The sequence below is a fragment of the Aplidium turbinatum genome, chromosome 1, assembly GCF_918807975.1.
Source record: "Aplidium turbinatum chromosome 1, kaAplTurb1.1, whole genome shotgun sequence".
NCBI classification, from domain to species: Eukaryota; Metazoa; Chordata; class Ascidiacea; order Aplousobranchia; family Polyclinidae; genus Aplidium; species Aplidium turbinatum.
Window position 1 is genome coordinate 47,649,610 of NC_137472.1, and position 60,948 is coordinate 47,710,557.

General features: G+C 37.5%; 3 protein-coding genes across 4 annotated transcripts in view; 2 read left to right on the forward strand and 1 right to left on the reverse strand.

The window, feature by feature from the left end:
- LOC145780280 (uncharacterized) overlaps window positions 1-6,951 on the forward strand; it is a 12,166-nt gene extending 5,215 nt beyond the window's left edge. For both annotated transcript variants that reach the window (XM_082591991.1, XM_082591986.1), the window contains 4 exons: window positions 297-406; window positions 4,399-4,468; window positions 5,256-5,398; window positions 6,342-6,951. In XM_082591991.1, the coding sequence (XP_082448117.1) occupies window positions 297-406; window positions 4,399-4,468; window positions 5,256-5,398; window positions 6,342-6,590 (572 nt within the window). In that variant the 3' untranslated portion in view covers window positions 6,591-6,951. The remainder of the gene's footprint in view (window positions 1-296; window positions 407-4,398; window positions 4,469-5,255; window positions 5,399-6,341) is intronic.
- A 19,688-nt stretch (window positions 6,952-26,639) lies between these two features.
- LOC145766506 (uncharacterized) lies at window positions 26,640-41,889 on the reverse strand. Its single transcript, XM_082578235.1, has 11 exons — window positions 41,736-41,889; window positions 40,565-40,715; window positions 39,725-39,930; window positions 38,897-39,106; window positions 35,716-35,819; window positions 34,186-34,287; window positions 32,247-32,420; window positions 31,866-32,000; window positions 27,422-27,582; window positions 27,053-27,138; window positions 26,640-26,857 (listed from the first exon to the last, which is right to left on the reverse strand). The coding sequence occupies exons 1-11, from the start codon at window positions 41,887-41,889 to the stop codon at window positions 26,742-26,744; spliced, it is 1,599 nt and encodes a 532-aa protein (XP_082434361.1). The 3' UTR covers window positions 26,640-26,741.
- Window positions 41,890-59,770: 17,881 nt separating this feature from the next.
- LOC145766516 (toll-like receptor 7) lies at window positions 59,771-60,658 on the forward strand. Its single transcript, XM_082578244.1, has one exon. The coding sequence runs from the start codon at window positions 59,771-59,773 to the stop codon at window positions 60,656-60,658; it is 888 nt and encodes a 295-aa protein (XP_082434370.1).
- The last annotated feature ends 290 nt before the right edge of the window (window positions 60,659-60,948 follow it).

Consider the following 60,948-nt stretch of genomic DNA (forward strand, 5'->3'; position numbering starts at 1 on the left):
CCAGCTCTCCAAAGGATCTTAAATGTCCCAATTGCAACTGAACTTTTAAAGCAAGGATTTGACTCTTTCGTCAATTAAGAACTCATCTTTAGCATTTTGTGCAAAAACCATCATCTTTGAAGACGAGAAAGCCTTCATCATCATCATCATATTGGCTACTATGCCCTGTAAGAATTTTCTTCTCGGGTCTTTAGGACACAATGCATTAAACGAAACTTTTTCAAGTGATTGCCTACAATGCCTGTTGTAGCCAAATATTTACTGCCATAATCCGCTTCAACAGACTTTTTTTCCAGTGCTTCGGCCTCAGAATGGCAGTGGGAAACCAATTCAAACAAGCCCAAGGGGACGAATAGTTTCTACATCTTTGGTTGAACAACTAGAAATGCGCGTGGAAAACCTTGAGGTACGTTGCTGATTATGGTAAAGAAAAGATAATGGATTATTATAACTAAATATCTAGGTTAGCCTATTTTTTTTACAAATTGGTGAAACGTTTGAGATCACTATTTCATTTTTGTTTAGACTCATTGATCTAAAAACAAGAATTGTCAAGTTTTAGACTACAAAGGTATGGTATCATTTAAAAAATGTTGTAGAAACATTGAATGAAATCGGTGAAAAAAAATATAAGTCAGACTGTCTTACTTAGGCTGGTATAAATAAATGAAGATCTCCAATAAAAAAAATCACGTTCAGACCACGTGAAAACCACTTTACTCAAATGTTGCAACGAAATTAGTTATAACTGTGCTTTCGCGTAGATATGATATTTAAGTTTTTTTTTACCCACTTCCAAACTTTGCGTCAACGCTTACGTTATGTCTCGAAGACCACGCAGGGGCGCTAAAACGATTTTTGATTGGGGAGGGGGCAGGATTAGAAAAAATGGCACTTTTTTTAAAGTTTTAAAATAAGTTATAGCGATAATGCTGGGCAGTTCGTTAACCGTTTTCCCCCCATTAGCCATATAAATCGAAATGTGAGACAGATGAGGATAAATGAATGAAATATATTGAAATAGCTTGAACAAGAAGAAACAAAAGATAAATTTCACGTTCATAGCGTCACAATCTGCTGCAAAGTATAAAATGTGTCCACGGGATAATTTGTATACTGTATAGTGCATATAGGCCTACAGTAGAGTGTAGACAAATATCAAACCAATCCGAAGTAGCCTACATTTTACGCGCGCCGTTTGCTCGAATGAGCTTATTTGCAACAGCATCTAAGTCAATGGTGTCCATCACCTGTTTGTGAATAGTCGCAAACAGTCGGTTGTTTAAACTTTTGTCTGTCATTGTGGTACCATGGCCACCTGGAGATGCGGCCTGATTTATCACATTTTGCAGATTTTGATTACAGCTACTGCTAGTGCTTGACTGACATTTTTTGAGATGTTTTTACTTTTTGCAGTTTCCTAATGACATAAAACTTTTTTGTTGCCTTGGAGAAGCAATAGCATATGAGAAAAAGTAAGTCAAAAAACGCTAAATCAGACTGTTATTGAAAAATTAACAGTCTGACTAAAATCTTCGAAATCAATTTTCTTTGTTTTTCAACATGTGAGAATGTTAAAACCTATTGTCATGTGGGGAAAAGAGTAAAGAAAGCTTAAAAATCCAATTTTTAGAAAAAATTATTTAAACGTTCGCCCAAAGTTAGAAAAACCTGGAAATTTCTGCAAAATGTGACATATCAGGCCGTATCTTTAGGTGGCCATGGTGGTACGAAGCCACATTTTTTCATTTTGCACGCCACATGGCGCTAAAACTGCCTTCAGCATTCACCTTTCCTAATTTGACGCTATATCATAACGGCTTACTTACACTTTTTCTTTTAAAAATTTTTAACTTCCAGGTTCTCACACTCTTTGCTATGCCAAGACGTTTATAGGTTACCATTCTTTAACTTTTCTACAATTCTATATCACTCAGATCTTTTTTCTAACTAAAACCCAGACCACGAGGAACATTTTTTTCTCATAGTCAGCCATCAACAATACCCGGCCATCCGGCCCTACCTTTGGTCCTATGCAATGAAAAACGGTCGTTAGTGGTGCCTCGAATCATTGGCGTTTGATTTTCACGGTTGGTGGTAGCACTAAACATAGTTGTGACAAAACCGTCTTTGAAGAAGCATAGGACTAGAAGTGGTAGAATTGCAATAAATTATGTTTGTGACCTATACAATAGCTCATTATCGAGTAATGATACAAGAACTACATACCAGTGTACAAAGAACAATGGCACGGAAGGGCATCATGCTATCGTGATACAGAATTTTGTGTGTGAATATTATTTTGAGGCAAAAATGAAAGATTGTAATTAGGCTAAAAGCGAATAGCAGAAATTGTTATTATTGAAAAATGTGCAGTAGCTCACATAACCTCAAAAGGGCACCATTGCCCCCCATCCAGTAAAAAATTTAGGGCAGGGGGCAATCGCCCCCCCTTCCCCCCCGCTTCCGGCGCCCCTGAGACCACGTGCCAAAAACATTAGTTTAAAAGCTATTTTTTGTGTAGTAGGCCTAGGCTATGTGTGATTGACTGGAATGCTTACCAGCCACGTTTGTTTAGTGGTATCGTAGGCTAATTCGAATTACTTGGGGACTTTTGTATGAAAGTGGATGTAGCCTATACGATTTTCTGCTGTGCTAGAACTTGATAGCCTATTCACACTTAGTTAAATATGGTAGGCCCAATCGCCTTGTGTAGTCAAGTGTTTACGATGTTGAATATGTTAACAAGTAGGCAATTTCATACCAAGACATTAAAAGGCAAACCCATTTGGAAGGGCCGACAAGGTAGATTAAAGTTTTTATTCATTAAGCTACTGTGGCCTGTTGAGTGCAGATCGTTCCATCTATCGAGGTCTTTGGAATGCAAATCTGTGTTTAGTGTATCGCTAACTACATGTGCCAAGAATTAATCTACTATTGTTTACTTTCACCGCTTTTTCGTTTAAAAAATCGAGGTTTTATTCAATAAGCTGTGGAGTTTCGTGTGTAGCCTATTACTTTCAAACGCAAGTGGTAACGCCATGCAATTGATTCTCATCTCATATTCCATTAGGATGGCCCTTTTGAGGCAATTTTTTCATTTCAATTTGCATAGGTGATAAATTTTTGCCTTAGCCTAAAATATTAATAAATCCAAATTTTTTGAAATCTGACCCTGTTTAAACCTTGCCTCAACAGCATTTTTAAATCGAGAGCCCCCTAAATCACGTTTTTTTAATCATAAAATTAGTACTATTTGAGCTAGATATATGTTGTTGGTATTTATTTTTATTGCTTTTCAGAAAGGAAGACACTTGCATGCCTTAATTCAGATTTGAACAACTTTTTATGAGTTCATTTTATAGTTTCAATGTAAATGCTTCTTAAATTGACCGATGAAATGATATGATTTCTTTCTGAGAGTTAGGCAAAAGACAAAGTGATAAAAGCACTACTAATTTATTAACCAAGAAGTATCAGCACATCGCATTTCACACAATAGAATCTAAGTTTGCTTGGATGTTCTGGTGACATGATACTTTTTCCCGATCCATGGCCTTTTTTTTCCTTCTATGGAACACTCTGTTAAATGACTAGGAGCACTTCATTGCGATGAACTGCTAGATAAAAGTCCGAGATCTGTACTCAAGGTGACAATGTGGGCAGCAATTGGCTGGTACGGTATCATTGGACCTTACTTTTTTGAGGAAGACGATGGCAGAACAGCCACAGTGAACCAGGACAAGTATCGTCAAATGATTCAAGAGTTCTACCTTCCAAAGTTACGTCAGAAAGCTCGGAGACGGAACAACGAGATTCGAATGACGACACAGTGGTTTCAACGCGATGGAGCACCACCACACACAGAAAACGCTACACGAGAATTTCTACGAACGAAGTTTCCTGGACGTCTGATCTCTCTGCATAAAGACACTGAATGGCCTCCCTATTCACCAGATTTGACGCCCCCAGATTTCTTTCTCTGGGGCTTCTTGAAGGAGCGTATTTATTCGAATTCCAAGCCAAGAGACCTCGAACAACTTAAGGCAAACATTCGATGAAAAATGCAGAACATTCCAGTGGAAACATTCCCAAGTGTGATGAACAATGTAGCAGCAAGGATGCAGGCTGTCATTGGGAAACGAGGAGGTTACATTGATCATGTGGTGTAAAAAAGTAAAAGGTTAAAATGTCTAAATGAAAAGACTGAACTAACAACTGTGCAATGTTTAGATTTATTAATATTTTGGACTAAGGCAAAAATTTATCACCCATGCAAGTTGAAATGAAAAAATTGCCTCAAAAGGGGCCACCCGAATGGAATATGCAAGTCAACGCGACAGAGGCACGGAACTAGTAACATTTTGTTAATTTTATTTCTTTACATTTTTACTCCAGAAATCGCTCAGACGACTCTTCAAAGCATATCCAATTAGTAATGAACCAAAAGAAGACCTTCAAGAAAACGGTGGGTTGGGTAACCGGTTAATAAAGTTGAGATTACTCGAATATTGTATGTAGTCTACCAGCTCTTGAATCTAGTAGACTACTAGCTACGAAGCTATTAGCTATAAAGTTAAGATTACTCTAACATTGTATGTAGTCTACTAGCTCTTCTGGTCTGTTGACAATTAATTGTTTTGCTTTGAAATGTAACTTTTGAAATTATTTAAAGCAACTACAAAACTATTTAATTTCTAAACAACTCCTTAACAGAGTAGTAGTAGCCTACAGAAGCCGGAGTTTTGGAGCATTTGGGAGCTAAAGTCTCCGTTTTCGGCTGAAGTCGGGGTGGAGCCGGAGTCCGAAATTCTTGGCAAGATTATGAGCCGGTGTCTGATTTTTTACCAGTTGATACTTTCAGCGTACAAATATTTACACTACACTTCCTCATATGCTATTTTTGTGTAGGCCTACTTCAGTGGTTTCATTGTCCCATTAATCGTTCTTTTTACGACAAAGAATAAGGAAGGTAAAGTTATGGTATAAAAAAATGTGGATTTATAGTATATAGGCCTACTTTGCGTTTGGAGTCAGAGTGGAGTTTGGAGTCAATATTTCCGAAAGAATTGAAGCAGGAGTGGATTTGGAGTCACAGACTTCGAAGCCTAAGTGGACCAGACCAGGAGAAGTCCAAAATACCTGACCCCGTACACCTCTTCCCCTTAAGTTTAATACTAATGCTGCCAGTGGGCTACATTATAAAAACTAACATGCAATTACTATGCAATTACCAGACCAACCATCTTTTGCAGGTTGCCTTGTTGATGATGTCAAAATGGGTTCAACTTGTTACCATACAAAAAAAGTTGACACTCTTATACAATACAAAGCATTGTACGAATGCTCAATTCTAGCAAACGGTCAATTGGCCATGCTAAATTCTCTTCAAGTCGAGGTTAGCAATTGCATTACTCACCCAATCAACAAAATAGTATTGCCTACATATTTGTTTTATGTGTTTTTCTTTCTTTAATTTATTAACTCGCTTAAAGAACAACAAACTGTGAAACTCTTGATATTACCATATCTTTCAATTTCTCGTTGTTTACGTGTTCAGAACAATAAAGGATAGGTTATTAGCACGTGGATGAATGGAAAGCTGCTAAAACCTTGAAGAGCTTAAAACGTGCATTAGTAGGCCTATCGTAGCCTAAGTGTTAGGGTAGTAAGATACATGTCGGTAGCTAGCACACCGACAAAATCCAAAACATAACAGCAAAAAATAATATAAAAACGAAGAAAAACAATAAGATAATGGCGGTTAAGTGCAACCAGAAAGTTTACCACTTTCGATACTGATGCGGATATGCAGTCAAAACGACAGACCAGGACATATAAAAATAAAGCAAACCTGTCGTAACAAAGAAATCCTTTTCATAGTGGCCCTGGAACCAGTGGTAGCTCTTTCTATGGTCTAGTTCTAGGGTGCACCTGCACATCGCACAATCAGAAGCCAAACGCAGTTGATGTTCGAAATTACGAATTTCAGTGGCTTTTGTTTTATTTCTACATTGAAATATTATTATTCACCAAGCTTTCAACAGTCTGTAAACAGTTATTTAACTAGCTTGTTTTAAATCATACATAACCTATTCTTCGACTCGGAGAATTACAGGTTTACGGCAATTGCAAGGTGAAAATCCTTCTTGTTTAGATTGTTTCTGCATGCCCGTTGCACAGCTGGTGGGCTTTAATTACTTTTCATAACCCCACATCTGCTGTTACATCAATCGGTTATACAAACGACAAAAAGTAACAAGATTATTTTCTGTGTTCTTTTCATCTAACATCAGGAAAATACGTAAGCAACTCTTGAAACGTACTTTTCTTTTTTAAAGAATCAGCTTTCTCTCTACTTGCAAACTGATTTGGATTGGTGGATTGATGGATACAGAGAAGGTGAAACGAAAGACTTTAAGCTCACTGACGACACAGAGTTGAGCCAAAACTTCAAAGGAAACCTAACTGGGGAATCAGGAGACTGTTTATCTGCTACTGTAGTTGACGACAAACTCCAATTGAGCATTAAAAACTGTTATGATTATTTAGATGGTTATATTTGCCAGTACCCAGCAAATGAGCTGTAAAGTTTAATGACATGTATTTGAATTGCAGTTACATGACTTTAACTGCAGAGTTTGCCATCAAACCATTTTACACAGTGTTGTTTTCACAAGAAAAATTGTCTGCGGAAATGGCCCTAACTGCCCAAAAGCGTTTATTGGCAACAATGTAAAACATTTGCCCAAGCATAAGGAAAGTCCTCGAATACACCACACTTGTGCTACTGACCACATGAACCACCAATCATGCTGGCTACACAACTTCAAACTTAGACTCGATTAGTTTTTCATCATGGATCATCTTATTTGTAGATTGCATCAATACTTTTTAACCGAAAGTTTGATACGTTATCGTATTACACAAAAATACAACATAACCAGACGTCGGCTGCTAAATTTTTTCTCGAACTTAAACATTTTAGATCAATAATGATCTATAGCAGGTAGTTAGGCTAGAAGTTACACCACAAATACTTTTCTTTTGTATTAGCTATGGCAGTTTGTAAGAAGGTGTTGTAGACGTATAAGTCCGCCTTGTTAGCTTAGTGGTTAAGCGCTCGACTCAAGATGCTGGTTCGGCTCTCGGGGCGTGCGCTTGAGCAAAGCATTTTCAGGACTGCTCTCCATTCAGAGGCATCTATATTCTATAGGATGGAATGCATTTCAGCAATCGGAAACTTTGCACTGCCAATCTCGGTAACCGACCCTGCATCAAGTATGCGAAACTACTAAGAATAACAAATCAAAGGTTTTGTCAGTCCGAGGATAAATATTCAAAACCAACCAAATAAACAAACCATATGCACTAAGTTACTGAAAAATAAAAAAGTGAAATTTTGGGTTGTGGTACAAGCTAGCTGGTTCCACTTCAAACTTCCGATTGTGAATTAAATGGTAATAAATTGTATTCTGCACCAAGTTTGTTGGTCATTGGTGTGAGTATACCGGACTGAACGGATTTCGATAAATCCTTGTTTATAAAGTTAAAGATGTTTTGCAGCCCAAGCGGTTTACTACCACGTATCAATTTATTCTAAAAAAGTAAAGTCTTATGAAATACCCAAGCATCAAGCCAATATACCGCTATAGCACTTGGCTATACAGGTAAAATAATATCACCTGGTAACATCATATTAGTAACGTTTCAGAAACGTTATCACTAAGTTATTTATATAGACTAACTGTTGCAGCATAATGCTCTTAAAGTTGGTCTATAATCGAAGGTTGTTTGTCATGCTACTGACACAATCAAAATGTAGGAGCCATAACCAATTTTTGAGAAACAGTATGAGGAAAGTCGATGGTCCATATATATAAATATGAATCAGCCAGGGCAGTATTAACCGTCTCCCGGCCTGGGGGCACCGTCGTCTAAAGCCAGCTTATGTTTATTCCATCCAAATTTTTAAAATAAAAAAAAGTTAAAATACCTCTACGAAAGCTCAACATCCAATGGCTGTCACCAAGCAGGCCTTAGTTGACTGTCCGTGGAATCTCGCATGTCATCAGCCCTGATAGCTGAGTTTGTGACGCGTTCGACTATATGACGACACATGGTTATGTCATCTATGGTTATGTCAAGGAGCTATAGCTCAACGTTTGGCGTGTGCGCTGAGCAACGCGTAAAGACTGCTTTTCATCCAGCGGCACCCAGTGGATGGAATAATTTACTAAGAACAACTTTTCAATAAGCGATAACTTTGGTGACCGGGCTCGCGTCAGTTGGTTTAAGCCTCTACAAGTATGCAGAACTGCTAGGATTAGGCTGTCAAAGAAATTTTCCTAGTCCAAAGACAAAGATTTCCCAAATCAATCCATCAGCACATTCGACTCATAAACGTTTAATAACGCCACAAAAACGTTAATTGTGATATTCCAGCTCTGTCCAACTCATCTGAGTCTATTTAAGTTCACACCCATGCGAGTTCAATTTTCTGTTTTTAGTTTAGAAAATACCATTATTTATACGATCAGTCTTTTTTATCTCTAGCTTTAATTACAGCAATACAATGCAAAGAAATCGGCTGGATGCCGAAGCAGAGCTTCATGTTTCAGAATCTTTTTTGATGTCTCGTTTTTCCGCAGGCTGACAGCGTTAACAACAGCAAATTTTCCTCTAACATTGATTTTGATATGAATGGATTGACAATTTGTTGTTTGAGTTGATTTACCCAAATACCAAGCCAATACAAAAATCTTGCATCATGGTACGGAACGACAACTTTGGTTAACAAAAGGTTACATAGATTTGTTCTAATTCTTACGATCTTTCATTGCTGGTCCTTGAACATTTTTAATTTTTACCGGTCCCTCAGCAATTGAGAACCACTGCTCTACTGTACAGCACGGGTATATTGCTACATTTTTAGCATATTTAGCTAGCTTTTTTGGACTAATGATGTGTGCAGTAAACACTCTTTTCAATTCAATAAATTATATTACAGTATAGGCCTATAATTGTCAAAGCGTTACAGTTACGTTAGAGCCCTTCAATTCGGCTAAATTTATTTGTAGACCTACTTGTTAGGCAGGATGACATTAGAATGTTAAATTGGGAAAGAGAACAAAATGGTTTAGTGTATTTTTTCTTTTGCTTCAATTTGTATGGCAACAGAAAAACGTTTTACAGTACTTGAAAGTAGAGCCTAACTTGTCGGTTTAAAATAAACTATAAAACCACGTAGCTGCAACCATGCTTTTGAATATATGTTATTACTTGTACAATTCAATGATTTCATCTTTTCTAAAGTGTAATAGCCAGAACCACCACGATTCAAAAGATTAACAAGGCAGTCTTCACTTGCAAGCAATTTTTACTAAAGGTAGCCAGAATTGAAATCGCCATAAATTGAAAGAAACGGTTCTAACACTGCGATTCTTTGAAAATAACATGAAACTACACATTATTTTTCGTGACATGAAAAACAAAACCCAATCTGAAATCTAAACTGCAATAAAAAAAACATTTCACAATGTACACATTAACGACTTGTTTTGTGCTACATAACGAATGATTAAACTGAAAAAAACAATTGATTAAAGAGAATTATGAGAATGATTGTAATACGAAGCCAGTGAGTAATTCAAGCGCTTGGCAGGTCAAGCGCCTGGCAGGCTATAGCTGGGGGGCGAGGGCTGACAGTTTGCGTATAGCAGCCTTAGCCCTTGTTTACTCTTCAGCAGAGTACTGTGCACCTGTTTGGTGTCGCAGTGCTCACTGCCACAACATCGACACTGCCATAAACAGCGCCCTGCGCACAGTGACCGGATGCCTGCGTCCCACACCATTGGACAATCTCCCCATTCTCGCTGGCATCCAACCCGCTGAGCTTCGTCGCGAAGAAGCCACTCTGTCCCTCGGTCGACGGGCACTGGAGCCTAACCACCTTCTCCACCACAAGATCTCTGCTTTCCCAAACGAGCACCCCCGTCGACTGAAATCAAAACACCCACTCGTGCCAGCCGCTCAACTTCTTATCAACGAAGCTGATGTACAAGACATCTCTGCGGCTACTTGGGCGACCATAAATGGAGTTCTGAATGGAAGTCAAACGCCACCAGACTCCATTCGTTCATCCCCGACGCCAACACACGCCCCATCGGCCTAACACTACCTAGACAGGCATGGGTGCGCCTCAACCGTCTTCGTACGGGCGTCGGGCTTTTCCGCTCAACCATGCACCAATGGGGAATGGCCTCTTCCTCCTCCTGTGAATGTGGTGCCGAAGAACAGACCATAGACCACATTATCAATGACTGTACCATCTTCAAGTCACCTAACGGAGTGGAAGGTCTGCGTGTCATGGATGATGAAACCAAAGACTGGCTGCTCTCTAGTAGCCTTCCAGTGTAGTCCGGGAACATCGTGAATCTGGGGTGGTAAAAGGATAGACCCTCGGCCCCAGAGGCTCACACGACGACGACGACGAGTGAGTAATGCTAAAGAAAAATATAACTTAGGGGATCTACTAATAATACTTAACCTGTTCTTTCCCTTGATTAGTCAGGTCATGTAATAACAGCATTATTCTAAGTGATAGAGATAAAAGCTAAATATAATCTATAACAGTCAAAGTTTGTGTTTCTTGTCCATCCTTTCAAATTAAAAGCATAAAAATTAGTAAAGGAAACAAGACAGTGCTTCCGCAGTATCATAAATGCAAGGCAAAGACTTTCCGGGTTTTGCCATGTCTATTATCATTTTTATACGAAAATGACTTAAACCAAAACTTTTATCATGACTGTTTCAATTCATTCTTGGTCAAACGACGATTTAAAAAATGCTTAAATATAGTGAATTGAAAAGGCAATTGAAAAGTGAATAAGTCTGGCCTTTCGTGTGAGCTTTGCCACGGATTTTCAAGATACAGGCAGACTTACTCTGTAGGCAATATTACTACAAATGGCACAATTTGTTTGTCTGGCCCACAAGCCAGTTCTTCACTTACTTAAGGTACAGTAAAGTAATACAAAGTAATGTAATAGAGTAGAGTAAAGTAAAGAGATAAATAAAGTAATGTAATGAAATAGCAAAGATACAGGCAGACTTATTTTTTAGGCAATATTACTACAAATGTCACGGTTTGTTTTGTTTGCCCCCCCAAGCCAGTTCTTCACTGACTTTGTTATTTTGTGTAACTGTTTGTTATCAATTTCTTCTATTCATTAAATTAGATTGTTCTGACATTGTTTGCCTTTTTCTTTTACTCTTGTCAGACAGATGCAGTTCTGGATTGAGCAGTGCCTTATAGGTCAAGGGCTCAAGGCACTCAATCAAGTCTCAACAAAATATTAGTTACAAGACTGGTTTGAGGAGAGGTTGCATAAGACAGTTTTTGTCGATTTAAATTCGGTTGGTTCTGGCGTGGCATACATCATAAAATCTGTAATTTAAGTTTTTGTCTGTGCACCTCCACTCTTTCAGATTCACAAAGAACAAACATGCTGACTTTGGAGCTTCATCATACGAGATTGTAAATCTCACTACGATTCGAAAATACACCAGTTGCCACCGAGCTTTAACAGTACGTTGCAAAACCCACCATTTATTTAAAATAGAATTTTTATGCGTGTTGATAATATTGGAGTTTGTTGTATTTGTTCGTTTTAAGTAGTTTTCAAGTTTTCTTTTTTACATGTGCTAGCTGAAGATGCTATTACTATGGCGAAATCGATTCTTAATAAATTACGCTAAGAGGTTAGATTGTTGTGCAAATGCCAGCATTTGATGAATGCAAAATAGCAATACCAGTACAAGATTATGATTGAAAAATATGACGAGTCTTTCAGTATACTGTGCGTTGAGACAAATAGAAACTTATGCGTGCAAAATGATACACCAGATTTATTTTGTGTTAAAGGGATACTAAAGGAAAAACCTGACTTGGCGATTGTACACGTTCTTTGTGTCATGCTACCATAAAACAATTTTCAAAAAAATTTTGCCCCATTGCGGTCTGTTCAGCATCCCGCGCGTGCTTTTGTCAGAGCTTTCAAAACGGGAATGAGCGTGAGCAGTGCCGGTCTTTGGGGTGTGCAAACCATGCGATCGTACAGGAACCGCAAATTAGGGGGCCCGCAATTTACTCAGAAAATGCAGTAATTTTTGTGGAAAAAATTCAATTCGATTCACAAGCAAGTAACATGCTCTCAGAATGCACCAAATTCAAACCAATTTTTCAAAAATTTCTGGAGGAGGCTCCCAGACCCCCCGCCGCTGAGTGGCGTCTTCGGCGAACACGCCGTCAGGCTTCGCCCGCCAGCCGTCTAACCCCCTTCCCTTTTAAAATACCTAGCTACGCTACTGAATTGGATCATTTTCATTGGGGCCGCAAAGCACATACGCACAGGGCCCGAAATACCCTAAGACCGGCACTGGGCGTGAGCAGCGAAGCGTGCGACTGTACAGTCTACGTCACTATAGACTAGCAATCAGCCGATCAAGCAATAGTTGTTACTGCGGGAGATTTAACTGTAGGCTATGTATGTATGTATGTATGTACATCAAAACATCAAATTTCAACATCAAAACATTAGACAGTTAGCTTAAAACATCAGATCTGATGTTAAAACATCAGATTTGGTAACATGGTTTTTGTTATTGCTGTCGATAGTGACGTATTCTCGACCAGTTTTCCACTTTTTGGTCATTTGGAAAAAATTAAAAATAAATGAAACATTGGACTTTGGGTTTTGCTAGTGCCATTGAAAACAAATTTGTTTCGGTAATTTTTTTTTTGAAATGTATTCTTGAATGTTCAGATTAAGCATTTTAATGCCTAATTCCCGTTTGAAAATTTCATTTAGTGTGCCTTTAAAGCTTTGGTAGAGAATTTGCTTTGTTGAACCATAGACGAACAAAACAACGTAACCTTAGCGGTTTAACATGTTTTATTACACAGAGATATAACATAATTTAAAAAAATCAACTCAAACGCTTTCGACACGTACGTGTGTCCTCATCAGGAATTAATAAAATCTGTTCTAATTGTTTGTCACATGCCTGTACTTTCACCTCATGTGATCTGTTTCTCGCCGTATAACTTAATCGTAATCATTCTTGTATCACTTGTTCAGTTTGTGCTTTTCAGTTCGGAGTGTCGTTAGAGTATAGTGTAGTAGGCTATACTGTATAGTCATGGTACTGCTATTTTGCATTCATCAAATGCTGGCATTTGCACAACAATCCAACCTCATAGTGTAATTTATTAAGTTAAGAATCGATTTCTCTATAGTAATAGTGTCTTCAGCTTATTCAAATATAGATATATAGTCAATAAATAGTCAGATATATCTTATAACTTTCGCTTTATGTATATTGCAGATTTAAGCAATTCCTGATGAGGACACACGTACGTGTCGAAAACGTTTGAGTTGATCTTTTTAATTATGTTATAACTCTGTGCAATAAAGCATGTTAAATCTGCTAAGGTTGCTTTGTTTTGTTTGTTTATTTTGTGTTGTTTATAAATTTGCTTTATTTGTTGCTATTATATACGTTTGTTTTTCAATGTGTTTATTGCAAGTAGGCTGCTGCTACTGCATTGAAATTAATTGTTACGTAAATGATTATGTAACGAGACACGATTGTTGTGCAAGCGCCAGCGTTTGAAACGAAAGAGATAGTTGCGAATAAGCAGAGCCTATTATTCTAGTTGTGAAAATGTTAATAAAAGCTTTGAAAAGGAGAAAGACGAAAATTTACTACAAACCATTTGAGTTCACTCGTCAGAAAACTTGGAAAAAAAGTATTGCAACTCATGCATTCTATAGCAAGCAAAGCAAGGAAGGTTTGCTATCATTTCTACTTACCTTGGTAATCGTGACCATATTAGCAGACAGATCAGCTTGGCACCGTGATTGGTACATGACTAATTCTAGAGTGCTCAATTCGTGTGCTCGTTGCTCATAACGTTTATTTGAACCAGTAGCCTATGTTGCGATGTAAAAATTTTGATAAAGAGTTGTTTTTTTTGCTGCTTTAGTTTGAAAATATATCAAGTCTAGTGCTTGACTGTGGATGGAAATGCCAGGACTTCTAAACTTGTTTTGCCATAGACGTGATCCACGGTCGCAGAGTTGTATACCTCTACAACACATGAGATTTTCAGTAAAATCAGAGATGCCAGCGTCATTACAAATCTGTATTCTTGTTGGTCGGTGTTTGTCAGCTGCCTAGTTGGGTGTGATCAGGTTATGAAAGTCATTCTGTGTGCTTGTCTCCAAATCAACATATTGTGTAAATTTTGCTTAATTATTTACACATTTCTCAAAACGAATCAACACTAGAGTGAGTAGATACGTGCTCTGTTCCCAGCCTTACAGTAAATCAATGCAAAAGGGACTGATTTGTTGACGATGTTTTTTGACCAAAGAAACCCTGAGCACAGGAAGGTTTTGTTGGTTGGTGATATGCATGAGTCATCGTCTGGGAATGCCAACCGAGTTGCTCATGGTGAAATTCTATCTGTTGAAAATATATTCTTTTTAGATAGGTTCAGCGTATGCAAATGTTATATCAGTGTACGAAGGAAACTATTTTGCTAGTTGGAATGTTTTAAGGCAGCTGCTGTTTCACAACTGAATAGTGTAAAAGGTTATTCAAATAATGTAATTGTCTAGTCTGTGTGGTGAGCAACTAAAAAAGTTCAGGTTTAACAATGAATGTTCCTAATCACTGTTTAAAATGATGGGAGCATATGAAAATATTTCATGATTGCTTAGGCTATTGTAAAACTTCAGTAGCCTAATACTGGCGGTGCCACATATCGTTCAATTGTTTTCTTCCTTTTCACGATTGGTGTTCAAATAGTTCCTAAAGACTGAAAAAGAGATTTACATAATCGCTTGGACGAAATCCGTGTATGCTAATTCATGATTCCCATTTCAGCTTTATGCTAAGTTTATTGTTAGGTTGCACGTTGAAAAATGTGGTCGTCGCATTTTCGTTTTCGTTTATAAGCAAACTTGGTTTGTCACAAGAAAAAAAAAGGTAGTCAAATGGTATGTTCAGTAGCGTTGACAGAGGGGTCAAGAAAGTGCTTTTAGACCAGGGCCCTGAGTGATTTTAGGGACCCGTAACCTTTCTAAGGGGTTCTGGTTGGATGTAATGCGCTTTTTTAGAAGTGTCTTGATTTGGGGCCCGAAAATCTTATTGGTACCTGGCCCAATTTATTTTTGTAACGGCCCTGGGCCTGGATAGGTTACTGCTTATTTATGCAAATGGGGTGCAAAGTTTTGTGCCATTTTTGTAAGACCTCTTATCATTTATAGGACATAACTTACATCGGACAAGGTGCCTTAAGTTTTTATTTTATGATTAAATTTAGACCTACACCATGGAATAGCCTAAACGTTAAAATGTTGATGACCGCTACGATCATTATTCGAACTTGACATTTATTTACTTTTTTTACAACCAATTTTTTACATTTTATGTTTTTTTCAAAGCTAACAGCTCACTATATTTTTTGTTGATGTGTTTCCTGCAACAAACAGCAACATCTCAAACTCATGGAAAGCCCAAAACATAATGACTTTTAATTCTCACTTTTCTGTTACGAGGTCAAGAACATGATGTGCCAAAGCGAAAGATTGTTTGTAAAACCTCTGTCGTGGAACAGGTCTGCTTTACACTTTTCTTTCGAAATTTGCAATTTGCATGCAAATGCAAAGGTTTTCATATAATGGCAGCAATGTACCAGGCAGAGGTCGAATGGTTGAATGTAGGTAAAGAATAATTACGTTAGACATAATTTATCATGCCAATGCTCACTACTTTCCGACAGCTTCAGTCAATATAATATCTTTTACCACAAGAGTTGATACGAGTGCAGCAGACGCACCGATCAATACTGCGGTTTATCTTTAAATAGATTGTACATTCTCACTTTAAATTAATGTCTCATACTCGAGACAAATCTGCATAGCTTTATTCAAGGTTTTCTCATTGGAAGTTATTTTGCAATGTCTGCCCTCTTCGTAACACCCAGTTTTGTATACCGTGTATTCACGTTATCGCAGCATTGACCTTGCAAAGTGACCTCGTATTGGCATGTAAGCTGGCGTAGCTTTGCCTGTCTCGTCTTATGAAACATCACTAAATGTGGTTACAAAGACAATAGTTCTTTTCTGCAAATTGTTTTGTCATCATTCATATTCATAATTTGTAGATAGATTATGTCAGTAAAAGATAATAACAAATAATGATTGTAATGATTCAATCGTCTACTACAACCACCAATACTACAACCACCACAGCTGAGTGTAACAGTTATTACTTTTGCTTTATCACCCCGGAGAGACGCAACACACGTTCTTAAAACATTTTATCAAACGTAGACGACGAGTGATTTAAGAAGCATGTGTGTGTTGTTGGGATATTTCCCTGCACAGCATTACAGCTGAATTGCGACCAGCTCAGTGGCCGAGTGGTTTCGCCTTCGGCTCTGGTGCTGGTAGATCTGAGATCGATTCCAGGTCGGGTCAAACCGAAGACTTTAAAAACGGTACCGATTGTGTTCTATCCTGCATAGCACAGTGAGAATGAGTCGGGTAATAATGTGATAACATCGTAAACCTGATATAAATGAAAAATGAGCCCTGTCGCTAAAAGACCTTAGCTGTTGTAGAGCGACAATAAATAAAACCATAACATTATTATTATTAGCTGAATTGCGAGTCCAATTAGAATGTTACTTGACTAGCATGTCCTGTGACTGACCGGTTTTTGATTGCTTTCAGAAAGTGTTCGCTAGGGGTTGAAAATAAAAGCGATCTTCTTTTGCGAGACAGTCGTTAAAACTTGCAAACGAATGTTTAATCTTTCTCGGCAGCCGATTCTAGCAAGAATTATTAGCCGAGAAACATTAGAGTTGATTGGATGGTCTGAATGGCTAGCGTGGAAGCTACACCGTTATGGTTAGCGAATCGCAACTGCTCGCTGTACTAGTGAGTGCTCAGCCTTGTGCTGATAGCCGGGAAGAACGCCCCTTTCTTCACAAACAAATGTTTTATATAGTTTGCAGTTAGCCGCAATTGTGTGTCGCGATGCAAGATAAAAATTCGTTTCTCATTATTATTTCGTTGCACAAACCACTGCATGCGTATTCTTTAGATGTAGTGAATTTTTCTTAAAAGAGTCTTGATTTGGGGTTCAAGGGTCTGTTTGATACCAGGCCAAAACTATCCTCTCAACAACCCTGGATAAAGCGCTTAATGCCTGAAGAGTTAAATGCAAACACTGAGTGTTCCTTCTTCACATATTAGATGTGATTTTGGCTACTTAATGCTGAAATTTAGATTTTGCATTGAAGATGTCGCAAATGGACTGGTTTTTACATTACATGGTTGTCAGCTAAATGGGCAGCAACATTGTTTTTTTTACATTGTTTTAACGTCGCTAAATGTGAACTCCATCTAGTCAAAGCCTTTTACCCTTGGAGTGGCTGGTCTATGCAAAATAAGAATATGCCAACCGTTGCCTATGAAGATGAAAAATTGATGAAAATAGATCAATATTTTGTTTTGCAAAGTCTTTTGCACGCAATGGTCTATGGTCATATCATTTTGTGGACCCAAGCTATAAGTAATGTAATTATCAAAATAGACTGCTGCTTTCAAAAAAATAAAAATAAGCAAGTAATGAAGAACTTCACAAACTGACTTCATCAAATTCTTGTCTACAGTATTTTATTATACTCGTAAATTTAAAATCATTAAATTCTTGTGTGCAAACGCAATTTCTACCTGTAGGCTACGCCCCGATAGCTCAGTTGGTTAGCGCGTGACTTCGTGAACGAAGAACCCGGGCAGCAAATCCGTCATTTTTACATTGATTCAACGTCTGCGAACGTTAAATCAATGTAAAAATGACGGATTTTTCTGTCCGGGAAGCTTCAAGATCAAGCGGCACTGGTTCGACTCTCGGGGTGTGCGCTTGAACAACTCACGTGGACTGCTCTCCATTCAGGGACATCTAATGGATAGAATAATTCCCTGGCAACAACACTTAACAATCAGAAAACTTCACTCTGTCGATCTCAGTAACCGCCCTACGTCAAAGCCTCTACAAGTTATCAAGGCTTTGTCAGTCCGAGGATAAAGTTTCAAAATCAACCTACATATTGGCAAAAGCAGAAAAGGTCGTTGCGATTTTTTTATGGTCAAGTCTCTTATCTTAATAAGTGGCACTGGAACAATCGTATAGCGTCATACTCATTCTGTCGTGACAGACAGAAAGTCTTGAAGCTCGCACGCGATGTTTTCTACCACTCGTGAAGCGACTTCTTAAATTCAACATTAAAAAAATGTGAAAAACTATAAATGTGAAGATATGGCAGCAAGTGTAGGCTACGGTACGTATAACTTCTTTGGCGTTTACTTTTTAATTAAATTAAAAATTTTCCACAATTATTTCCAAGGTTTGTTTTTTTTTTCCAGCTTTAAAACAGCATAAATTTAGGTGTATTGTTATAGGATTTAGTACAGATTTGCCGATTTATTATCTCGAAAACTTAGGGTTACTGGTGAAGCCACAATCAAGCCGACCAACTGAAGAAGAAGGCTAAGGTGTTTACGGTAAAAAGCTTTTTTGTATCAATTCACTTCGTCTACTTTGCATTAGAGGTCATTTCAAAACGCGAATAGACGTTCCTGATAGTTCCGTTCGTGCTAAGTCTGGTTGCTTTTGTAACCCAAAAACGAAATTGTTTTAACGACTTTACTGATGCTGCGTAGGAGTTAACAAGTAGGCCTGTTGACGCTTGTCCTACCATAGGGGAAATCTTGTAAAGTCGTCTATGTCTTAGGCCTACTTCTTTTATCAAACACTATGTTTATCAGACAATTTTAATTATGGCAGAAAAAGTAAGCTAAATCAGAAATTGAAGATGTGAGGTGTTCAGGGCCGAACAGTCAATCAATGTTGTTTCAAAAATTGACTTTACACTGATTTAGTTTTAAAGAACTTAAGAAAATCTGATATGATCAAACCAAATCCAAAAGTAGCCTATTTGCATACATGCCAAAACGTATTGACGTTAATAAGTAAAAGTGACGTTTGTTGCAAAACGTATTAACTAAGGTCTGATAAAGTTAATTAGAGTCAGAAACTCAGAATATTTTACGGGTTTGTATAGCTCGAAAAGTTTTTCTCGAAACTAACAAAATAAATCCGAATGTTTTCATCGACTGCTCCGATGGCGTAGTAGTTTTTTTACTGTTTAAATAATGTAACCCTAACCCAAGTAGCCTACTGTATTTTGCTGTCATTCATCTTGTTGTAGTAGGCAACAGCAAAACTACTTTTCTTCTAAAGTTATGATATCTAAGTTTTGTTTCAAAAAATCGTGAAATCGATGGGTGTCTTATTTAGATTTTTGTCTCTGACCTTATATTACAGTTTTTTATGAAATAGTTAAATAGACATTTTCATTGTTAACGCAAGTGACCTGGAACTGAAATAAAACACAAAATTTGGCACCAAAAACGGAAGAGGTTGCAAAACAAAAAAACGTTTTTCTGTAAACATGCAAAGGTAGATTTGTTTTTATAAATCACTAGTGTTGGTTTGCACAGTCACCAAACCTGAAATTCAAACAAACCTTGGATTTTTCTACAAGAACAAGTGCAATTTTTTTTCTCTCAACGATATATTTTCTGATTGACTTAGTGCAATAGTACAGTGCAGCAGGAGTTAATTCTTATTAAATGTGCATGGTTTGTCATGACCTAGTTTGTAGGTTAATGCTATTTGAATCCTGTAAGAACAAGTAGGCCTATGGAAATAACTTTCTGTTGTTTGCTCCGCTGTCAAACGATGCCACCACAATAGACTGCGCTTTGGTTTTTATGTTTATTATTCAGTATTCCAAACAAAACGTCTTGCCAAATCACAAATTTGTGTATTTGGTAACAAATGTTTGATTTTTATTGAATATGCGGAAACAGATAATTACGTGAAGTTGCAAAAGCTTTACAGCTTTAATATCTTTTTATATTTGTCTTACAGGGCATTGTGCAGCATATGTTACCCTTCTCAGACTTGTTCACTTGTATAGAGACTTTCATCAACTATCTACCGTATTTTTGCAGAATCGTTCTCGTGACGTTATGACCCAAAATAAAATTTGTTGTTGTTCGACCAAGCGCAAAAATCAGAAATCCTTTGATAAAAAAGACATGCAAAGTCAATACCCCACCAGTTCAATGGGGCCGGACAAATGTCAATCAAGTCTGAAGCGGAGACATCGCAAATCAGCTAATGCTCGACTTTCTTCATCAAATGAAAAAGGTAAAATTTTTCCACCTGTGCTTGTCGATGACTGCTCGTTAATCAAAGAGTCAAAATCAAGATTTTTATACGAAGTCTGTAGCTTCATTCATTAACTTCAGAAAGCATTTATTCCATCAATTGTAAACTGCTATACGTTTTACTACTTAAGTTTTTTTTTTTTTTATATCAAGGTTTTTAAGTGATCAGTTATTACATTTGATACATATCATTTTCATATGCCATGTAACTTACTACTCTTTTCGTCTTACAGGTTTTAGCGTACCGGTAACATTTTGTTTCGATCCTAAGTAACCTACACGTTTTAACGTTAGCTTTTTTTCGCTGACAGCCTTTTCTTGACTTGGCTATGTAGGGCACGTCAGTCACGTAGGCTATTGTTTGTGTGGTGGTGATTTGGTGATCGCATAAAAATTGGCATGTTGAAAACATAATTCTGCATATTAGTTTTCTCTAGGTCTTGATTAATGTGCATACATTAACAGATATGCCAACAACTGGAAACCAACCTTACCAATCCATATTTTCAAAGTACAATGGACTCATTAACAATCCACACCGACAGGAATATCCAATTACTTCGTCCTTGTTATTCATGCCTGCTCCTGTTCATTCACTCGCGTTATATCCAAGACATTCAAAGCACCCCAACAGTGAAACATCTAGTCGCGCAAGCATTGGGTCAACGTGCTGTAAACCGCCACCAAATCGTGCTATTTCAAAGGACGATGGTTTTTGTGTCACCGCTCTGAGTCGAACATGCGATAGAAACAGTACCCTCCATTCGGATCACGAGCAACTGCAAAGTTTAGACATTCGAGATGTTGGAAATTCACAATGTTCATCTGCTAAAGCGATACATCAAATAGGGGCTACTAAGCAAGGCCAGCTATCTCCATCGAATTGTGGATCTCCTCCATCCAGAGCAAGTGTCTTTTGCTCCTCTGTTTATGAAACTCTGATGAACGATCCTCTCCCAGAATATTCTGAACCTCCAGGATACTACGACAACTATTATCAGCCAATGCAATAACCAGGATCATTTTACTACTTTATGGATAATGCACAAAGTCCGACATTTGCTACAGAAATTCCAATATAGTGATTGATGCTCAGACTATTTAAAATTTAATCAAACTTAAGCTTATTAAAACTGGCTAAAATGTAGGTTCTCTTAATGTGTAAAATACATTACGCTGTTGTGAAGAGAAGTGGACAGAGCACAAAATTTTTTGGGCCGACAAAAATATGTTCGAATAGAGATTTTTACATTGAATTGGCTATATGATGACTTTCGTGATGGGGAAAATGTCCTATTTGCATAATTTTGTCAAAACAAAGGTGCTTCACGTGTGCAGTCATCTAGGTTGTTCTTTGCTTGAAGCCAAACGGTGCTGGTGAAAGATTTTGGATGAAAATGTTATTGTTTAACTTGTATCGTGTCCACTAGATAATGATCAGGCATTGGTGACCGATCGTTATTGAACAAAAACTTTTTATCATGAAATGTTTGATACTCAAAGCTTACTGTGTTGTGAAATGCTGGCTGTTTTTCCACAAATGGATTTCACCTCATTTTATCTTTGTAGCATATCTTGTTGTAAACCACGTCTTATATCACTTGACTGATATATTGCTCAAACAATATTTTATTGCCTTCAATCGTGTTTTGACATATTTCTGATATCCCTTTGATATTTATTAAACTTGAGTTTGCAAAATCTGCTAATGCAATTCTAATATTATTTTTCTAGTTATCGCATAGTGACGGCTTTGATAGTAGCCCTCGCCTGTCATATCGAAAGCAATCAAATTAAAAACATAACGATACCTTGATTTAATGAATACGTAAGCTATTGCAGTCTTCAAAATGTGTTTCCACTTTATTCAGCTAACTCGTGTATTTCTCAAGTGCTTATTTTAATTGCTATATTTTAATCACACATTTCAATAATTACAATACAAGAGTAAATAATATTGTCTGTCATATTTGATAACTATTTTGTTCGAAATGCCAAGATATTTAATCAAGTGGCCTTAAAAGGCAGATTTTAAGTAGGCAATGTCAGGAGAAAGTTAAATGACACAACTTTACGTTCGTTTTTTTGGTTTAGTTAAACCAGGGGTCACCAAACTTTTTTTTCTGAGGGCCGGATTGCTGCGAGATTAACAGCTGCGGCCGGATGCAAATTGCAAAAAGATATAGGGGAAAGTGGTGTAACGTGGACCAGTGTGTAATTTGGACCAGTCCCCTAACTCAAAAAATAAAAATCGTTTTGTCAGTATTTTTGAACAGCTTGAAAGAAAAAATAATAATAGCCCGGATGTGAAAAACTCAGCTCATTAGGTTTAGAAACGTGGACGGGAGATTGGAATTTGTGGTTTTGGTTATGCTGATGTTATTTTGGGGAGTTGATTGCTAAGCGCTGAGACGTTATTGGCATGACGTTTGAGTCTGATATGATGTTGGTATTTTCTTTAACCCATAAGGAGATGTTGTGCTCAATTACAAGACTTGTAACCAAGTGTGGAAGTCATAGTTGGTAATTTTTAACAGTGCATGACAGTGTGTAATTTGGACCAGTCATCTCACCTATGCAGCATCGCGTCAGTTCAACATTCCCAAAGCTGTAGTGTTAAAACATGTCCATAACAGGCTACCAATAAATATGCTACACAAGTGTCAAAAACCATTGGTCGACAACTTGATCTTCCCGAAAGTATTGAAGATCAACTGGTCAAACATGTTTTGGAAATGGAGTGAAGATTTTATGGTTTAGGGGCCATAGATTTAAGAAAGCTTGCATATGACATTGCGTCTGCCAATAATATCAATACCCGCTTCAACAGTGAAAAGGGTCTGGCTGAAAAAGATTGGCTTAAGGGATTCTTGAACCGTCATCCAGAAATTTCATTTTGAAGACCTCAAGCAACTTCAGTTGAAATTACATACTCCAATGGTCCAAAATACACACCCCAATGGTCCAAAATACACACCATATGTGTAATTTGGACCATTTTTGAACATTTTTCATTGCTTAATTATTCTGTATTTTTTTATTGTATGTGATTTATATTTTCTACACTGGTTTGCAAGTACCTAGACTGTATCTGGGTGAAAAATAATACACATTGACCGGAAGTTGGTGGTCACAGCGGTAAACCATAATCTCTTCGTGGGAAAATTGTAACATAAAATTCCCGGATCCGTTCGTCTGCAAGTAATGACCGAAAAAGAAACACTCTTTCGAAACGTCTATTCAAAAAGTGTATTCCTGTAAAATTAGCCCGCGGCTATCGAAAATGGGTGCAACGCGTACACCACTAAAAATTGTCACTACAGAACAGATTACTTGGATAAAGACGGAATTTTTGTCCAGCTAGCAAGCACTAAGCAAACAGTTAAATGTGCGACTAACTCTCAAGCAACCATTTCACGAATGACCAGAATAGATAGCAATATCTCAAACTCACGTTCGCAGTACTGTGACGCAATAGTGAAAGACATTGTCACGCAATTCAAACAGGTGTTCAAAGCTGGTGATCCAATATTTCATGTTTAAACAGGTTTGACACTGAAACAGGTTTAAACAGGTTTGACACAAGTCGTACGAACGATGGTGCAATCTCTGCTCATGTTTAGGAAAAATTCCAGTTGGCTGAGTTGTGCTTATTTTTTTTTAAGGGGTTCAAAATACACACCTTTCCCCTACAACTACTTAGAATCTCCATTGACTTGAATTGAACACAATAAATAACAAAGTCAGCGGTGGAATAGCAAAGTTGTAATGAAAATCGAAAGGTTGCAGGAAAAGTTATTCCCTGCTGTAGTACACTGCAGGGCATCGTGCTCTTGAAAAAACATTACATCTTTCCAAATTTGGCCTAGGCTGTCCCCATTTGTGGTGACCTAATGATAAACAGCAACGCCAGTCCTTTACAAAAAGTTTGGTAACATTTTTACTTAACAGTTGTAGTGCAGCTGTTTTTTCCGCAGCATGTGGCGGCCGGATGAAATCAGTTTGCGGGCCGGTTCCGGCCCGCGGGCCGTAGTTTGGTGACCCCTGAGTTAAACAACCAGTCAATGAAACGACCACATGTCCCATGCTTTCATCGTTTGCGTTGACATCCCAATTGAATTTTATTTCGAGCGCCAACTTGTATTGCTTTCAGTCTTTGATACGTAGTTGCATTCAGATTCACTATATCGAAATCACACTTGCGTGACAAATGACAGCCTATGATTTACTAGCAAATCAAGTAAATTTTTTACAAAAAGTTGAGAGTCGTTATTAACAGGAGCTGATTTAAAATTCAGAAATTGTTTGGCAAATTTTCTAAAAGTTGAAAAGGTTAAAAGGTTCCGAAACGTGATTTTGGCCAAAGTAGAGTAATTCCATTCTGTTATACGCCTATGAAGCAGCATTCTCGAACACAACAAGATAATCTTATTTTCTTTATTACATCAATCTGTATTGAATGATAGTGCCAACAACCAAGATATACCCAGCTAATCAAGCCAGCTGATTTTTAAATCGTGTTGGCTTCTGAAGCAATCGCATTTGCCTCGATATAACTTGTAATTTATCTTTAAAACAACTTTCAGTCTATGTGTTTGTGTAACTAAAAAACAATAATTTACGAAGTAAAACACTATCCTTTCAATATCTGTGTTTCATATAGCATAAGGTTAAAATGATGTTTAAGCACGTCTTTTGCCACCAGTTATCAAACAAGGATTTGAGAGAATTTTTATTCTCGGACTGGAAAAGCTTCTTTGAGAACTTGGTTCTGGCAGTTTCGCATACTTGTAGACACTTTGAACCACTGACGAGACCTGGTCACCGAAATTAACAGAGTGAAGTTTCTTCTTGTCGTTGTCTGTGAATTATACCATCCTTGATGCGCCGCTGAATGGAGAGCTGTTCATGAAATACGTTGCTCTAACGCACTCCCCGAAAGCCGAGCCAGCGCTGCTTGATCTTGCGATTTCTTTGTGCACAAAATCTGGCACTGACTTGTTTTCTTTCTTCACTACCATCATCTCCGGGCATTTCCTTTGGTCGAGAGTTGGAGGCAAAGAAGCACCAAATTTGTTTATTGCATAGTTGTTGAAAGGTCTAAATTCTAAATAAACACTTAATATGGTAGGTCTGGGGGCTTGCCCTCAGACAATTTTGACACATTTTACTCTGTTTTAGTCTTTTTTTGTTTCCTATTAATGTTTATTTTTTGTTCAAGATGTGCACTTTGCATGTGGCCAAATTATTCATCAAATTGATAATGAAATTCTATAGAAATTTGGGTTGCAAGGTTTTGTTTCAAATTTAATGTGAATTACAAATAATCTCTTCTGAGACCATAAAAGTTTTTTTTCGACGAAGTTTTACAAAGCGTTGCAGGATATAGCCTACTGCTTTTCAGTAGCATTTTTTAAACTCGTCTGAGCTTTTCCCTTCCTTCCTATAATATACAGAGTATATTTCACTACAGCACGTAGGCTATAGGCCTACTGTTCTTCTACAGAGTTAGTTCTAAAATAACTTAGCTTAATTTAGTTGGTAATTCGTTGAGTGACCAATGTGTTTTTTTAGTACAGTAATATTGTAGCCTTTTTTAGTTTTTAAAGCGCACATGAAAGAAGTTCTAACCTTAATCCCCTTCTGAAAACGCGTGTGTTCAACTTCAATACACTTGCTTGGGTTAATGAAATGTGATTGAGAGAGAAAAGGGCCCATTTTTCTAAAAATAGAGAAAAAGTTACACTTTTTTGGGAGGCACTTGACCAAGTTTCCTTCTAGATCCGCTACTGGTTTGATCTTGTTTTAAATCTATAGTTTAACTGCTTTCTCACTGATGCTTTCTTGAGGTCTTTATTAGCTAACTGCTTTCTCACTGTTAAATGCTTTCTTGAGGTCATTATTAGCTACTACCTTTGTTCTGTTTATTTTCCTTCCATTGGTTACCTATGTACAAAATTACTTTGAATTTCCATTCGGAGTCATTTTACAAAAGATACAATATAAAAAAACTCTCAGTGATGTTAGATTACAGGTAGGCTACGTTCAACGTGCACGATAAAACCATAATAAATTCCTGATTTAATGAAAGTATTGCAGTTTACTAACAAACTCAAAACTTATAGCATATAGTGCAATTACCAAGATGAAATTGGACATCAGCTGATAGGTCATTGGATTAGGCCACCTCTCGTGGCGGTACAACATTTTACTTTCAAACAACGTGTCTCGAAAAAACTCTTTATTTAAAATCATGGCAAGCATAAACAATAAACATCTTTTTTGTTCATATTGGAATCCACAAGTAGCCGTTTTTGAATACGGTGAAAGGTTTATTGCATTTTTGCAGCTTGTGGTTTTACATCATGTCCGCATTTCGTCATACATTGTTGTGTCATATAATCCTTCAGGCCCTCGTGCGGAGATTTCTTCGTATGCAGGCGAACTGATGTTTGATGTCCCATGAGCAGAAGGTACTTCTAAATTTATTTAAAATAATTAAGTGAGACTTATTGGTCACTTAATTACTGTAAAACTCTTGCCTACGTATACTCTATTTTGATACTTTTATTTTTACTTTAAATTAAAATTCTTTTACTACATAAAAAAGATCATGTCTCAACAAAGCGATCTCCCAACAAAAGTTGTACACATAAAATCTACTCCAAAACAACCTGCTGTCGGACCTCCTGCAAATGATTGGTTCCTGGTACTTTGAGTCTCATTCATTTGATGTTTTCTTTGTTTTTCAGATAATTTCCTAAAAACAATCGAAAAGTGTGTCAAAGCGTTCAATGTCACTGTAGCCTACTAAAAAAGGGGTAAGTTTATTTATCAAAAAGTCTAGAAAATTTTAATTGTTAATGGTAAACCAAGCTTAAAATTTCAAGCTTAGAAATTGTAAACCCATTTTTTGAACTACAGAACTCCTGGTTCTCTTTGCAAGCGTTAAAATTTATAACTTGTTATGTCAATAAATTCTCATCTTTAACTCTCTCTAACAAATGCAGGCTACTGCAATACGCTATCCTGATCAGATTTACCTTTTCCTTTGAAAAAGAAAAAATCCGCATAAAAGTAACAAAACAACGGCCAAGGAAGCTCCAATTCCTGCTCCTATTGCAACGTCATTATTGGACGGAGATATGCAAACCCCCATCACTGGCATTGCAGCACTTTCTCCAGCACAAGACTTTGTCTGAATCTGATGGAAAAATATAATTGGTTTGTGCAAATATTTTTAGAGATATTTGTGCAACATTTGTTCTCAAACTGGGCTTCTGAAAAGTCGTGTGCAATTGTGCATTCTTCAATGGGTCTGCGTATCATCCTTTAGATTAGGATTTGATGAAAAACAGGTTTTTGTTGAAAATTTATTCAAAGTTTAGTTATATTTGTGGTTGATACAAATGTTTGTAGGGGTTCAGCTAAAATCATTTTGTGAGCATTTAATAATTATCAATTTGTGTAGACCTCAGTTAAAAAAAAATAAACCAAAACATGTTTTTTTTTTCGAAAATGGCTAATAATTTGACTTGTACTGTACAGTATAGCCTATAATAAAAGAGCACAAACGAAATTATTTTCACACAAGTTAGTTCAATCATAAACAGCTAAAAATCGTTCATATCAAGTATTGTTGTGGGCAGTGTTGTAGGTTGACGGCGTCAATTTGACGGCTGAATCTAAAGCCGTCAATTAATTTTTTAGTTGACGGAAGTGATAGCGCCGTCAACTATTTTAATGATTTTAAGCGTCAAGCGCTATGGGTCATTTTTCGTTTTCAAGGAAAATCTCGTTTCACAATGAGAGTTTCACATTGTATTCTGGCCAGCGCGACTCATCCGAATTACCCGCTTTCACGTTGGTTGGAATGGCTCCCTGGAATACAAGGGAAAGAAGTTCGCCAAATGGTGATATCGAGAACGAGGGATCAGAGAGAGAAAGCGAAAAATCAATGAATGTCATCGCGGAGGTTGAAGAAACTTTATTTCAAGAGCTCTATGCCCCTGAAAAGAGCAATGTTGGTGCAGTGGACCTCGTTAAAATAAGATTTATATAATGCTAAGCCATCACAACACGCTTGGAACAGTGATAGGCTTCCTTTCCGAATAAACGTTTTCAAGACTTGTTTTTGATATACAACCAGTGATGGGCATTATCGGCGATAATTTATCGGCGACAAATTTTTATCGCTTATCGTTATCGCTTAATTATTTTTTCAGTTATCGTTTATCGTTATCGCCAAAGGCAATATTTGATTATCGCCGATAATTAATCGCCGATAAATTTTATTTTGGATCAACACACAAGTGGAAAGAACATGAAAAGTAATATTTTTACTAGCCACCTAGTTCATGAAACTGAAATTAGAACCAGTTCTTCTTCAGTGCCTGAAGTGTGTGTGCACAGGTCGTTGTTATGGGAGGGGCACGCCCCCTGCAGCGACAGCCCTGACAACACAATAATTTTTAGAGTTGCAAATTGCAATGCAATGAAATGCATGCAACAAGTCTCTTGTTGTTTTGATGCAATCGGCAATCGCGAGTGAATTTTACAATTAAAATGTAAGCGCACAGGCGGTACAGATTCCTTTGAAGCGAAGCGAAAGAAATTGGCAAGTGGTTTATGAAAGTGTCGCAATACGAGGCCGCTTTTACATCAGAAACATGGTCTTTCGCGCCACCATCACTGAAACAAGTCATTGCAGAATATGATATTGCATGAAGCATTTGACATGCAGACCGACATCACACTTTTTGCATCTTGTAGTAGTTTTTGCATGACAATAGGCGCATCGAGTTGCGTGGTAAAATTATGCTAAGTACAGTATACCCTTTCTCATTTACCTATGCTGCATAGCCGAGTGGTGAGAGCGCTGGAACGGCAATCAAAAGGGCAGGACACTGTCTTTCGCAGGACACCTAAAGGCATGCCTGAAGGTGGACATGAAGATTGGCTTCCTTGCCTTCCCGTCCACTTAATCTAAATCTTCAACCACTGGGCGTAAGCCTGGATACGACGACGATTTACCTATGCGACATAGCCAACGTTCAATCAAATATTTTTATTCCCACTAATAAAAATATAATAATAATTAGTGCCTATAATACTAATTAGTGTCTAACAGTATACAGTGCCTATATTGTAATTCTTATCTCAACAAATCAGCGTTCTGCCATTGCTTTAATGATGGTGTTCACAAAGAAAACAGAAAATTTTATCTGAAATTATCAGTAAACTTAAGTTACGATAATTATGTTATTTTGGCAGCCGATTGTAGCATCGAATAGACAGCGATAGACACGTGTTTCGCCCATGAGGCTGGGCTCATCAGTATCGCACCGTATTCTTGCCACTTGAGTAATCGACCGCCGCTTTACCAGTCAGTTTAACTCTTATCTTTGTGGAAAGAAAGAGCCAACAAAACCAACAACGTTTAATTGGAGGTCTCAATGGCTGGCGTGGAAGCTACACCGTTCTGGTTAGCGAAGCGTCACTGCAGCTCGCTGTGCTAGTGAGTAATCAGCCTTGTGCTGATAGCCGGGAAGAACGCCTTTCTTCACATTACGATAATTATGTTATTGTTCTTGAACAAACACGACTAATTTGACAAGCTTGATGGATTTCACAGTATGCACATTTTTACTACCAATAACGCTTAAAGTGCCTCTGACAGGAAAATAAATTCGCTAAATTTACCTAAGATACCAAAAAGATGACACTAACAAACTTTTCTGACCAGCAAATCGTAAAAAATATCAACAGGCTACTAAGTTACACGCTTGCAAACTTTCGTTGACATCGGCGAATCTGGCACTCATTCAATTGCGAAAATAAAAACGGCAACACCGTTGTGACGTCACAGTAAGCGGGAAGGATACATTCTTTCTCTGTGATGACTTGGTAAAGTATGGTACGGCTACTGCAAAACGTGAATGTGTGGGGCTCTGTTGATCTAAAGCATGCGCAAATTAAGAATTACCGAAATGAAAAAGTGAACTTATTATTACTATCAGGTTTCGATCAAATAGGTTGAGTTTACTTTTATCAAACAGCATCTCAATTAAATTGAAATTGCAGTTTCATAGGGATACAATTTTCATACTTTTTTATTTGTCCTAATCTGGCTATAGCCAATTGCAGTGTAACAACAGTATTTCACAAACAGCACCTTTGATTTATGGTTGAGGCAATGCCTACAAATTGCTGTTTATGTGACATTGTCAGTGACAAAGACCGTGTGCTTTCTTTTCCCACTTTCCCACAAAACAAGGTACTGAGAAGAAAATGATCAAAGTTTTCTTCAAGTGTTCGAAAGTGGTATGGGTCATACAAAACTAGTCGTATATGTTCACTTCACTGAAAATGATTTTGTTAATACCACTCAAGTAAAAATGCCTACAGGCATGTGTTAGAGTGTATACTACATTACTACAAGGTGATGCTCTCGGAAGCAACAATCGGATTGTGATGCCGTCGTGCATTGTTTGGCGAATCCGAAACAATTTTCCAGATCCAGATGGCCGTTACACAGGATTTCAATGGCCAACTGAAGGCACATTATGAGCGAGAGAGAGAGAAAGAGAGAACTTTTATTTATTTTTGAATAGTGATGATGAATTAAATATGAATAATGATTCGTACGATTTCTTCATTTTTCACTTAAAGTATATTTTAGATTTTGTAGGAACGTATCCAGTACAGTTTTATTAAACTGCAAAAAACAATAAATCTTCGAAAAAAGCAACCGCTTATACCAACTCCGACCAAACTGTGATCCAGCAATTACATCTAGGAAGCGTTTGTTTCATCCGTTGCTAACGACGTCCACTTAGGATGTCGTAATACCACCAAAGTCGTCCCAGAGCAGTGAAATATGGAGTTTCGCCTGTGGTGGCGCTGCGGAGCAGTCGTTTGATTAAATTACACCCTAACCAGTCGAGCTACGAGGTTAAGATTAAAAAGTTCGCTAAGTGTAATTCTGCGCTAGGAAATGCTTTAAAAAGTTACTATACTTGGATCCCACCTGTCAGGGGCACTTTAAGATTACTGATAAATTTTCAAGCATTTTGCGTTTTTTGGAATTTTTTCAATTATTGCTGACTTTGCTGTAAACAGCCCGTAAAAAGCAAAATACAAAGTTTGGAATTTTAGGACAAATAAAGCAAACTGTTTTATCTACGGCCTAGCACTTCACTAGTATCATAAGAAATTAAACGTTTACACAAAAAAAATGTTCCAATAACTTGTTGGCGTCGGACACAATAAGCAAAATCAGGCCAATTTATCGTTTTTTTTTTTGTCCGAATTTTATGCCACCTGGTAACCCTGGCTGTAAGCAGCACAAATTTTTACCTTTTTACAACTTGCATGTAAAACGTAATAGGTCGTTTTTACAACAAAGACTACGAAAGTCAGCTACAATATACAGTCTCTATCTGAAACCAATAGGCCTACTTAATTTTTACATGGAGTAAATCTCACTTGAAATTGAACAACATTGTTGGATCCATGCTCAGATAAATCTATTAAACTTTGTCTGATAGAAAGATTCCCTGCTTGACTTTCAGGATTCAAAACTTCTGTAATCGTTCTTGCTTCACTACTGGAGGCAATGATCTGCGGTTGTGAAATTTCAATATAACAAAAGTTTTTGTAGTAGCTTAATTAGGCCTAACAACACAAATTTTTCAACTTGTCAAATAAGTAGCCTAGTGTAAAGTATTGATGACAAAAGCATGAGAGAGTGTCATACTCATATAGTCTATAGACCCAAATTGAAAGCAACAAGTTGAGATTCTTAGCTAAAAGAAACAAAACACCACCATAATTATTATAAAACAAAAAATACATATAGCTTCCAACCTTGTACGAGATGTTAAAAGCAAATTCGAAGTTTTGGCTCCATTCAATAATACAATTTTCTGTTGATTTTACGATGTAGGCAGAATTTACTGGTTCCGGCACAATTGCTCTAATATCTCCTTCAAGAGTCTTGGTAATGCTTAACGATGTACAGTTTGTGCTTTTCAGTGTTACCTAATAATGTAATAAAAAATACTCACTTTTAATATAATATTTTTGATTTAAATTTGTTAGCAGTTGATCAAATCACCACGGCAAAAAGGAGAAAAATGCCATCTACAGTGCAAAACAGACTAAAAACATATTCAAGTGGTGAGATACTGATGAGCCTAGCGCCCTAGCCTCATGGTTAGGGCAACCAAAAGTCAATAAAGTCAAAAATGTTCTGCTTTGTTCAAAGTTTATAAAACGTCCACAAACTAAATTTCAGGCTGACACGAAGAGAGGTTTCAATGTTATTAAGTAAACAAAAGGCAAATTTCATGGTTAAGTCAAACTTTTCTTTTAAGTTTAACATAGTTTTTATTCTCTCTGTTGATATTTTATTAAAGTTACACAGATAGCCTACTAATTTTTTGTTGTTGCAATTTTTGTTGCTTTTCGGATGTAGGCTAATAATCCATTTGTTGCAATTTCTGAAGTAATAAGTTTGTTTCGCCCACTACTGACGATTGAATAAATGAATATTAGCCAACTACCCTGCTGTTGATGAGTTGGTTGCCAGGGTTAAAGCAGTGACCATTAAAAACAGGTCAAGAAGAGCTAGTTTTACTTCCGTTGGCCAACCTCCACAGCCAAATGTAACTAGGCCTACTGTAGATGGGGCACTTGGTTGAAAGCTGCTTTCTATTATTCAAGAAGTAAGAAATATTGTGGAAGGCTTCCATGATCGCGGTGTCTTGCTGCGGCATGCTCAAGATGCTGTAAAAGCTCCCAATTTAGCTACTCACCTTGTAAAAATAGAGGAGCAGTAGGCTACAGTGCACTGTTTGATATAATTCAGAAGATAGAAGACAGCCGTTACACCATTCAAGAAGCTTACCAGAAAATCACGTCCTTTGACTTTGGTGTTGATGGCTGCCAAATTGGAAAATATATTCAAGCAAGAATCTCAAGGAATGACATCAAGTGCTTTGTGAAAATGGGACGAGATGATATTTCACCACATTTATATAGCCTGTTGAGGAACTCCCAAGCAACTTCTGTATCAGTAGAGCGAAGCGCTTCTCTATTTTAGGAAAAAATTTGGCGAGAGATAGGAATTTCAAAGGCGATAACGTGAAACATTACTTGATGTTGAAGTATAACACTGCAGAACCCTCTCAGTAATTTTTGGATATTTAAAGACCCTCCATATTTATTTTTTGCAGTTTTTCAAGTGACTTTCATTACCTGTTTGTTTGCTGTGGTGTTGTTGAGTCTTCCACGTTTTTCTTATATTTCATTAGAAAAATAAGATATCCTTACCTAACGGTTTGATTTCTAATGTGCTTTGTATTTCGCATTTGAGTTGCAAACGCAGAAAGTTATTGGTCAAAATTAGGTCAAAATTTGTGAATTATAAAGTCAAAATTTCAAGTTTTTAGATCAAAAAATTGGTTGCCCTACTCATGGGCAAATTATAGGCTACATGTGTCTATCGCTGTCAATTCTTGAAAGTCTACACTCGGCTGCCAAGAAGCATTTTTGCTAGATAGGCATCTATCTTACTAATAAATGGTGAATAACAATTAGCATAAAATAGATTAGTTTAAATCAAACAAGTTAAGATTTCGCTATTACAATTTCAAAACTCACTAAGGAAGTTATTAAAACATCTAGCACTATGTTGTTTTCTTTTAATCTGCAAGTTGCGCATTGTGCAGTCTATAGATAAAGTTTTGCTATTTCCAGTTTTGCGTGACAGACAGGATTTGTTAAAATTAATTATGAAAATTACCTTCACAGAAAAGTTGTTTCCTGTTGCTGTTGAATCTTCAATAAATACTTCACCTTCAAGTAGAGGGGCTTTCGAACGTACCAGTTTTTGCATCTCTTCAACCTGCATACAGAAAAAAAATACGGTACTTTCATTTTACGTTAATTCAACTTTTGCAAACGCTGAATCAAGCAAAGTTAAACTGACTGGTAAAGGCGGTGGCTAACAGTCTGTGGCAGAATTAGTGGTGCGATACTGAACGAGTGTCACGGTGTCTATCGCTGTCAATTCTTGCTAAAATCGGCTGCCGAGAAACATAATGTTGATTAGATGGTCTAAATTGCTTGTTTGGAAGCTACACCGTTACGGTTTGCTTGTCGCAATTGCTCACTGCAAAATTGTAAAAGCATGTGTCATTTTGCTTAAATTTTCGCACACCAAACCAACAAAACTGTTCTTTTTTTTTTGATTCAACAGCTGTAGATGTAACAAACTGTAGATGTAGATGTAACAAACTTTCTATATCTGTAGGAATATTGTCGAAACTCAAATACATTCTACCAAACAAAACATTATTACAATTATACTACGCACTGGTAGGCTACATTCTCATATCGTATATGGGATAACGATTTGGGGTTCATGCTGTAAGACACAAATGAACAAGCTTAGCACCTTACAAAATAAGGCTGTCAGAATAGTAGCAGGTGGCAGGTGGTCTGATCATGTCACACCTTTCTATAAGAAACTTAACATACTCAAGCTTAAAGATTTGTACGAACACGAAATTGTTAAATTCATGTTTAAATTTGATACGGATATATTGCCTCTGCCTTTCGCACACTACTTTGAAAAAACCAAACTCATGTAGGCTATAATGCACGTCTTACTAGACACTCTTCCAATGATTGTTATTTTGTCCCACGTTACGCCTCATCTCGACTCCAGCGCAGCATTAAATATGCCGGAGTGAAAGTCTGGAACTCCTTACCAACGAGCTTGCGTAAATTGTCATTTTATTCTTTTAAAAAGCAACACAAATATTTACTCATCGCCAAATATTAGCACGACTAATTTTGTACTCCCTTCATGCTACCGATAGGCTACTTTGGCTACTAAATATATTTCTCTGTGCAAGACCATCATCTAACACCTTGTCTCAATTTTCGTTATTGAATTATTCATTGTGTTCTCTATCCTATGTCGTTTATTCGTAGTGATCCTTTAGATTTCGTAACTAACTGTTATCGCAATTTTAGATCTTCTATTAAAATCTGGGGTAGGCTACTGCTTGACTGTTAATCTGCTTGACTCGAAGACCCATGCTCTCTTCACAGATTCCCGTTGCTGGAACTTCCTTTTTATTGCTGTATTTATTGTACTATATTAACCTACAACGAAATAAAATTAATCAATCAAAACAACCACGTAAACAAGAACTGACTTGCTGTAAACTGCACGTCAAGGGGTATCCACAACAACAACGAAGCATGGCAATGGCGCAAACATTGTATAAAATTGTCTGCGATTTTGTCAATCAATTAACTTTACCTCAACGTAGAGACCACTATGGGTTGATAAAATTTCTTTTATGAGCATCGGGTTCCAAAAAATCCTCAATCCTCTGCACGGAAACACTTCTACATTAGCGGCAACTGCAAGATATTCAAGCAAAGTAATCTGGTTGTTTCATTGCAACAACAATCTGATATTGAATTTACAGCCTAATTGATTTCACAGAAATAAAAAATATGACAAAATTTGTTTATGAATAGCGTTGCTGTGTTCATTTCACACATGTAACCAGCAGGCCTATGATATTCAGTTTGAACGTCTCAATTGAGGCTTTTGTGATAACGGATGGAGGTAGCCTTTTGTAATTCTGATATTTGTTTTGCGGATTAAATTAAGGTTATAATATTTAATATGTTTTCAAGTACTACCGATTTATTGCTTTTGCATATTTTTCAGGACCTTCTAATGATCCTCTTTTTAGGGTGAAACAGGCTGTAAAGGGTTTATAAAGAGAGTAATAACTATATTTGATTTAAATATATTTTTGTATCGCTGAGTGCTTAAAAAGTAACGAGTTTTAATGTGAGCTTTATAAGGTCATCGGTATTATCTAATAGGGTATAAAACTCACACTGAGCGACTTTACCTACATAGGCTAATACCTACATAATGTACTAATACAAATCGGGAAAAAAAAACTATTCGAATTATATAGTTTTACAAGCTACAGTAGTGTAGAATGCAGGATATTTGAGTTTCATTTATTCTTAATCATAGGCCTACCTACATTATAAATTGACTTAGTCGTCGTCTTCGTGTGAGGGTCTGCGGCCGACGCTCTATCTGCGGCCGACCTTTTACCACCCTAGATTCACCATGTTTCCGGACTACACTGGAAGGCTATTAGAGAGCAGCCAGCAGTCTTTGGTTTCATCATCCATGACGCATAGACCTTCCACTCCGTTAAGTGGCTTGAAGATGGTACAGTCATTGATGATGTGGTCTGCGTTTGTTCCTCGGCACCACATTCACAGGAGGGGAAAAAGCCATTCCCCATTTGTGCTTGGTTGAGCAGAAAAGCCCGACGCCCGTACGAAGACAGTTGAGGCACCCGTTCCTGTCTTTGTAGTATCAGGCCAATGGGGCGTGTGTCGGTGTCGGAGATGAACGAATGGAGTCTGGTGGCGGTTGACTTCCATTCAGAACTCCATTTATGGTCCGTCCAAGTAGCCGCAGAGATGTTTTGCTCATCAGCTTCGTTAATCAGAAGTTGAGCGGCTGGCACGAATGAGTGTCTTCATTTCAGTTGACGGGGGTGCTCGTTTGGGAAAGCAGAGGTCTTGTGGTGGAGAAGATGGTTAGGCTCCAGTGACCGTCGACCAAAAGACAGAATGGCTTCTTCACGACGAATCTCAGCAGGCTAGATGCCAGCGAGAATGGGGAGATTGTCCAATGGTGTGGGACGCAGGCAACCGGTCACTGTGCGCAGGTTGCTGTTTATGGCAGTGTCGATAGTATGGCAGTGAGCACTGCGGCAACAAATAGGTGCACAGTATTCTGCTGAAGAGTAGACAAGGCCTAAGGCAGCTATATGCAAAATGTCAGCCCTCGCTCCCCAACTGTAGCCTGCCAGGCGCTTAAATGGCGCAGCGCGGGATGTCAGTTTCTTGCGCAGTGACACCAAATAATGGCGGTACGTGAGCGATCTGTCTAGTGTCACCCCAAGGTACTTTGGTTCGGGGCAGAAGGACAGAGATTTTCCGTTGTTCTGGACATGTAGCTCACGATCAGCTTCCCGATTGTTTAGGTGGAAATATGTTGCCACAGTTTTGGTTTCCCTGAGTTTCAGTCGCCAGTTCTGCAGATAAGCTCGTCGTCGTCGTGTGAGCGTCTGGGGCCGAGGGTCTATCCTTTTACCACCCCAGATTCACCATGTTCCCGGACTACACTGGAAGCCTGCTAGAGAGCAGCCAGTGTTTGGTTTCATCATCTATGACACGCAGACGACCTTCTACTCCGTTAGGTGGCTTGAAGATGGAGCAGTCATTGATGATGTGGTCTGCGGTCTGTTCCTCGGCAGTACATTCACAGGAGGAGGAAGAATCCATTCCCCATTGGTGCATGGTTGAGCGGAAAAGCCCAACGCCCGTACGGAGATGGTTGAGACGCACCCATGCCTGTCTTGGTAGTGTTAGGCCGATGGGGCGTGTGTCGGCGTCGGGGATGAACGAATGGAGTCTGGTGGCGGTTGACTTCCATTCAGAACTTCATTTATGGTCTGCCCAAGCAGCCGCAGAGATGTCTTGTACATCAGCTTCGTTGATAAGAAGTTGAGCGGCTGGCACGGATGACGAGTGCCCGGTTGGTATGGGCAAGCTGCTCTACAACTTTGATCTTGCTTGTTGTGTAGCCTTCTATGTTGAGCTGCAGAATGGTGGGGCGTCTGAACTTGTCCATTGCCCCTTGCAGCTGTGCCGTCCGGGTGGAGGCTCTTGGTTGACAAGTTTTGTTTGGCATCTGCTTGGGTGCAGATGTTACTCACAGGATGGGGCACGAGGAGCTACTTGTCGTCCATCCCAGATAAGCTGATAAGCTGAGAGGGTTTTATGTTCTGGCTCAAGGTGTCTTTTAGATTTTCCCACGACTTTGTGGAGTGGAGAAGTTCCAAGGTCGTCTACATAAGCGTATTTTGTGGAAACCGAGGTTGGCAGGTCGTGGGTGTAGATGTTGAAAAGAAGTGGAGACAGGACCGATCCCTGTGGGATGCCGTTTTTCAGGCGTTTCAGTCTTCTTCGCCGTGAGTTGCTGGTGGTGAAGGTGAAGCTTCGATTTCTGACAAGTTCCATAATCGACAAGGATGGACAAGAAGTGGCTTCTCGTGCCCCATCCTGTGAGTACCATCTACACTCTAGCAGACGAGAAACGAACTTGCCAACAAAGAGCCTCCACCCGGACGCACAGCTGCAAGGGCCAACTGATAAGTTCAGACGTTCCACCTTCCTGTAGCTCAACATAGAAGGATATATTGATTGATAAGTGAAGAGATAACTCTTTGTGTAGTCTGTCTCAGAAAGTGAAATTAAATGCATAACCAGAGTGCACAAATTGCAGTGGTCACATGACCAAACTTGCTGGGTAGAAATATCCTCAGGGATTTTTTTATGTTGTTTAATTGTTTATAATAATCGAATTTGAGTTTCATTACAACATAACTTACATTGAAATTGACAAACAAAATAAGCAGCATCCTGATCACAGCTTTGTGGACGAAGATTCACGCCATTGTCATAAGTTAAAGGCCAGGACATTTGTTGACAAATATCTCTTCTTGATTGTGGAAAGTTTTTATCAATTGTTGAAGAGCCATCGCTCCAAAACCAGTTGGTTTCATTCTCAGGAGATCGAGCCCCAATGAATACACTCGTGTCTAAAAGAAATGTGCGATGTTGTTTTAATGCTTATTACCTATTCTATTTACTCTTTGATTCTCTTCTCTGATGAGACATGATCCACAATTCAAAAGCAAAGTTCAAAAACAAGTTACAGGTTAGGCCTACGAGCAACCTAAAACACTTAAAAATATCATGACATCAAACTAGAGCTTAAAAATTCTAAAATCGGTTGTAAAAAAATGTTAAATTTTTTTAAAAACATTTTCCGTTTACTGTAGTTTAATCAGATTGCATTGGAAAACTTTAATTTTAAATTGCTGCAGTTTAAACTTACTTAAATTGGCTATGACGAAGCTTAATTTTTTATTCTACGTTTTATCAACTCAAAAAGAGAACATTATTACATATTGTCAATTCTGGCAGTTTTGACTGGAAGATTTTTTAAATGATCGTTGACTGCCACCCACATTTTTTGGAGTTTGTCTTATTCAAATGACTTAATCCACTCAACTGCTATCAGAAAGACCTATAGCCTACTGTTGAATCATTTCAATAACATTAAAAGTACTTCATCTAAAAGTTTTCTATTTTTAAAACATAATCAATAATTATGGTGGTTAAAATAGCATCGCTGTGGTAATAAAATAGCCAACCTGGAATGTACAAAATTGGTATAGGAAAGTCTGGTAGAAATCCAGGATACAAAACATTGTTATGTAAAGACAATCTGCTTGTGAACTGTTCCTCATCAGTGTGAAAATAATGATATAGTTTTATAGCTCCTTGTGATAATTCGCTTCCTCCAAATAGGGCAAAGTTGAAATTCCATCCCGAATCGCATGCCGGCCTTATAGAATCTCTTCCAACAAACCAACAGAACATAATTCTTTGAAAAAAGTTTTCTGTTGCTCTGTAATAGTCACTAAACGTTTTAACTTTTATGTAGATTGTAGTGTATGCCAAGCGTCAATCTTCATAAAGGTTACTATTATACTTCAAGTAATATAAGGGCATCGTCGAACGTGACATTCTTTAGGCATGACCACGATTTTCAGTGCAATCAAATGTAAACAGTACGGTAGGTTTACCGTGCAGTCAAATACAGTTTCATTGTTTGGAAATATGGTATTTGATAAAGTAGCTCATAGTTCTCAACTTAAAATGTATTAATTTCTGTTAAACTCATAGAAACACAATGACAAAATTACATCCACACCATTAAGGCCAAGTCTTAGACATGGTTGTTTTTTGTTCAATTATTGACCATGAGATGACGTCTTCACAAAAAAGTATTCTAAACTTATTGTAATAGCTTCAATCTTAAACCTTTTATTGAATAGGTAGGCTTTCCTCACGCTGCAGTGACTAGTAGCAAAACATAAAATAATTTTTGTAATTAAAAAGAAGGCATAATATAAGAAAGCACTTTTGTTCTGTATTCAGGCAGCAGGTTGGCTTGAATACAGCGTAGCCTGCTTTGGTTTTATTTTTACCTTTTGTACAATTTAAAACTGGATAGTTCCCCTTTTGGCGGTGTATTCCATAGTGCTAAATTGGTGTTGCTAGGATCAATGCCAGCGTTGAAGTAATATTTTGTCAGATTGTCGTTCAAAGGGTTTTTGAAAACTTGCACAATTTGCAAATCTGCAAAATAACATATAGGCTATGCGAAAAAAAACAAAAAACAGTAGCCTACAAAATTAAATGTTAAAACACAACAGGTATTCGAATTGAAAGTTGCTTATTGGTCTTATCTAAATTCGATAGTTTTAAGAAAAAAATATGGTAGGCTAAATCTACTCTCAGCCGGCTAAGCATTCCATTTTGACATCCATTTGAGGTCTGCAAACGTTAAATCACTTTAAAAAGGAAGGATTTGCTGGTAAAACTGTGCAAGCAGAAATAGCCTACTTTCAATAGTAAAAAAAAACAAAAAAAAACAAGAAAATGGCGAGAAATGAAGACATAAACATAAGAAAGTTTTTGTTGATTTAAAATAGTAGGCTATTTTTTCTTCATTTCGTAAACTTCACCTATTGTTACTTAAATACAAAGCTGAAATTGACGGAAAATTATCGAGCTTAAAATTGTAAGCAATTTAAAATGAAGAATTCAAACTTGGCAAGAATTCCTGCATAAAAATTCAACTAAGAACCCGATTAAGTTGGCTTACAGTTTGTACGATTTCACAAAGCAGTTTCCAGGTATTTGTGCACTTTTTATATGTCAGTAAAATATTTATCTTTGAAGAACGATTCAAGTATTGTATATAGACTAACATATCACACGATTGCAATTTGGAACTACATTTAAGCCATTGGCAGATGTAGCCTAGCCTATAGTCCTTCTACTTAGGCATAGTTTTAACAAATAGATTATTGTAGAGCCCACACTCGTTGCTTCAAGCTAAACTAAACGAATTTACTGATTAAACTTTTTTAGCATCACTTCTTTAGTTTACGCAATAAATTGAGTTTCGCTTTTAGCAGCATGATTGTTGCTTACTTCACAATGCAGATACTAGGCTAAAGACCTGTTAGATTAGACCATAGCCTGATGCTGCAAGTTCGCTGTGGTAACAGCGGTTTGCACTAGCTTTCGAAACACAGTTCTCTAGTCATGTGCTTATGACGAACGTTTCCTTAGTTTATGCTTATGTAAGACCTGCAGTATATTTTGCAATCAAATTCTGGAGAAGCAAGTCTTTGGTTTGTTGAGTTTGAACTTGAGCAAGTCTTCCGCCTGATGAACGGCACATCTTTTGTGCTGTGTTAGCGTCGGTTTGCTCTTCCGACAACACGTAGACCATGCCATCCATTTGTATTACGTTGTTGGAACATTCTGTTAAAACATACAACAATTGGAATGGATGGGCTACAATGAGAAATCAGCTGTAAAATATTTGTCGTATCATTATAGACAGTAGCAGATAGCCTATAGCCTTCGATTGTCTCACAACAGAATAGACCAGTGATTTTCAAACATCAGTGTTCCGAGAAAAATCGTCATGCGTTCCACAAGAAATTTATTAATTTGACTAGGCCTAGTGTTCCATGAAACAACGGTCAAAAATCAAAATCACAAGAGCTTCGGGTTTGTTTTTATGCAATTCCTGCCCTAATATCAACTTGTGCTCATCCAAACAAGCCTAGATACCGCACTGAGAAAAAACTGAAAGTGAATAAATTGTTGTTGTGTTGTTTATTTTGTTGCATAATTATAAAATTTCGTTTAATGTTTTGCAAGATTATTTTGCAGCGTGGTCCAACTACAGGCCCGCGGGCCGCATGCGGCCCGCGGATAGAATTTTTGCGGCCCGCGAGCTTTCAAAGTATTGATTTAATTTGTATTTATATTACAGAAAGTAATTTTAATTAGAACAAGTATAGCATTTGGACAAAAAGTGTCAAAAATTTAATTCAAAGTTGTAGACAGCAGGGCCTATACTGTTTCAACCTATCAGGTCTCGTCAGTACAACTGGGCTTCTTAAAGGCTGATATATACCTAGTGTTAAAGGCTGATATGTACCTTATGTACCTAAACTTCCTGTGCAATCTTGCTTTCCTTACAGACATGACAATGCACATGAATGTGTTAAACCTAAATTTGCAGGGGCAAAATGAAACCTCAGAGTGCTTCTGGAAATTAGTCAGCAAGGATAGATTTCCCAAACTGAAAATTTTTGCATTAAAAATGCACTCAATGTTTGGAAGCACATACATGTGTGAGAGTACATTTTCTAGAATTCAGCAAGTCAAGTCTAAAAACAGAAATCGAACGATAGACGAAACACTGGAAGATAGTCTCCGACTTGCTACCACTAACATTGAAATTGACGTAGAAACGATAGTATCAGAGAAACCTCGACCACAGGCATCTCACTGATAGAGCTTTGAAATAACTTTCAATTTGCTATTAATTTTAACAATTTCGATTTTTAACAACTTTAACAATTTTGATTACGCACTCACTATCATTTTATTGGAAATGGCCAGCATGTTGTCACGTTTTTGTAAAGTGGCTCGTAAGTTAAAAGTAGTTGAACCACGCTGTTTTAATGTATAAAGTGTTCCGTGGCTCAAAAAAGGATGAAAACACCAGAATAGACAAGTAGCCGGATCAGTTTTAAGGCTTATTCATTGGTGCCTGTTCCCAGAAAAACGGAAACAAAAACCAGAGGTAATTTATCGTCAACTCCTTGTGAGGCTGTGAGCAACATATCTAGTCTCCGTTACAACTAAATCATCATCATTAAGTTCCCTCCTCTCGTTGAGGGTTAGAAGCAATGAAGCGCCAAGTTTCTCTGTTGTGAGATTTTTCTACTGTATTTTTGTAATTAAGTCCTGACCACAGTCTTCAAGAAACTAAATCAGCCTAGGCCTACTCAAATTAACAAGTCCTTTGTAATAGCTACATTGCTAGGAGAAATCTGAAGCATTGCAAAAGCCTTCGATTGACAAAAATAACGTTTTCTAAGAAACTTTTTATGACAACAGTGAAGGCTTCTGTTTTGGCCGCCCTACACCAATCAAATACATTTCACTCGAGCAATTTAACATAAGTGGTTAGCTCTATCACTTTTTATTGCCTAGTAAATGATCTTACCTGATTTTGATAAGTGAAAGAAAAGGAACTTTATCAAGATTACAAACAATGCATACATATTGTAACAAGATGGAGAACGATTACTTTACTTTCTTTGCTCTTTGATGAGGTAGCTTACTGCAGGAAACACTACAACAGGTTACTTTTCAAAGGATTGAGAACTTTTCAGAACCTGAGCTTAAGCCTACTGCAGTTAAATATACTTTTATTTATTTTCTTTACACTTTTTTTTATTTGCCTTCAGTTATGCTTTCTTTCAATCAAACTTACATCAATGTAACTTTTATCCCGGCTTTTATCACATGCTGATTGCTGAATTGTTGCAAACATAGGCTATAGGCTAGTGTTGACTGCGGTACGCCTATATCTTGCTTGAATCAACCTAGAGAAAAATATTACTGACAAATGAGCTGTGCTGCATAACATCCTTCTCGGAGCAAAGTGCGGCGGGCTGTAGGCTAATAATATTCGAGTTTGCAAGTTTGTAATTCATTAAGTGTTATAACTTCGTGTTAGTATAAACTGCTACAGAAATACATCACAATTTGTTTTATGTCACGATATGGCAATGTCTAAAAACGTCGTGTAGCCTCTGCAGATTGCAGAGTAGTCAAAGCTCAATGTCACGTGACAACACAGCGTGTTGTGCTTTTTGTTTGTGCAATTATCTAGCTGTTGTGCTTCCGTTCATCTTGTGTAATCTGCTTGGACACTTTTTCTCTGAACAATTAATTTTTCTTCTTTCTAAATACTTGACCCGTTGTGCTGCGTAACTTTTCAGTTATCATTTCGTATGTGAGCAACATAAGCAGTTTCTCAAATCTTTAGATTACGCAGACCATATTTTTGTTCTTGTACCGTAGGCTACTATATATTTCTCTAGCATTTTTTACAAAATATTTTTTTTTTGCAAGCATGATGCAGGTTATATCATCCATGGTTATATGCATAAGCAACGCTCGCTATTTTGTTTTTTGTAATGTCAAACGTTGTATGAAACTCTGTCAAACGACAACAGAAAATAATGTTTTATTCTACCTGCAGACTAATGAGCCACTTGTTGCTGACAAATGAGCCTCTTGTTGCACATTATTGCATTGAAATCACATCAGGTTGACAACTTTTAGTCCGGCAGAAGTATGACTGAACCTGGAAATTTTATGCAAAGTTTTTTTTTTATTGATTTTGGTAGCCTAGGGTCTACTCTTTCAGAATCTGCCGGGTGCACTCCGTGCATCCTTGAGCGTTTTGAGAAATTCAAGATGGCGTCCAAAATGGCTGCCGTTTCAGATAACTCCCTATAACTCAGTTAGTAGGCAGGGGCGCCGGAAGCGGGGGGGCAGGGGGGGCGAATGCCCCCCCTGCCCTCAAATTTTCTGCAGACGGAGGGGCAGGGGGGGCAATGGTGCCCTTTTAAAGTCATGTAAGCTACTGCACATTTTGCAATATAACAATTTCTGCTATTCGCTTTTAGCCTAATTATAATCTTTCATTTTTGCTTCAAAATAATATTTACGGCACAAAATTTTGCAACACAGTACAGGCCTTAAAACTCGTTTTTTTTTCGACAGCCATCGTGGCCTAACGGGAGCTCCTTCTCGGCGGCCAAATCTGCGTGCTTGGAGGCCAAAATACAAATAACGATAGCACAAGTAAACAGAATTAAACTTGCAACAATGCTAAAATGATCACTTAGCGTTGTTGAAGTCTGGGCCTGGGCGACGTCCTACAATAGAATCGCTGCACCACGCAATAACTGCTTTATCGGGATTGTAATCCAGTACTATTCAAACGACACTCGCACGAGTGTCTCCAATGTGGCTGATTTTATAAAAGTTCGCTACTCCCCTAGAATTCTTTTTAGCAACGAAAAACAACGTTCGCATGTGTTGACGATGACGGCAAGGTAATAAAATAAGTATTTCAATGATTAAAACATTACTTGTAGGCTTTAACTGCCCTTTATCAGAACTGACGATGCACTAGCAAGTGCGAAATATTTTTTCTGTTAAATCTACTGACATCTGATCCTGTTGCCTTAGCAATTGAGGTTTTAGCTATTTCAATGATGTACATTACTAAAAGACATTACTAAAAGAAGCATAATTTTTGCAAAATATGATCAAAAAATGTTTTCCCATTGATGTCAACTAACTTTGTTCTCCTTTTTAACAACGATTCAATGTCCGACAACATCGAATCGACATAAAAACGACAATATTGCCAGCCGATGTAAATTAGCAATTCGGATTAAGACTTTGTTAAAATAAACGTCGGGAATTACAAACAAGACTTACAGCGCTGGCGATCGCAGATGGATATTCCATCAATAACAAATATTTCCCACACAATGCAACAGTGGCGATTATGACGCGCTGATCTAACTTTGCGTCACTCTTTGATACTGCATGTTTTCGACAGTTAATCCACGATCATTGTATTGCGAAATTAAATAATTGGCTAGGAGAGACCGGCGGCCAAACTTGACCGATTGAGGAGGTAGCACCTGCGGTTCATTCAAGCACTACTTAGCGGCCATGGCCGCAGGCTGCTTTAAGGCTTGACAGTAGGTTACATCATTATAAAATAGCATGATGCCCTTCTTTGTAAACCGGACACTTGTAGGCTATCATTACTCAATACATAGTGAGCTGATAGATTAGCATTATCGCTATGTCTTATCTTAAAACTTGAAAAAAAATTGGCCTTTTAGTAAACAAAAGTGCCCTTTTTTCGTAATCTTGCCCCCCCAGTCAAAAATCGTTCCGGCGCCCCTGTTAGTAGCCTACTTGACCTAGGATGATAATTTTGGTGTCTAACCATATGTTTTGAAGGACAAGGAATACATTGAAACTATTTATTTGACTGGTTGGGGATTGCATCATGTAGAAATGCAATAATGTCGCCAAATAGGGCTGCCATATTACAAAATTCCAACAAAAACAAACAAATTCACTTGTATTTGGTCTAGAATGATAATTTTGGTGTCTAGCCATATGTTTCGTTGACAAGGAATCCATTTAAGGGACTTAAAACAGTTGCATATGAATTACATCACAGGAAAATCCAAAATGGCTGCTGATATATTTGCTGAATACTTACAGAAAATCATTATTTCTGCAACTTTGCTTGTGAAATACCAGCTAACATATAACATCACTCACAAATGTCACCATTAGTTATCACAAATGTTACCATTAGTATTGTACAAGCCTCTCCCACAGTCACAGGACAGTCAGTTGTGGTTATCATTTTGTCATTAAGTCACCTAGTCCATAAATCTGTGACGTTGTCCAATTCAATTAAAATGCTAAGTAAGAGTCTGGCTGCAACCTCCAACATAACACGCACAGAATATTGTACATTTCAAACCATCCCTTGCGCAGCTGCAAGAAAGCGTTCTACAGGGGTTGTCACTCTTGCATCCACATCTGATCATGCGCATGACAGTTTCTGGGGCGAGTTCAACATTTGCAGAAGGAGGACAGGTTGTAGCGTTTTAAGTTTCGAGTCTTTCACCCATCCGTACATTTCTGCATCAAGTTCAGGGGGATTGCTGTCTTCCAGTGAACGCCACACAATGGCTTGGTGATGGGCTCTTCTTACATTCTCTTTAAAGGCCTGACCGTAACAGGCTGACATGAATGTGGTTGCCTGCGCAATCACTGATTCTATGAGAGAATCAATGACCCCTAAAAGTGACAGTGAGTGACCATCTTTCAGAACCTTCAATGCGGTACCTTTGCCAACCCCATAGCAGCATGCTACCGTATCACACCCAGTAAGGGCATGGGGTGGCAGGAGTTCATTCACAAAAGACACATACTTCTCTACGGTTTTTTCAATGTCAATGACTGTTCATTCCTTAATTGGTGATTCCATGGTGATACGATTTTTCATGCTTCCAACGTGATAATAATAAAGCAAGAGAATGAAAACGTCAGTGTCATCGGATATCACAGTTATATCACTCTCTTCATTATTTCGAGCAGACAGCATCACCTGTTGGACAATGATAGTGTCCGCTTCCTCATGACTAGTTAAAAGATCCGCCCTCCTGATCACTACACTACCATGGCTGATCTCAAATGGGGAACGTCCTCACCAATCACTATCAGCTTGTGACTTTGGGTGTATTCATGGAATGACCCGTCTTCAATCAGAAGTTTTGACAATCAGGTTTATCAACTGCTTCTTGTTTTCGGTCACCGTCAATACAGTCTTTTGAAGTGGTAACTTGGTGTTCAACTGCAGCTCGTGGACTTGGCTAACTCCAGTGGCCCTAGCACTTCTGGTGACACTCTTAGTACTGTAATTGTAGTACCGATCGAACACTAGGTGAACGTCCGCAACTTTTAGTCTCTTGGCAATGGCGTGTTTCAAGTTGTTTGCGTAGTCTGTAGCGGTGCCCTCTGCAGGCCAAGGAATCACCCAGAGTAAGGCTGAACCATCAATCACAACTACTGAAGTGTCACTTGCTGTTGTCCGAGCAGATAACTCAACCTGAAGCTGTCGCTTTAAGGAAGACTTTGATGTTGCAGCTCTCATTTTTCCTGTGGGGTCAAACATAGACGTTGGTATTGGGGCCACTTCGTAGGATAGGACATCTTTTATGTCAACATCACGCCCACTAGCCTGTTGGCCTATGACCCTGGAGTAGATGACATTCATGTCGTACACTTTACTACCTCCCACATTCACATGTTTCTTTGTAGCCACCATGGTAGTCACAGTCTTGTGAATTGTTTCATGTAAGCCATCAGGTAAATTCTCTCCAAATTCGCACATCTGTTTAAATCTTTTCTGCACAGCTTCCTGCACATTCACTGCCGGGGTTCCATGTTGACCAGTTGCAATGTTCACTAGATCCTCTGGATAATTCTCGGGATCAAGTAGATCCAGTGCCGGTCTTAGGGTATTTCGGGCCCTGTGCGGAATATGCTTTGCAGGCCCCAATGACAATGACCCAATTCAATAGCGTAGCTAGGTATTTTGAAAGGGGAGGGGGTGGTTTGACTGTTGGCGGCCGTTGCCTGATGGTGTGTTTGCCGAAGGCGACACCCAGCGGTAGGGGGTCTGGGGGACCTCTCCCAGAAAATTTTGAACAATTACTTTGAATTTGGGGTATTCTGAGAGCATGCTCAAAAAAACTTTGGGTATGAATATTACTGTAAAATGGTGCTGTCCACTGTCAACAAAATCGAATTTCAACCTATTTTGTCCCCTGAAAAGATCGAGGAAATTTTGAAATGTTTGCGCCAACTCCGATCAGCGACTTCGGCTCTGTTGTTTTTTTCTCTCGGTCTTTTCAGGGTACGAAATATTCAGGGGACGAATTAGGTTGTGTCTCTATGTTTTCTTGTTGCTAATTCTTTTGTTGAATTTTTTCATTGGAAATTACAAAAATGACTGCATTTTCTGAGTAAATTGTGGGCCCCCTAATTTGCGGGCCCTGTGCGATCGCACGGTTTGCACACCTCACAGACCGGCACTGAGTAGATCCATACATTTTGAAGCTTCGTCCTTATGGCTTCTCGGTCCTTGTTGTCATTCTTTATCCGTGACTTCATTTCTTCCTTATGTCCACTTCCCTGGTCTCCAGTATCTCCAAGAATTTCGCCCAGAGCAGCCTCCACGGTACTAGGCTACATGTATGAAAACTCAATGCCCAGATCTTGAGCGTATCCGGCTTAAAGGTTATTCCTATGATGCCATTTGGGTCATGGCCATATCTCATGAAAGTAGTTTCTATAAACATATCACTCCACAGGTCATTCCATTGTCCGCGCTGGTGCCTCATCACATGCTCCCCTTTCATGAACCGGACTATTACCTCTTCTGGGAGGGCTTCCATTGCCCTTAGGTAGCATATCCCATACCTTGCATAATGCACATGGCCAGCGGCAAAGAAATAGGAAAGCATTTGTTTGTATGCCTCAAGATGCAACAGCCAATCAGCCTCCCGCTCAGCTCGGACAAACCTCATGATAAGGAACACTGGTTTGATCAACATGTCCACCCACAGTTTGGCAGTCTTACTCCTTTTGGCTATGTTTTCCAAGACCTCCACGAAATCCTCCTTTAACTCAAGTGTATTGCAATCAAGTACTCCTCGAAGAATATATATAATAAGAACTTAGCCTATAACTAGAACATTGAATGAGAACAAGCACTGCGGCTTCGAAAGAGAGAGAGCTTTATCGATCTTTCTTACAAGCCTGCTGAGACGCAAGTTCGCTAATCAGTCAGAAAGCAAAGTGATTAACTGATTACGCAGCATAGTGGGAGTTCGGGAATAAGAAATTTACAGTAAGTATTCGGCAAATTTATCAGCAGCCATTTTGGATTTTCCTGTGATATACTTGATATGCGACTGTTTTAATCCCTTAAATGGATTCCTTGTCCACGAAACAAATGGATAGATACCAAAATTATCATTCTAGACCAAATACAAATGAATTTGTTTGTTTTTGTTTGAAACTTGTAATATGGCAGCCCTCTTTGGCGACATTATTGCATTTCTACATGATGCAATCCCTAGGGACGGTACATTACGGGACGCGCAACTCCGTTGTTCCTTCAACATTAGAAGGGTCAATTGCCAATTTAACATTTTTTTACGCTTTACTGCTGGCTTGCTTTCAACTAAAAACCTTAAATTACTTTAAAACCAACTTCACTCTTCTTATATAACCCATAAAAAGTAAAATATTTTAAAAATTACAAAAAAACGTAACCCTTCTAGTTTTGCGGATAAGCCAAAAGCGGATGAAGTTTCGCATCCCCATGATCTACAATCCCTATGCAATCCCCAACCAGTCAAATAAATAGTTTCAATGTATTCCTTTTTCATCAAAACATATGGTTAGACACCAAAAGTATCATCCTAGATCAAATACTAACTGAGTTATAGGGAGTTATCTGAAACGGCAGCCATTTTGGACACCATCTTGAATTTATCAAAACGCTCAAGGATGCACGGAGTGCACCCGGCAGATTCTGAAAGAGCAGACCCTAGGCTACCAAAATCAATAAAAAAAAAAACTTTGCATAAAATTTCCAGGTTCAGCCAAAAAATTGGATTTGGCAACCGGACTATTTCAATAAATGTTTAGAATCCATCTGCAGCTCCCAGCATTGCATCAAGCACCGCTGACGTTAGTACATTTACATAGACCACACTGCAAACATTTTTTCTTGCCAAAGATTATTGTTGACCAAGAACCGATCGAGTTTGTTGAAAGTATTTAGGTGTGCATATCACGTCCTCATTATCAGATGACAAGGACATACTGCGACAAGTTAAATCTCTTTATTGTACTGTAAACAAATTAATAAATAAATATAGCAAATGTTCACGAAGAGTAAAAAATGTGTTGTTTCGCTCTTACTGTACATCTCTTTATGCTTGTCAACTTTGGCACAATTATCGCTGTTCTACGATCAATCGGATTGGAATTGCGTATAATGACTCATTTCGTATTCTACACAATATGCCTCGCTTTGCTAGTGCACGTGAATGTCAAGTTAATACAAATGTTATAACTTTTGATGCTCTATTGCGGAAAATAGCTTATGCCTTTGTGCAACGTTGTTACAAACCTCTCAATTCTCTTATCATAGCATTAATGTCCTCAGACGCTTTCTATAAAACGACATTTTTTAAGTACTACAATGATATGTTGCACATGTCATCCAAGTGACTCCTTACGTCTTGTCTTTTTGTGTTTTTTGTGTTTTGGTTTTAATATGGACAACCTTGTCTGATACAAATAAATAATAATAATAATAATAAAAGTCAAAACTTTTCCCTCATAGCCAACTAACAGTTCTCATATTTAGTTTGCAATGCAGCAAAAAAGCTAATTATAGTTACTGATGTCTTTCATTGTAAAATATCCATGCAACACCAAGAGCTGTGAAACCAAAAAGCAGTGTTGGTGATTTTGTCAAGTTGAATTAAAGAACAGCCCGATTGTGAATATTTTACAGTATGTTTAAAATTGCCTGCTATTTCACTAATCTAGCCATAATTAGCAATTCTTTATTTTACAATATATTTTGAATGAGAAATTTGGCTTAGTTTGTTTTCGCTTTCATGACCAAGTTCAGTTTGTGCCATTCGTGCAGCCCAAGGTGTAGTGTGTATAAACGTGTTTCACCAATTGTTTACAATTTGCTTAAAATTTTATGCAAGTACTTTTGCATAAAATTAGAATTTCCATCGCAACTGTTTTGGATTTAATCAACAAGGTCTGTCACACCACACTTGTTATTTGAACTGGCTAAAGGCGCTGCTGTATTTCAAAAGAATTTTGATCTATCTCAGTCGCTCACTTGCAAATTAACCCTTTGCTTTTCAACGTTTTTTTGGAAGTTAACTGCTCAAGGGGGGGCCGTTTTTGGATCAAATTCAATCAGCTGTTACGAGTTATCCGCTGATGCTATTTCAACAGAAGTTGCACTGGTGTGAAAGCAAATCATTTGTCTATAAGTTTGAAAACTCATTATTTTAAAATTTTATATGTTAAACTTGATATTTCAATTTTTGCAAAGGTACCCAAAAACGACAATTTTGATTTAACTTGCCGCCTTTAATTAACCGTGCTAATCCGATTTCATGCAAACTTCTAAATAACAAAGAGCACGATCGAACGCACGAAGTGTGTGTGCGGTGTGCCGAATCATTGCATTGATTAGAATTTACGACTTGCGAGCAAATCTTATTGTAAACTACTCACTGATTCTAAAATAGTTACAATCAGAGTAATATTGTTACACGAATTTGAAAAAAACAAAACTGCGTTTGTCTTACATTTTTATCCTAAACTAATGCATTCCGAAACTCATGGCTAGCTTCTAGTTGTATGGAACCAAATTTCTCATAAGTAACACCTTAGCCTGCTTGAATAGCTGTTTACATCTTCGTTTGTGTATTTTAGGTCTACAATTGAGTTTGTAGTATGAATATTTTTAGTAGAGAGAAGACAATTGAACAAGTTGTTGAAATAATCTGAAATTTCTAAGTTCAAATTAGGTGCTTTTGAAATTGTGGATTTGTGTCAAGTCGCATCACGCAGGCCACATCATAAGTCATTTCGCTTACGGGTGTTTATAAACATGACTCATAAATTACATCCACAAAAAATACAGCATTTACATCAACAAAGCTAAGTTCGAAGCTCACTTTTTATTGAAGATTGTGTCAATCAATTTGAAAATACATTTTTAGTCAGCCAGCGTCGAAATAATGCAACAGCGAATTGAGGAACATGCGTAAACAAAGGAAATGTGAAATAACCCACAGTCAGCAAATCTACATAAATTTAACGTTTACAAATGTTGAATCAATGTAAAAGGACTGGATTGCTGACTGGGTCCTTATTGTTTGAAGCACTAAAAATACGCGTAAAAGCGACAACGTCAGCAAGGCAGTGATTATGTTTCTGGCCAAAAAAAAATAACGTTTTACTTCAAAGATAAAAATGATTATAACGAAGCTTCAAAGTTTGTCGTAAAACATTTTACTGAGATACAATAAACATAATCATTTTGTGCCAGATTGTGAGAAGACTTCCTAGATTCTTTCCAACCATTTGCATGATTGCAAATTATTTTCTATAACTTTATATTGCTAAAAAATGGCTTCTTTGTTGAAACAACATGGCTACAATTCTATAAAAAATTCTTAGGCCTACTACATTGAAGCAATGAAATTTTTTTTGTGATTTTGCTGATGACGTTTTACAATATCCGAGAAGTAAAAAATAATAATGATGAATTATTTTACAAAACTGTGGTTTGCAAGTGCTTCACAAAAAATTGTTGGGGGAAAATTTACTATTAGACGTAAAACGTTTGTAAAAGAAAATTGTCGGTTTACGTATTTATAATGTTTATTGCGCTGTTATCGAATTATAAACTGCCTGTAGGCTATTGTCTACCTTTGTGGTTGCCGGCCAGCTTAGAGCAGCATGCAAACTAAGCGTTTATGGTATTTGCATCGTGTTATGATTCTCGAAAATTTCCCACAAGGTCTTTATTTTTATCGTGATATTTTGTGCCTCTTCTGTCCTAAACTTGAAGTTATTGTGGAGCACTATCCACATCGGTTTTTAGACTCAGTCTTCATTGAAAATCTTTTGTGTGGTGCATCATTTCAAGTAGTGTCTTCCCCTAAACTGTTACACAAATCGCCCAGAACCAGGTTGATTATTATGTATCTTACAGCAGTTGAGAGCCCGTTATTGTATGTGTGGAATTATTACTGTAGATGTCTGACTAAATTCATGCCAAAGTCGAGCAAATTCTGCTTTCGGGATCCTTGCCGTTATTTACTGTATTTTTTGTTGATAAGTTTAGGCAGCATTTTTCCAAGATAAATGAAGACATCGGTTTTGTTCGTCACTTAGATTTAGTTTTCTCAGCATTATTTATTCATTCTTTGATCCACTAGTTTGTCCCACTTTTGGTATAATCGGATCATTTATAAATGGCGGGTCTTCACAATAGCCGGCCTCTTATACATTGGCGCAACGTATTCAGATGTTGAATCAATGATGAAGAAAGCTGATTTGTTGTTTGTCTTATGTGACGCCTAAATTTATGCCTCGTCTACAGTACAAAATATTTTGTAATGTACATTGTGTACATTGTACATTTTGTTTGTAGGCCTACATTACAAAATATTTTGTAATGTAGATGAGGCATTATCATCTTTATTTTGCGCTCTTTGGAACAAAACACAGTGCACTGTGAAACAAAAATACAGGACATAACAACAAGTAGGCGACATAAAGCAGTGAAGGGACGCCATCGAGTTAGCTGCTACGTGTAAATGGAGCCTATCTCATAATTTTGAGTGTATCTCACAATTACTGTTTGCAAAAACGCTATTTCTCCGGCTTCTCCCAAAAGCATTTGCAGTGATACATTTCCTCAATTGCAAGTTTTGTCAATGAGAGCATTTCCATAGAACGTTTACTTCGAAACCAGGTTTTCGTGTCTTTATCCAAGAGAAGATTTCTTATTGTAACGTTTTTTATTCGTCAATGAATATTATCTGCTTGAAACAACTGTTTTGAATATTTTGTGGCCTCCATAGCCTACTATTTTGATCGTAGATTGCTATTCTTCTTTGTAGAGCTGATAACGCAAAAAAGCTTGCTATTATTGTTTCTAATTAACAGCTTTGCGATCACTGGCTTTTCTTTGTAGCATAAGAAATAACGCGCTTTGTATTATTGAGGTCAAACCAAACAAAAGAAAGCAAGAGGATGCTTCTCTCTGCTCGCGCATATCGATGCACGAAGCAATTATGAGCTTATGGCTTGTCATCGCAATGTAATCCATTTCACGCTTTGCTGGAAGTTAGCTAGAAATAGCAAAAATTCACCAAAATCTTGAATTTACAAGAAAACTACACAACTTTTAGCATCAAATTTAATATCATCAGATCCGCCTGGCAATTTTAGGAAAAGTCAAGAAAAACCAAGTGCATGGCGTTACTGTGCTTCAAATAATTAAAGGAAATATGAGGGGGGGGGCCAAATCTGGCCTCCCTTTGAGGAGCAAAGTGTTAAGTATAGCCCATCAGTGGGCAATGGCCCACAGGCTGCGAAACCGTAATCAAGCCGCCTAGGCAATTAACTCTTCCGGTTTAATTTGAGAAGTAGGTTATCTGCTTTCTTAAACAATGCCACCTTTTGTTGTTATGCTATTGATGGTGAGTTGCTGATATTGAACAGATATAGAAATTATAAACTTTCTGTATAAAATCAACTAGTCATACCTCCCTGTATCTTGTTACAGTATGATACTCACATCTGTAACAATGGTAATTATAGTAAAATGATGAAATTGGCTTGGTTGTTAGAAATAACTTTTATTATTATGACTGAGATAGGTATGGGGTATTAAGGCTAATATTGGTGCAACATAAGCAAATGTAAGTAATCAGGTAGAACAACACTATTTACACTACAGGTTAAGCCTAACGATACAAACGAAACAAAACAAAGTCGAAACTTTGGTTCTTTCCAAACATTAACACTCGTCAAGAAAAAGCGATTACCTTATTGAAGAAGAAATAATAACTAAGTAGCCAAAATTATTTAGGACGGTTGCACAAGTTTTGTAAAAACATTGGTAAAATACTGGCTAAATATTGACTTAATGCCTACTGTAATCGATTTATCCTGTCAAAACTTGCAGGTGACGTATTTTCAAACCGGAAAGTAGGCGTGCATGGTAGGCTAATACAATTTAGTAGCAAACGTGGAAATTTATTGTAGAGTTATTACCGTATATGAAAAGTGAACATTGTTTGTTGAAAAGTAGGCATAATCAAATATGAAATTCCAAACCTCACACAGATAGGCTACTGTCGGTATCACGGATCAGGTTAGAGAAATAAGCTAACTTTGCCAAAAAGGCTAAGTTATTTTATGAAATTTGGTCACAGGCTACGTGAAACGTTTAAAGAATAATGGGAGTCTATTAAGCAGGCAATATTTTCGCTAATGCAGTCTAGTTATTATCTCGACCATCAGCAAGTAGGCTATTTCGACCATTTTCAGAGGTGCTCTCATCACAAACAGATGCAAAACATGTTCTTCGGGGTTGCTTGAATGCTGAATCGTTACACGTAGTTATAAAACGTCGGTGAAAGCTTTGATTTGTTTACTCCTGGTGTTTTAACCTGCATTCTAGATTATGGGTGATTATTGATTTTTGGCTATTTTACAGTAGTAGGGTGCGATAAACGACTGGGTTGCTGATTTCAAAGCGATAGGCTACCAACATAGAAAAAGGTGAAGAACCACTGCCCTATAATTGTGTGTAAGCCATTTAAGTTGGTAAGCACTTTAACATTACCCACTCGTCGAAAAGGTACGCAATCATGCGTGACATGTTCATTCGCGATTCAGCTGATTTCAGTCATGTGACTCGACACGTGATATTCTGATCGAAAAATTTTGATACAAAGAAATTTAGCTGAATGCTTCACCACAACCACCGTTGCCTAATGGTTAGGGCAGAGGAGTAGCCTAGTAATTTCGATTTCGTGGGTTCGATTCCCACCTTCTGCTAATACTATTTTTTCTTCTGCAACTGAACTGAGTGCAAGAAGGATCTTAATGGTAGCCACTTTAACAAGTTGAAATTGTGACTAAAACACAAAGCAATTTCACATTGAAAAGCAGGCACTCTTCGACGAGTGGGTGATGTAAAAGTGCCTACCATTTAAGTTACTTGAGCTGTTTTGCACTGACAAATAAGTTAGAACCCGTTGTAACATTCAACTTCCACAAGAACAGGCAGGTTTCAAAAAATGAAGATCAATAGTTGATCGAGTAACTTTGCTAACACAAAACATCAAAGATGAATTTGAAAATAACCTTAAGTCAGAAGCATCCTTTCTCAACCTTATTGCGGGATACGATAATGTTTGGTACAGAAATCTTACTTACAAACTGTTTCAGATGATCCAGATCGACATAGGATTGAGTTTAATGTTAGACTCATCTCTAACCATATCTTTAAACCAGCAAAGAAAGTAAAATATTTCAAAGCTGAGAGTCAAACCCGGATGGCATAATTGAAAAGCGAGCGACTAATCTGCACTGCCAACAATCTACAATTTTATTTTTATTAAATTTTTATAGTGATTAAAGATTTTTGATATATTTTTCAGTATGTCTTAGCAATGTATCTGGTTAAACAATTGAGAGTAGGCCTATATTCAAAGCAAGTCTCCATGCCGCCATTTCATTGTCTTTTGTGCGGGATTATGATTTTTCTAACTGCAATGCCATTTGCTTTTGGCATAAATACCACAAATCCATGTGAGCCGATGACAAGATACACATTGATGGAATATGTGCGCCGTGATCCTGTCATGAAATCAACTTTCAACCAAATTGGTTACTTCCAATGGATGAAAACCGAAATTAATTTCATTGAATGTGGAAACAGAGGATTGCACACAGTTCCACAACATATTTCTTCAAAAGCTCAGGCATTGTTGTTGCACGGAAACGTTATCTGGAACATAACAAGAAACGATTTTGAAAGTATGACGGATTTGATTTTTCTAAACCTCGCAGGTAATTGCAATAAAGTTGTCGCTTTAGAAAGTCCAACGTGTTCCAGTTACATGTCAATAGAAAAGGGTGCATTTGAAGATTTAAAACTGTTAAAAATGTTGAGACTTTCATTCAATTATTTCTTTGCATTTCCAACCAATCTTCCTCCGTCTCTGGAGTATTTGAATTATGCTGCTGCAGGTGTTTCAAAAAAATCAGATTTCAATTTTCTTTACTTAAAAAAGTTAAAAGTTTTACTAGCAGATTATGTTTCTGCAAGTGATGATGTTAATGTTACGTGGAGTCCAGATCTTCCAACCAGCTTTCATCACCAGCTAAAAAGCTTGTCACTCTTGGTTTTAAGTCTAACGTTAGCAAAGTTAAAAAAAATTCCAGATGCTTCAACATTAACTCCAAGTCTATTGAGTTTAAATCTTGGTCATAACTACGTTTCTCGAATATGTAGTGAAGACTTTCGCAATCTTTCTCTACTACGCACATTAAACTTGCAAATGGTGAGCCATTGGATTCCCTTAACCATTGAAAAAAATTCCTTTGATGACTTGGTGAATTTAGAGGTGTTGCGTTTAAATTAGAATCACATGACCAATCTGCCAAATAATGTTTTCAAAAATAACAATAAATTAAAGATTTTAGATTTATCTTGGAATTGCTTGTGGAAGTATGTCTTTGATCCGACATTCGTTCCCCCGTACAAACTTGAGGAACTGCATGTAGGAGTTAATAATTACTGTGCTTCAAACAAGAGTATGTCTAATAACACTTTTGTGCTTGGAAACTCTTTTAAAAGCATGACTAATTTGAAAATTCTTTCGTTTGGAAAATTTTGTCCTTTTGTGGATGTGCCATTGCAAACGTTTAGACTGAATTTTAATCAAATTGATAAAGCAAGCTTTTCAATTTTGCAAAAACTACCCAGACTTCAAGTGCTAAACCTAGACGTTTGTAGAATTACTAGTTTCGATCCATCTTCATTAGATGGATTATCCTCACTTGTGAGCGTATCTTTTTCTTATAACCAAATCACTTTATCACGACAACCAAAAGTGATAACAAAAGTTTTTCAGTCCAGCACAACAGCTTACAGAAATCGACTAGAACACCAACTGAAGGCGAATCAGCTCAAACAGCTGAACTTTGACATGAAGGTACCAATAAAAAAGTGTAAAGAAACGCTAAAGATTGAATGCAATCAAAACAAAAAGTTAGAACTTTCGTTTAATCAAATTCTCAGCATTGTAAAAGTAAATTTCACTTCCTTTTCTTTTGTTCATGTGATAAATTTATCAGAAAACAACATCTGGAAGATAGGCAATCGAAACTTTGCTGCAATGCCATACCTGTGTAGCATCGATCTTACATTTAACCCAATCGAAATCATTCAAAGTGAAGCATTCATAGGTTTGCCTTATATAAAATTTCTTGTTATTAATAGCAGAAGATTAATGAAAAGTGATCAAGCACTGCTGTTTTTGAGTAGCTTTCAACATCCAATTTCTTTAAATTATGCGAACGCAGGTGAAAGTCTATTCAATTTACTTTTCAGCAATCTCGTGAAAAAAATTAACAATGTACAAGAAATAAACTTATCTGGTAATTTAATAAGCGTGAGTGTAAAAAGTCTTGTGTACAAAAACTTTAAAAACTTTCTAAACCTTCGCTCTATTATCATGCAAAATTGTTACATAAGTAACATGTATTTTTATCTTCCCAATCCCCGTGTTGAACACCTTGATCTGAGCAACAACTTGTTTAGTTTTCTTCCAACCTTAACTTTAAAAAACATGCCTTTGTTACAAACGCTGTTACTTTCGCACAACAAAATATACTTTCTTAATAAGAATTTGTTGACCTTGCTACCGCATTTAAGTAAATTAGACGTTTCGTACAATCGAATTCGCTACATTTTCGCGGATACTTTTAAGCAGAATAATAGCAAATTGCTTTATTTGGATTTGCAATACAACTATATTTCCAAAATTGGAATGGACGTATTTCCTCTTTCATTTTTACAACAACTTCAGTATTTTGACTTGAGATGGAATTCCCTTTTGTGTCAGTGTGAATTACAATACAATTTTGGCTTGTATTTTTCCGCCCAAGAATCCAGTCTGTTTGTCACTCCAGGATTTATGCCTGAATGTCACTACCTTTTCGATGAGTATTATGGTGGATGTGTCCAATGCCAAACGCCAAACTCTCTTGCTGGAAAATCTTTGCTGAGTTATTCTGCCGAGGACAGATGCCAAAGTGTTCTCCATATATTTTTGTGCGCAGGTTTTACTTCTTTGTGCATAATTTTCCTTGCTTTGCCTGTATTTTTTGCAAGTGAAGTTTGGAAGAAATGGCTGATGGAACATGTCATGAAATCTGTACAACCAGATAAACGGTATGAAAATTCTTCTGGAAGTCATCTTGAATACAAAAACTTTGCTCATCATGCCTTTGTAGTTTACGATCAATCCAATGAGACAATAGGAAACTGGGTAGACAATTGTCTAATACCAAACCTCAGTGAAGAGCCACCGTATTTCAATATCGGAGTAGTTGGAAAGGAGATAGAATGTGGCTGGTCACCAATAAAACAACTACTTCTGCGTATCGAAGCCAGCAGAAAAGTTATTTTAATTCTAAGTGGAAATTTTGCCAATACCCATGAAGGAAAATACATCATCTCTACTTTAGAACATCTCCAATACGAAACTGGACGTGATCGTGTTATTTTCCTTACATTTGAAAATGATTTGCAACCAGGAAAATTAATTGGCAAACGAATAAGAGAAGAAATGTATAAAGTGCTTCAAGTGCCCTCTGCAAATGAAAATCTGCAATTGTTTTGGGAGTTACTACGAGTATTCCTCAAGACTACATAGTAATTCAAACAAACAAAAAAATTACGATTAGTAAAGTAGCAATACTGAAAGTCAGGTTAATACCTTTTGAGCAGCAAAGCTATAATCACTCAAAAATGTCACCTTTTCTTCAAACTGACCATTTTTACAAATGAAGTGAAAATAGATAATTCGTTAGGTTGGATGGAAAAGAATAAGGAAAGTTACCTATGAAAAGTGTTGAAAAACAAAGAAAACTGACTCTTTGAAAGCCTTTACTTCATTAAATTTATTGCAATTTATAAACTGTTTTACAACCTTTTCTCGTGGCA

What these genes read in the sequence shown, in the direction of transcription:
- LOC145766506 (XM_082578235.1), bottom strand. Translation starts at nt 41,889, where the DNA reads ATGGATGGCATGGTCTACGTGTTGTCGGAAGAGCAAACCGACGCTAAC. An exon ending in TTTTGTTTGTCAATTTCAAT is followed by an intron (nt 35,820 to 38,896) that starts GTAAGTTATGTT and finishes AATATCTTGCAG; the next exon opens with TTGCCGCTAATGTAGAAGTG. An exon ending in GAAACAACTTTTCTGTGAAG is followed by an intron (nt 32,421 to 34,185) that starts GTAATTTTCATA and finishes TTACATTATTAG; the next exon opens with GTAACACTGAAAAGCACAAA.
- LOC145766516 (XM_082578244.1), top strand. Translation starts at nt 59,771, where the DNA reads ATGGACGTATTTCCTCTTTCATTTTTACAACAACTTCAGTATTTTGAC.